General features: G+C 37.2%; 1 protein-coding gene across 1 annotated transcript; it reads left to right on the forward strand.

Annotated features, from left to right (window-relative positions):
* The first annotated feature begins 6,975 nt into the window (after positions 1-6,975).
* Positions 6,976-58,042, forward strand: LOC145768896 (tyrosine-protein kinase ABL1-like). Its single transcript, XM_082580502.1, has 10 exons — positions 6,976-7,294; positions 27,877-28,079; positions 28,984-29,085; positions 30,344-30,469; positions 38,090-38,205; positions 43,784-43,905; positions 47,725-47,902; positions 49,646-49,830; positions 50,026-50,181; positions 55,846-58,042. The coding sequence occupies exons 1-10, from the start codon at positions 6,979-6,981 to the stop codon at positions 56,010-56,012; spliced, it is 1,671 nt and encodes a 556-aa protein (XP_082436628.1). The 5' UTR covers positions 6,976-6,978; the 3' UTR covers positions 56,013-58,042.
* The last annotated feature ends 14,047 nt before the right edge of the window (positions 58,043-72,089 follow it).

Raw genomic sequence — 72,089 nt, forward strand, 5'->3', positions numbered from 1 at the left:
GCAAGGAAACTTCCAAGGATCCAGTCTTGTCTAAAATCATTCGCTTTACACAAGAAGGATGGCCTGCGAAATCAAACTCTAACGATTCAATCGAACAGTTTAGAAGAGTTGCTGATTCTCTAACAACATGTTATGGTTGTTTATTATATGGTTCTAGAGTAGTTATTCGTTTTAAACTCCGCAATGATATTCTTTCTCTTTTACACGAAGGTCATTTCGGCATGCAGCGAATGAAACAACTGGCCAGGACAGCAGTCTACTGGCCCAATATCGATGCGGACATTGTCGACCTCTGCCGAACATGTACTACATGTGGTGAGCATCAAGCTGCACCAAGCAAGGCTCCTATCCACCCATGGATAGCTCCAGAGAAGCCTTGGAGTCGAATTCATGTCGATCACGCTATTAATTTTTTAGGTTCCAATTGGCTTATTGTTACCGATGCTTATAGTAAGTATCCTTCTATTCACCCAACTTCTTCCGTATCGACGTCTGCTACTATTGATCTTTTAGAGCAGGATTTTGCCCATTTTGGATACCCCCACTCCATTGTCTCAGACAATGCGACTACGTTTTCTTCAGAAGACTTCAAGAATTATTGTAAAGCTAGGGGTATAGTCCACATCACTGGAGCACCATACCATCCAGCTACGAATGGTGCTGCCGAGCGTTTGGTGCGCACTTTCAAACAGGCGTTGAGAAAATCGTCGTTACCGCCTAAAAGTGCGACCACTCAATTCTTAATGCAGTTTCGGCGTACGCCTAATGCCAGTGGTTACTCTCCCAGTGAGTTATTAAACCACCGACAATTACGTACTAAATTAGATATTTTACTTCCTTCCTCTGCTCAGATTACGAAATCATCGACGAGTCCTTCGCCTCGGAAACAAAACCGGAAAACAATTAACTTCGATGTTGGTGATCCTTGTTATGCTTTATACTTTGGTTCCAGGCAAAGCCGAAGCCCTCGGTGGGTTCCTGCCGTCGTGGTGAAGCGACACGGGAGTCGTAGTTTGCAGGTTCGAGTGGACCCTCGAGGTCCAATATGGAGACGCCACATCGACCAGCTACGTCCGCGTTACCTCTCACCGGAAGACGAGGACCCAGGAGAGACTACTTTCACGTCGTCATCGACAGCTGACGAGTTTCCAGTTCCATCGACGCCGATTGCGACCGAGGATTCATCGACACCGATTGCGACCGAGGATTCATCGACGCCGACAGCGACCGAGGATTCATCGACGCCGACAGCGACCGAGGATTCATCGACGCCGATAACGACCGACGATCCATCATCGTCATCGCATCAAGAACAAACATTAAGGCGATCAAAGAGAAGACGCCAACCACCTCTTCGTTATGGGTGGTCATAAATTTTATTGGGGAGGTGTTATGTATTTTAGTTTATTTGCATTGAAACGATGTACTTTGTTTTCGTTTCCCTCAGGTCTTCTCTTTTGCTTAATATTCATCCGCCTGCTTTTGTTAATTGGGACTTCTCGTTTTGGGCTTACTTTGCAGGTTTCACACTATATCTTGGTTGTGCAATTTTATAATAAAACAGAATTCCAGTATGACTCTGATTGAATGAGCTAAGAACACAACAGTATTCATAGAACTAGTTTTAACTGTAGAAAAAAGAATGGTCTATCTATAGTAGATAAATTCAAATGCTTGGTTTTTGTCTTGGAGCAGTCATACTCCGCTCAGTTTGGTTATAAGCCATATTCCAGAAATTGTTTTTAGATAGTTAAAAGACGAGGATCATGATTTAGGATTCAAGTTCAGAAAACGTGAGTAATCAAGGTATAGCCTACTAGGGAACCAAAAATAAAAAAAGCTACCAAAACAAGATAAATCTGTCAAAATTTTGAAGGCAAGCCCAAATACCTTGCTAAGATCTTTGCTTTCTTAAAGCTAAACTTTTACTTTATTGTACCCATTCCCTTAACGTATTTGCTTTGTTGGAAATAATGAGGGCCTCCAACAATTTGTTTCTGCTGCAGATACGCTGCAAACTGTTTAAAATAAAAATATTTTTGTTTTAGGCCTACATCGATGTAGATTTTCGTAACTTCTTTTTCGTTATACTACGTGTTGAAGTATTTTTTAAAATAGTAAAATTTTGTAAAAAGACCCACTCAACTTTGTTGTGCGTTTGGAACAAAATAGACGAGAGTTTCTGAAAGCAGAGAGAGCCCTTTATTTAAGATGCGAGGCAGTGTTTACATTTACACAAACGCAAATGTAAAAGTCCAAAAATCTATGTTTAAAATTCCCTAAATTGTTTCAAAATTTCCTAAATCTGCAAAAAACAAAAATAAATTGGTGTAATGTTGCACCGATATCGACTTAAAGGTCAGAAATGCTTAATCACATCACACATAAAACTTGCTAAGGACTACTAGGAAAGCTTCAGTTCTAGTCTCAACAATTACTTCATTATAGTCTAGAGCAGGGGTCACCAAACTACGGCCCGCGGGCCGGAACCGGCCCTCGAACTGATTTCACCCGGCCCGCCACGTGCTGCGGAAATAACAGCTGCACTACAACTGTTAAGGAAAAAAGTTACCAAACTTTTTGTAAAGGACTGACGTTGCTTTTTAGCTACACGCAACCTGCTAATGATTTTTCCAGAAATTTGGAAAAGGCCAAATTTGGAAAGATGCAATGTTGTTTCAAGAGCACGATGCCCTGCGGCTGCAGGGGATAACTTTTCCAGCAACCTTTCAATTTTCATCACAACTTTGCTATTCCACCGCTGACTTTGTTATTTATTGTGCTCAATTCAAGTCAATGGAGCTTCTAAATAGTTGTACAGGGTGTTCATAAAGTCTCTTTACAATTTAAAAAAAATATTAAAAAGTGAAATGATGAGATATCGCAATGAGGTTTGTTTTATGTTAATCAGTATTTCATAAAGTTTTTATTTACACATTAAATTCACTTCTAAACATTCTAAACATTACTTTAATTAATACACTTCTATATGGCCCAATTATTGGCCCAAAAATGGCCCAATTATTCGATTGCACATGATTTCACACCAAACATTCACTTTTGGACTATCTCGCTGAAGTTCTCTAGTCGCATGGGGGTTTTCTGATCCCCAAATTCTCACATTGTGTTTGTTTAACTTTCCTGAGACATGAAAAGTTGCCTCATCACTGAAACAAACTCGCTTGAGGAATGCTTCATCCTCAGAAATTCGTTGGAGCATGTTCACTACAAATTCTTTTTGTCCTGGCATGTCGTTTGGCTGAAGTGCCTGCAACATTTGCACTTTGTAAGCAAACAATCTTAAATTTTTGTGTAGGACTTTGTGCACTGTTGCACGTGGTAGATCCAATTGCCTGGAAGCAGTACGGATGGACTTCATAGGAGAACGTTGAAAGGCTTGCCTTACACGCTCGATGTTTTCTTCAGATGTTCTTGGTCGCCCACTCCTCCTTGCATCGAACACTGTCCCTGTCTCCATAAATTTCTTGTGCCATAAACGAACTGAAGGTCGTGATGGTGGGTCTCTTCCATACTTACTTCTGTAGTTTCGCTGGGTCTAAACATTTGATTTTGTCTCAATGAACCAGGATACACATTGTGCTTTTTCTTGAGCAGTAGTTATTTTATGGGGGTTCGATTCATATAACTCAATCATTAAACATAAGAAATTTTAATTAAGAAATTTTGTCTGAAACAATAAATTTTAGTGTCAATAAAAACTTTATGAAATACTGATTAACATAAAACAAACCTCATTGCGATATCTCATCATTTCATTTTTTAATAATGTTTTTAAATTGTAAAGAGACTTTATGGACACCCTATATCTTTTAGCAATTTGCATCCGGCCTGCAGCTGTTTATCTCGCAGCAATCCGGCCCTCAGAGAAAAAGTTTGGTGACCCCTGGTCTAGAGTTTACCCTATAACAGTCCCTACTGTTGGGTAAAAATTGATATGGGAGATTGAGGTGGATAGATCAGTTTAAAAAGATTTGCAAGATTAAGTGCATTTTAGCAGATTTCAGCACAAACTACAGTATATTTAATCAGTGCAGCAAGTGGTATAGGCTAAAAAGCAAGAAATTTCCCTAAATTTGCTCATTTCCCTAATTTTGTCCCTAAAAAGCGTAAAATTCCCAATCTAAGGACAACTATACGTAAAAATGAGAACACTGGTGCGAGGCTTTGAGTTTATCTTTCTTAAAATTTGCCAGTTAGGCTATCTGGCTTATATGAGTGATGTCAATGCGAAAATATTTTGAACCGATTCAACGTGAGCTAACAAAGAAAATCTCTGTGTAGGCCTATTTCTTTTTTTACTATTAACTCCGTTAGTCTATTTTGCAGTGTTGCTGTCTGTTGCTTCTCGAAGAAATGTTTAATCAACATGATTGATGGCAGTGGCGTGACTCATTTGATTTAGGAGGCACTCTAGAAGCATAAATATTTAACTTGACATGAAAATTTAGCTTGGCTTTAGGAAATGTTTGGTCTATGCCTATTATATGCCATTCGAAATTTACCCATTATCCAATAAACGCAATTGCAATAAAATCTTGCTATTTTTACCTTTCTAACTTGGCCTATTTGCAAACGTATACGACAGTGTTTCCTTTTTTCACGCCAGGGAACACCTGCAGACCTTTGAAATCGAGGCGGCGCACCTGGCGAGCAAGCAAGCACAAACTTTTTTGAGTATTCCGGTATTTCTCTTGCATTGCTTGCAATTTTTATTACGTTTTTACTAAGAGGAATTGGTCAGTTTTTTTTCTCACTTAGTGGTACATTTACTAACTTATGCTTCGTCTTGTTGGTAGGCTATGGATTATTTTTTATGTGTTATAATTGTCAATCGATATCTTGAACTTTTTTTGCGTCTGTTTTCTTTTTTGTGTATTTTTTGTGTGTTCTGTGTGCTGATGAACCATATTTAATGTGTATGTTATTTTCATCATTTATCATGAGGTGGCAGCTGACTCGATGACCAACTGGTCGATCTTTTTGCTGTCTCCTCGTCATATGGCACATAACAGTTTGTTTGTGTTATATGACAAATAAACTGATTCTAATTCTATGACTACCAAAAAGTGGCATTCTCTTGGACGTGTTGGTCTACTATAGTACATACAGCTGACATGCATAAAACATCACTGAAAGTAGTTTGCTTTGTTCTTGTAGACTTCTTGCCGCATCAGATATGTACAGGAGCCAAAGTTTTGGGGTATTTAGGAGTCGGAGTCTCGGTTTTCGGTTGGAGTCGGAGCGTAGCTGGAGTCTGAAATTCTTGGCAACAACAGGAGCCGGATTGAAGCCGGAGTTTGATTTTTTACTCAGTTGTTGTTTTTGTATAGACTACTTCTACAGTAGGCTATAACTGTATTTTCCAAGCAGTAACTTTTTTTATTTAAAGATATGCTTTTCTTTTCATAGCAGAAGGTATAAGTGTTACTGTATATACGTAGTGGGCTATAAAACTTCTAGACAATCCAGATTGTGGTTTATATTTTGCGTTTCGAGTCGGATTGGAGTTTGGAGTCAATTTTTCCAAAATATTTAGAGCAGAAGTGGATTTAGAGTTGCAGGTCGGAGTGGAGCATGAGTCCAGAAAACCTGACTTCGTACACATCCGCTTGGCATGCAGTTTACTTATTAACTTTTTCTGTCAATACCTAACGAGATATTCTATTCAGTAAAATTCAACTACCGTACGCATAGTATTTATTTAACAGCTCTACTTATGCAAATACAGGTCGATAAAATTTTCAAAAGCTGACAGACATTTTATTGTAAACTATACAGAAAAGTAAAGCCTATAGAGGTGTGTCGGCTTTCAAAGCAAACCATGAAATAGTTGAATACGGTAATGTTTAGTGAAGCTTTTTTGTTCCATCACGAGGGGTGTTGTCTATGACTTCAAGTGTGTTTACTTTGACTGTTGACCTTCACAACCTTCATGTTAAGAATTTGATTTTCTTACCTGCAGTGGTCTTACATACAATTTTGCCAAACACACTAAATAAGTTTCGCGTCTTTTTTATAGCTTGAATGCTTGAATACAATAGGCCCAATTCAACGTTGCCATTTAAAACAGGATTTTTTCCCAAATTACATATCATTTCGTTTTATTTTGGGAATTTTGTTTCTTTTGATAGAAAACTCTTTTTATTTTATGATCTGAAACGAAACTTTTATGCCACATAATGAGCATATAATTCAAGGCTCGTGTCTACGAGCTATGTGTTTCGAAATAGGTATTTGAGATTTGGAAACATTCAGTTTACAAGTTCAGTTCTGTTCAGTTTGTTTTTATTTCTGACCATCACAGTGAAAAAAACAATATAGGCCTATGAGGCTATGACAAACATAGCAGAGGTCTAGAAAAAGGTAGAAGCTACAAAACGCGGACGTTATAACGTGCAAGTTACGTAGATGTTATAACCTATTAATACAGCAGTGTATTAGTTGTTGAGAGCAAAATGCATGATGTGCACACATTTGTATTATTAAATTAAAAAAAAAAAAGCTAAATAAAAGTGGTTTTATTTTTTCTGATTTAATTAAATACACTACTCGTAAAAAATTATAACCTAGTTGAAAAATTTTTTTACAATAACTTGTCTTGAAATGTAGCTTTTGGCTTTTTTGAATCAGATCGTTAGGCTATTGATAAAATAGGTACAGAAGGCAATAAGTACTTATTAGCCGATACTTTATAATGGAGCCTACCGGTACACCTACAGTAAATTTCCGAACTTTTGTTTAATTTTGTGTTTGCGTTTACCTTTCTCGCAAGTTAAAGTTTGAATTTTTTCTTATTTTTGGCTTCAGATACATCGTAGCTCACCGGTAGTTTTTCTACAAAAGTTAAATATCAACAAGCTGCAAGGATTGGCTGTTATGGATGTAGCCCTGTTGGTGTAATAGAATAGGAAACTGTTTGCTGAACAGCTTAATATTCACAGTCGCCTTATTTTCGTCATGGGAAACAATAATTTTGATGAAGAAGAAAAATTTACTTTAGTGTGCTTCGAACGATTGTTGAATTCTGATGAAGAAGAAGAATTTATTTCAACATACGTTGGAAACACAATAGCTGACTATGAAAGAAAAATACAGTTGGATCAACAATATTTCCAACCTCTTAAACCCAAACCGAAAAGTTCAAACCAATCCAAGCCCTCAGCAAGATCTTCAGAATACTTAGTTCAAAATGACTACACACCAGAACCTGTAACTTACGTTGCTGAATATGAATTCAAAGGCACTGGGACCAATCAAATTGATCTTCGAAAAGGTATTATATTAGTTGTTAAAAAACATATTTATGGGACTTTATAGGAGAAGGCGGGGCAAGTTGAGCAGTTTTTTTTTTTAAATCTAATTTTTTTTATTTCTCTAACTTTTTCGAAGACTCAATTATTGCATTTCAAAAACATGCTAATAAGCCAAGTTTTTAGACAAAAACTGGTTGGTTTTATTTATTATTTTGCATTGTATTCAAGTTTAATTAACGATTGCACAACTTTCTCCGGATTATTTTTCCGGGGCAAGTTGTGCAGCACCATGGGGCAAGCTGTGTAGCACTATGGGGTAAGTTGAGCAACAACAATCGTTCGTTTTGACTAGGGGCAAGTTGAGCAACATATTACGGCCAGCAAAAGTACAAACAACTTAACAAATCAGCTATTGTTACATTCATTCACTAGTCATTTTTTACAGTCATTCACGTGGAAGACTTTGAAACTATATGTAAAAATGGCTAATAGGCTAGAACATTTGTAAAATTACAAAGGCGGTTTACAGGAACAGTTGCACAACTTGCCCCGTCATCAATTGCACAACTTGCCCCATTCACACTTTTTTTTAAAGAACAAAAAATTTCAAGAAAACTAACAAATGTACGAAAAAAATTTACCTGCGAAAATACAACTACATCATATGTCTACTGACCCCTACTGCTAAAGTTTGACTAGTTCTACTGTGCATCCAAAAAATCTAAATTTTGTTTGCATCCGAATTTAGATATTCTAAGACCTAAACACCTTATATCGTTGATCAAGCCTAACCTGCCCAAAAAACTGATAACTGCGATTCATGTGCTTCAAAGGCATTATAGGTAAAATATAATAATGACGTTAAAGATTCATTGCGCTATTTATTTCCTTTCAAACGGGGACTTGCACAACTTGCCCCGCCTTCCCCTACTTACCGGCATGTATTTATTGTTCGTCACGAGGTCAAGTGGAATATCATTTTTTGTCTAATTGTAAAGGATTTTTGCGCTTGACACCTAAAGACCGGAGAGATGTTATTGTGAAAGCTGGCAAATGCTTGAATTGTCTGCGCCAGCATATGGTTAGGGATTGTGATCATGTAAACAACTGTCGTAAGTATGGGCCTGACAACGATAGGAAACACTTTTTTCTCTTACATGATTTTTATGTAATGCCACGTGATTCTCTGGATTCTGTCGGCAAAGATGATGCTTGTACCAGAGTTCCTGTGCGTAATGTTAAGATTGGAAATGTTAAAGCAGCCTTTAACCGCATTACTGCTGCTCGTGTTTTGAATCCAATGACGGGTAAATCGAAATTGGTGTATTGTCAGCATGATCCTGGTTCGCAGTTGACGTTTGTCTGGAGTGATTTTGTGTGCGAACTTGGCCTTAAACCGTATGATAAAGCGTCGTTTAAAATGGATACTCTGGCTGGTCAGAAACCTACTTGTGCTGACCTTGTCAAACTCAACATCAAGTCGTTAGAGACGGATGAACTGTTTTGTGATGTATCCTCGGTGGTTAACCCAGCTTGGGCTGACGATGTTAAAACTTTACCGCATAAGCAGGATTTAAGTGGTTTCCGTCATTTTCATGACGTTAATATGTTTCATTTAACTGATTGTAGTACTGTAGATGTACTGATTGGCAATGACAACGCTTATTTGATGTGGGCTAAAGAAGAGCGTCTTGGTGAGAATCGTAGCGAACCACATGCTTTACTCACTCCATTTGGTTGGTTGGCTTGTGGTGGTAAGTCACCCTTAGATGAAAGCGTTGCTAACGTGTGCAGAGTGCAGACGTCTTCAGAGTCGGATATCATCTCTGGCTTTCAGCGTAAAATTGAGTCTCGTGATATGGAAATAGCAGACCTGAATAAAGTCATTCAGGATTTGACCTTGCAAAATGAAACCTGTGAATTGTCTCGCAATGACATTTTGGATAGGGAACTTGTTGAACCGAATATTGAGTTGAAAGATGGTCGATTTGAGATACCTGTACCGTTGAAGGAAGATATTGATCTACCTAACAATTATGTATTGGCGTTGGATAGAGCTGCTGCTCTAAGAAAGAAGGCTTTAAAACAACCTGAACTTCGTGATTTTCTTACTGACCCCATGAGAGATCTTAACCGTATCTGTTACTGCTTCCTTTTGGCGGCAAGAGTTACTGGCCGAGACCATCAGGTCTACGTCTCTCTTATTGCTAATTAATCCGTCGGCTTATATCAAATAACAACAGGAAAAAGTATGCCGTTGGTCAAAAGCCTTATCTATCACTTCAATCAATTTATTTCGCAAAATATATTCGTGATTGTGTATTTAGGTAGAAAAGGTGATAAAGGATTTTGCTGCCTGGGTACAGAATGGAATTTTAGCGCCGCCGACAAACACAAAATGAAACCGCACGCTAATACCAGGGTGTCTCACAAAACTTTTAACCCATTCAAATAGCTTTATTTCATGAACCAATCAACATAGTTACAAAAACTAAACTGAAATGGAAAGCTGAGATGTTAACAGTTCTGAAAAACAACATTCCTACAATGTAATACTACATCCACAGTAGTAATACAGCAGTTCATAAAACATGCTCCAGATGGCCACCGTTGCGCTGGAGGCATATTTGAGCACGGCGAGCGAAGTTGTCAATGACCCGACCATATTCTTTCTTTGGGATGGCCCTGATCTTCTGGGTGATGGCTTGTTTTAGTTCTGGGATGATCTGAGGATTATCCTGGTACACATTGTCCAGATAGCCCCACAGATAGAAGTCAGGGGGGTTGAGGTCCGGGGAATGGGGGGACCACTCAGGGTCTCTGCGGCGGCTGATTAGGCGGTCTGGGAACTTCTCATCCAACCACACCAGGGTGACATTAGCAGTGTGGGGGGTAGCACCATCTTTCTGGAACCATTGCTCTGCTCTTAGGAACGGGCTTCTTCCTCTGGCTCTGTTTCTACGCCCCAGAGCGGTCCAGAACTGCTGGAGGACCACAAGTTAACGCTCCTTGTTGATGGTGACTGCGTTCTCATTTTCATCTTCGAACCAGATTGGGCCAATGATGCCATGTTTTGAAATTGCAACCCAGGCAGTGCATCTGACTGAGTGCAGGGGCCTCTGTAGCACTTCATCAGGAGGAGAGGTGCCCCAGAACACATTGTTTTTACTGTTGACATACCCATACAGGGTGAAATGAGCTTCGTCAGAGAACCAGAGGTTGTCAAGGAAGTCAGGGTCCTCTTCGACGATGTTCATGAACCACTGGCACATGGTAACTCGCTTAGCCTTGTCTGCATCAGTAAGTTTATGCTTTATTTGGATTCTGGATCCTGTATGGATAGAGTTTCAAATCTTCCTCCAGAATCCTCTGTACAGAGGACCGGGTCAGACCAAGCATTTGGGCCCGTTTACGGATCGATTTCATTGGACTTCTCCCAACGGAGTCCCTAACTGCAGCAATGTTCTCTGGAGTCCTAGCTGTCTTTTTTCTCCCATTTTTTGGTGTTGTAGGCATTGTCTGGTTGTTGTGAAGTGATCCAGTAGCTTGAAACTTTTTGACCCAATAAAAAACGAGTGGTTTTGATGGAAATTTCTTGAAGTCATACTTTTGCCTGAATTTTGACTGCACTTTTTTGTACGATTTTGACTCCAAATACAAAGTCACACAGAAAATTTTCTCTTCCTTGGTGTACTTCATCCTTGCAGATCTAAATTTGTTATGTGCTAATTTAGTTAAATCTGAAAAAGAATAAAAAAAGCATTAAAATTGACAAAGTTATGCAAGGTTATACGGGTTAAAAGTTTTGTGAGACACCCTGTAGTAAACTGTCAATCAAGCTATTGAATATTAGCAAATTTCTTGCATTTCATAACTGGCTGTGACAAAAGGTTTATTGTGAACTTCACAATTATCCGATACCAACATAATCGGGATTAAAAGTTGGGGCAAGAAAAAAAAGTAAAAGTCAAGAAATCTCAGGTTTCTAGCGTCACTGCTTCTATGTGAAATTGCTGAATTAGCAGAGAGCGAGACCATAGGGTCTACGCCAGTAACAGTTACGGTTAAATCTAAGTTAATGGTTATATTGAGCGTGCTGGTGAAGCAGGAAATGTAAAGGGATTTGAGTGGTACTTACCATACTTTGTGACGTCACAATTAAAAAAGCGCATTGTTTACGATGACAAGTCTGAATTCCGAGGAACTTGTGTCAATGATGTAATGTTTTCGGGTCCTGACTTGTTAAACCCCCTGGTAGATGTCTTGGCTAGATTTCGGCTTGGTAGATTTGGTCTCATGTCCGATGTGACTAAATGCTTTTTTCAAATAAAGTTACCTGAGTCGCAAAGGGATTTATTTCGTATATTGTAGTTTGAAGATGATGACCTTGAAAATTGTAGGATGGTACCCTTTCGTTTTTGTGTATTCTCTTGGGGACTCTTGTTCACATGTATGGCATCTCGCGCTATTCATGTTGAGCTGGTTACGTCATTGTCGCTGAGTGATTTTTTACTTGCCTTTACTAGATTTACAGATTTACGTGGGCAGGTTAATGCCATCTATTCCGATAATGGAAGCACCTTACAAGCGGCATCTAAAAAGTTACCCGAGTTGATAAAATCAACTGAATTTCGCGACGCCCTGAGACAGAAGGAGATAAACTGGGAATTTATACCTCCATATGCTCCAGCGCAGGGTGGCGCCTGGGAGGCTATGGTGAAACAATTTAAAATTGCATTTTTTCACATTTTGGACACTTCAATACGCAAGCCCAATTTTATTGAACGTACACGAGCAGTGCCGTTCGGATCGTGAACGAAGGCCCTTTGGTACCTTTGAGTGACGACCCTAGGGATTTTACTGTCATCACCCTTGCCTCACTTTTGACCCCATATTTAGATCCATATTGTGCTGTTGGACAACTACATGATCGTGACCAACTAAGGAGGGACTATCGGTTCAATTTGTCACCTTCACAGCAGTTTTGAAGTGAATGGATAGATTTTTACTTGCCAGGGCTTCAGAGCCGAAAAAAATGGTTAAAAATGACCGAGAATTTGAAGCCTGGCCAACTTGTGGTGGTGGGTTCTCTCCAAGACATTGGTAAACGTGGAAAGTATAAACTTGGGAGGGTGCATGAGGTGGTCCCACAAATTAGGAAAGAGAAGCCTGTGGTTTGGAGAGCTAAAGTTGCCGTTTGCAGCTATGATGAGCATAGCCGTACGAGCCAGGGGGGCAGGGGGGCAGCTGCCCTCCCTGTTGTTTCAAAACGTCGCGAATTCGGGCAAAATGTTGCAATTATTAGGGCAAAAATTGCTATATGAAAAGCTTCAAAATTGCATGAATTAAGAAAAATTACAAATTAATATCTTTTACCTATCAAACTAAGTACGGTACAGCCTCTTATTTGCACAAGCATTATGCCGCAAATTTTCATTTGGCACACCCGTATTGATGTATTGTATTGTATGGTGATCAAACTGTAGTACGAAATGCATTTAACCAACTGCATCATGCCAATTTGGGTAGCCACCAAAATATGCCTCTAATACTTTTATGAATCTGCCCAAATCAAAACACAAAATTTGCTATATAGCTTATTTTATTAATTTTCACAAATGCATCGTGTTGATTTGGGCAGCTGAAAACATGACATCATCTGATGAAACTGATTAGTCTGTTTATGCAACTGCCCAAATTAGTGTGAGGCAGTTTCCGCAAAATGAACAAATTCATTAATTTTTTCCATTTACATAACTGTATCGTTTAGATTTGGGCAACAAAAAAATATGAAATTATCTGATCTTAGTCTATTTATAAAACTGCCCAAATTGGCATGATGCAGTTGCCTCGGCATCAAAATTTACAAAGTCTTTAATTTTTTTCTTTAATTTTTTTCATAGGCCTAATAATATCCATAAATGCATCATCTTGATTTGGGCAACTACAAAATATGAATTTATATAAATCTAGTGAATACTTTTATAAAACAATTCGGGTGGAGAGGTTACAGTACTTTTTCAACCATAAACGGACATAGTTAGGCTAAGCAACACTACAACATTTAACGAAAAAATGTTATACCGTAGCCTACCTGTTAAATGTAATGTTAATGTTGTGGTGTTGCTTAGCTTTGTTTGGTTACTTTTATAAAACTACCCAAATTAAAATGATGCAGTTGCGCCCCAAAATAAAAAATAGATATTTAGTTTGTATATGCAACTGTGTCATGTTAATTTCACCAACATTTAAAATGCTACTGCTGAATAGGGTGGCTCGTTTTTGAACTTTTTTTTTAAATTCTCTCGGGGTAGTAGGGAAATGGTGCCAATGAGTGAGAAAACAATCATGACAAAATTTGAGATTTGTAAAAAATTGTCTTCAGCCTCCTCATGGGGCCCAAAAATCGAAAAATGGGGTCAAAAACGCAATTTTTTTTAAAAATATTTTTAGTTTGGGTAGATACAATATTGTTTAGATATATCTAAATAACCTATAAAAAAAAAGTGAAGTCATTTGAATGATTCCTTCAGCTTCCTCACAGCTTCTAAAAATTTTCATTTTGCTGAAAACTTCGCATTTCTGTTTGTGGTTACATAACTACAAACTTCGTCAGTGACGTAAATTCAAATAAAAGACGTCACTTTTTCCTACCAAATTAACCCAATTTCATTAAAAAATGACGCAACAGCTCAGGGCAGGCCTATAAAGAGAAATACAATGACGTTTTATAGCTGGCAAAATGTCTAACGCAATTATGTATCATGTACCCACCCACAAAAATGCGAAATTTTCATCAAAAAGGAAATTTTCAGAAGCTGTGAGGAAGCTGAAGGAATAGTTTAAATGAGTCCAATTTTTTTTCTTAGGTTAATTAGATATATCTAAACAATATTGTATCTACCCAAACTAAAAATATTTAAAAAAAAAATTGCGTTTTTGACCCCATTTTTCGATTTTTGGGCCCCATGAGGAGGCTGAAGACAATTTTTTACAAATCTCAAATTTTGTCATGATTGTTTTCTCACTCATTGGCACCATTTCCCCACTACCCCGAGAGAATTTAAAAAAAAAGTTCAAAAACGAGCCACCCTACTGCTGAAGTATATGGGCTAATACTCCTAAATGTTACTCCTACCTACCATGTCAAAGTGCAGAAGCATCGAGCAATGCACAAGCAATGTATATTCAAAGATGAATTTAGTTGTTCTATCTTGATTACTTGGGTAAGAATTTCTAGCTAGCTGGTGATCTTGTTATGTTAGTTTTTCACTGTTATCATGCACGGCATAGCCTACATTATATTTGGGCAATGCAGATTTGGACAAATTTACGTTCTGCCCCCCCCAAAATGGTTTGGTCTCGTACGGCTATGATGATGAGAGTGCGGGAGGCAACTTTACAAAAGGAACCATTAAAAAATCCCCTTTGAGCAACAAAAGAAAAAGGCATATAATAGCGAAATTAACTGATCAGTTTGCCACTGCCTGACTTGGCGCAGAGGGTCATGGCGGTGGTAGTCATTGCATTGACGTGGGTTTGATTCCCATCGCTGCTTTGCTCTTTTTTCTTCCGTAATTACCAAACAAAGTTCGAGGGGGATTTTTTAACCCTTTGATTTTCAACGTTTTTTTGGAAGTTAACTGCTCAAGGGGGGGCCGTTTTTGAATCAAATTCAATCAGCAGTTACGTGTGATCCGCTGGTGCTATTTCAACAGAAGTTGCATTGGTGTGAAAAAAAATCATTTGTCTATAAGTTTGAAAAGTCCTTATTCTAAAATTTTATATGTTAAACTTGATGTTTCAACTTTTGCAAAGGTACCCAAAAACGACAATTTTGATTTAACTTGCCGCCTGTAATTAACCGTGCTAATCCGATTTCATGCAAAATTCTAAAGGACAAAGAGCTCGATCTACCGCACGAAGTGTGTGTGCGGTGTGCCGACTCATTGCGTCGATAAAGATTGACGACATGCGAGCAAATCTTATTGTAGGCTACTCATTAATTATAAAATAGTTACAGAGTAACATTGTTACATGAATTTGAAAAAGAAAAAATGCGTTGTTTTATATTTTTGTCCTGAACTAATGCTTTGCGAAACCCATGGCCAGATTCTTGTTTTATGGAACCAAACTTCTCATAAGTAACACCTTAGCCTACTTGAATAGCTGTTTACATGTTCGTTTGTGTATTTTAGGTCTACAATTGAGTTTGTAGTATGAATATTTTTAGTAGAGAGAAGACAATTGAACAAGCTGTTGAAATTATCTGAAATTTCTAAGTTCAAATTAGACGCTTTTGGAATTGTGGATTTGTGTCAAGTCCCATCACAAATATCATGCAGGCTCCATCATAAGTCATTTAGCTTACGGGTGTTTACAAACATAACTCATGAATTACATCCACTAAAAATACAGAATTTACATCAACAAAGCTAAGTTCGAAGTTCACTTGTTATTGAAGATTGTGTCGATCAATTTGAAAATGCATTTTAGTCCGCCAGCGTAGAAAAAATTCAACAGCGCAGTGAGGAACATGCGTAAACAAAGGAAATGTGAAATAAACCCACAGTCAGCAGATCTACATTAATTTAACGTTTACAAATGTTGAATCAATGTAAAAGGACTGAATTGCTGACTTGGTCGTTATTGTTTGGAACACAAAAAATACGCGTAAACGCGACGAAGCGATACAAGAGCAAAGCGGCGATTATGTTTCTGGCCAAAAAAATGGACTTATGACTTGAAAGATAAAAATGATTATAACGAAGCTTCAAAATTTGTCATAAAAAATATTGCAGAGATACAATGAACACAATCATTTTGTGCTAGATTGTGAGAAGACTTCCTAGATTCTTTTCAAACATTTGCAGGATTGCAAATTATTTTGTATAACTTCATATGGCCAAAAAATGGCTTCTTGGTTGATAAAACGTGGCTACAATTCTATAAAAAATTCTTAGGCCTACTACATTGAAGTAATGAAATGTTTTTTTTGTGATTTTTTCTGATGACGTTTTACAACATCCGAAAAGTAAAAATAATAATGATGAATAATTTCACATAACCATGGTTTGTAAACGCTTCACAAAATTTTTGCGGAGACTTTACTGTTAGACGTAAAACGCTTGTAAAAGAAAACTGTCGGGTTACGTATTTATAATGTTTATTACGCTGTTATCTAGTTATAAACTGCCTTTGTTGTCTACCTTTGTGGTTACCAGCCAGCTTAGAGCAGCATGCAAACTACGCGTTTATGGTATTTGCATCGTGTTATGATTCCCACAAATTTCCCACAAGGTCTTTGTTTTTATCGTGATATTTTTGTGCCTTTTTTGTCCTAAACTTGAAGTCACTGTGCAGCACAATCCACACCGGTTTTTAGAAATCCACAATCAACATTGAAAATCTTTTGTGTGGTGCACCATTTCAAGTAGTGTCTTCCCCTGAACTGTTACACAAACCGCCCAGAACCAGGTTGATTATGAATATTATAGCCGTTGAGTGGCCGTTATTGTATGTGTGGATTTATTAGGTGTCTGACTAAATTCATGCCAAAGTCGATCAAATTCTGCTTTCGCGATCCCTGCCGTTTTTTTCGGTATTTTTGTTGATAAGTTTAGGCAGCATTTTGCAAAATAAATGAAGACATCGGTATTGTTCGTCACTAAGATTTAGTTTTCTCAGCATTGTGTTTTCAAGCCGGCCTCTTATACATTGGCGCAACGTATTCAGATGTTGAATCAATGATCAAGAAAGCCGATTTGTTGTTTGTCTGATGTGACGCCGAGCATTATGCCTAGTCTACAATACAAAATATTTTGTAGTGAAGACGAGGCATTATCATCTTTATTTTGCTCTCTTTGGAACAATACACAGTGCACCGTCGAACAAAAATGCAACACATAACAAGTAAGCGTAGGCGACATAAAGCAGCGAAGGGACCTGTAGTCATCGAGGAAGCTGCTACGTGATCTCATAATTTTGAGCATACTGTATCTCACAATTACTGTTTGCAAAAACGCCAATTTTTCAGCTTCTTCCAAAAGCATTTGAAGTGATACATTTCCTCAATGGAAAGTTTTGTCAATGAGAGTATTTCCATGGCATAGAACGTTTATTTCGAAACCAGGTTTTTCATGTCACTACTCACTACCTAAGGGAAGATTTCTTATTGTAACGCTTTTTATTCGTCAATGGATATTTGCTGGTTGAAACAACTGTTTTGAATAGTTTGTTGCCTATATTGATCATAGATTGCTTTTCTTCGTAAAGCTGATAACACAAAAAACGTTTGCTATTATTGTTTCTAATTAACAACTTTGTGACCACTGGCTTCTTTTTGTAGCATTAGAAATAACGCGCTTTGTGTTATTGAGGTCAAACCAAACAAAGGAAAACAAGAGGACGTTCCTCTCTGCTCGCGCATATGGATTCACGAAGCAATTATGAGCTTATGGCTTGTTATCGCAATGTAATCCATTTCACGCTTTGCTGGAAGTTAGCTAGAAATAGCAAAAATTCACCAAAATCTTGAATTTACAAGAAAACTACACAACTTTTAGCATCAAATTTAGTATCATCAGATCCGCCTGGCAATTTTAGGAAAAGTCAAGAAAAACCAAGTGCATGGCGTTACTGTGCTTCAAGTAATGAACGGAAATATGAGGGGGGGGCCAAATCTGGCCTCCCTTTGAGGAGCAAAGTGTTAATGGTACCTTTTGAAAACTTGCGTACGGGAGAGGTGAAAGTAGACTATATTGTTACGGACAATCGTTCCACAAATCAAACGTCACATAAAACCGTTAGTCATAATTAACCTGGCGTCTTACGTCATGAAATATTGCTAGAAAATGAGCAGAGATTTCATCATCCTTTTTAACACCTGTGAATTATTTAATGAGCAGAGATTTCATCATCCTATTAACACCTGTGAACTATTTCATCATCTTAACACTTTGCTCCTCAAAGGGAGGTCAGATTTGCCCCCCCCCCCTCATATTTCCTTTGATTACTTGAAGCACAGTAACGCCATGCACTTGGTTTTCTTTGACTTTTCCTAAAATTGCCAGGCTGATCTGTTGATATTAAATTTGATGCTAAAAGTTGTTGTAGTTTTCTTGTAAATTCAAGATTTTGGTGAATTTTTGCTATTTCTAGCTAAATTCCAGCAAAGCATGAAATGGATTACATTGCGATAACAAGCCATAAGCTCATAATTGCTTCGTGCATCGATATGCGCGAGCAGAAAGAAACATCCTCTTGTTTTCCTTTGTTTGGTTTGACCTCAATAATACAAAGCGCGTTATTTCTTATACTACAAATGAAAAGCCAGTGATCACAAAGCTGTTAATTAGAAACAATAACAGCAAACGTTTTTTTGCGGTATCAGCTCTACGAAGAATAGCAATTCACAATCAAAATGGTATGTAGGCCACAAACTATTCAAAACAGTTGTTTCAAGCAGATAATAATATTCATTGACGAATAAAAAACGTTACAATAAGAAATCTTCCCTTGGGTAAAGACATGAAAAACTTGGTTTCGAAATAAACGTTGTATGGAAATGCTCTCATTGACAAAACTTGCAATTTAGGAAATGTATCACTGCAAATGCTTTTGGGAGAAGCCGGAGAAATAGCGTTTTTGCAAACAGTAATTGTGAGATACACTCAAAATTATGAGATAGGCTCCATTTACACGTAGCAGCTAACTCGATGGCTACATGTCCCTTCCAGGGATGGAGGAACCATTTTAAAAGTAGGTGGGCCCAGAAGCACAGCAGTCAAAATCAATCCAACATCTTAGCATTGCTGCATTCTGAATATTATTTATACATTTATACATCATTTATACATTGAGTTTTCATGATTGCTATTCGTACCAACAAGCGAAAAGTTTCTATTTTTAAAACATTTACAAAAGGACACACGTACGTGGCGAAAACGTTTGAGTTTATTTTAATTATGTTATATATTTTGTACAAATTTGTATATGTCTATATTTTTGTGTGTACTAAAGTATGTTAAACCCGCTAAGGTTACTATGTTTTATTTCTCTATGCTTTATAGTGCTGTACAAAATATAGCGATGAACACACCAATAAAAAAGAAACAATACAAACACAGTTATATGACCACCTGGGATAATAATCTGCAGCATTATACAGTAGGCTGTGCGCATATGTAACAGCCGCAGCACCAATATGCAAATATAATACTGGCATCAACAATGCACAGCTAATTACCACAAAGTTTCAATACCAGGAGTACTGGTACTGGTAGATGCACATATTTAACAGTTACCAAAGTTATCCCCGACCGGACAACGAAGAAGCTTCAAGATCAAGTGGCGCTGGTTCGACTCTCGGGGTGTGCGCTTGAGCAACGCACGTTAAGGACTGCTCTCCATTCAGCGGCATCTAATGAATGGAATAGTTCCCCGGCAACAAGACTTCAACAATCGGAAACTTCTCTATGTCAATCTCGGTGACCGGCCCTGCGTCAGTAATTCAAAGTCTCTACAAGTATGCGAAACTGCCAGGATTAAGCTCCGCAAGAAGCTTTTCCAGTCCGAGGATAAAGATTCAATCAATCAATCAAGTAACAGCCTGCAGTATTATGTGCATACACAACAGCTGCACTACCAATATACAAATATAATAGGCCTACTGGTATCAAACAACAACAAGGTTCCTTCAACTGTCACTATATAGGTGACTGCTACTGTATTACACTTCCTAAAAAAGTTAATAATACGATCAGTGAAAGCAATAAATTCTTGGCAAATTGAGATGAGATCAACCTGATCGATCAAGTTTTTGTGAATGTGTTCAACTGTTCATCCTATGGTTCAAGTGCTCTTGGGTTAATCTGCTTGTTAAGTAATTTTTCACCAGTCTGTGGTACGAAAAAGACCTTTTTGCTGTACGTAACATTAAACATAGGGATTTTCAGGTAAAACTGTATCAGTTTTGATAGATTTATCTAAATGTTTTATCTATTTTAACAGCTTGAGTTCGTTTTCGAAAGAATTAACATCAATATCCCCATCTAGCCTGGTTTAAGTGCCTTCTTTTAGAGACAAAGTTGCTGAATCCTCTACCCTTGCTGCAACTGAAATTACTTTGTCTATATTCCAAAAAACTTCAGGTTATCTTGGTCAAATCTTTCGCAACCTTTTCAAAAATATTTGGCTTTCAAAAGTGGGTGGGCCAGGCCCACCCAGAAAATAAAGTAGGTGGGCCCAGGCCCACGAGGCCCACGTGGTTCCTTCATCCCTGGTCCCTTCCCTGCTTTATGTCGCCTACTTGTTGTTATGTCCTGCATTTTTGTTTCAGAGTGCACTGTGTGTTGTTCCAAAGAGAGCAAAATAAAGATGATAATGCCTCGTCTACGCTACAAAATATTTTGTAATGTAGATGAGGCATAAAGCTAGGCGTCACAAGACAAACAACGAATCAGCTTTCTTGATCATTGATTCAACATCTGAATACGTTGCGCCAATGTATAAGAGGCCGGCTATTGTGAAGACCCGCCATTTATAAACGATCCGATTATACCAAAAGTGGGACCAACTAGTGGAGCAAAGAATGAATAAACAATGCTGAGAAAAACTAAATCTAAGTGACAAACAATACCGATGTCTTCATTTATCTTGGAAAAATGCTGCCTAAACATATCAACAAAAAATACCGTAAATAACGGCAAGGATCCCGAAAGCAGAATTTGCTCGACTTTAGCATAAATTTAGTCAGACATCTAATAATTTCACACATACAATAACGGGCTCTCAACGGCTGTAAGATACATAATCAACCTGGTTCTGGGCGGTTTGTGTAACAGTTTAGGGGAAGACACTACTTGAAATGATGCACCACACAAAAGATTTTCAATGAAGACTGAGTTTAAAAACCAATGCGGATTGTGCTGCACAGTGACTTCAAGTTTAGGACAGAAAAGGCACAAAAATATCACGATAAAAATAAAGACCTTGTGGGAAATTTTTGAGAGTCATAACACGATGCAAATACCATAAATGAGTAGTTTGCATGCTGCTCTAAGCTGGCCGGCAACCACAAATGTAGACAATAAAGGCAGTTTATAATTCGATAACAACGCAATAAACATTATAAATACGTAAACTGACAATTTTCTTTTACAAACGTTTTACGTCTAATAGTAAATTTTCTCCAACAATTTTTTGTGAAGCGCTTACAAACCACGGTTTTGTAAAATAATTCATCATTATTATTTTTTACTTCTCGGATGTTGGAAAACGTCATCAGCAAAATCACAAAAAAAACATTTCATTACTTCAATGTAGTAGGCCTAAGAATTTTTTATAGAATTGTAGCCACATTGTTTCAACAAAGAAGCCATTTTTGGGCAATATAAAGTTGTAGAAAATAATTTGCAATCATGCAAATGTTTGGAAAGAATCTAGGAAGTCTTCTCACAATCTGGCACAAAATGATTATGTTTATTGTATCTCTGCAATATTTTTACGACAAACTTTGAAGCTTCGTTATAATAATTTTTATCTTTGAAGTCAAAAGTTAATATTTTTTTGGCCAGAAACATAATCGCTGCCTTGCTGATGTTGTCGCCTTCACGCGTATTTTTTGTGCTTCATACAATAAGGACCCAGTCAGCAATTCAGTCCTTTTACATTAATTCAACATTTGTAAGCGTTAAATTTATGTACATTTGCTAAATGTCGGTTATTTCACATTTCCTTTGTTTACGCATGTTCCTCAATTCGCTGTTGCATTGTTTCGACGCTGGCGGACTAAAAAAATGTATTTTCAAATTGATTGACACAATCTTCAATAAAAAGTGAGCTTCGAACTTAGCTTTGTTGATGTAAATGCTGTATTTTTTGAGGATGTAATTTATGAGTACCGGTAATGTTTACAAACACCCGTTAGCGAAATGACTTATGATGCGACTTGACACAAATCCACAATTTCAAAAGCACCTAATTTGAACTTAGAAATTTCAAATAGTTTCACCAGCTTGTTCAATTGTCTTCTCTCTACTAAAAATATTCATACTACGTCAAACTCAATTGTAGACCTAAAATACACAAACGAAAATGTAAACAGCTATTCAAGCAGGCTATGAAAAGTTTGGTTCCATAAAACTAGAAGCTAGCCATGAGTTTCGGAAAGCATTAGTTTAGGACAAAAATGTAAAACAACAAACGCAGTTTTTTTTTTTTTTCAAATTCGTGTAACAATATTACTCTGTAACTATTTTATAATTAATGAGTAGCCTACAATAAGATTTGCTCGCAAATCGTAAATCTTTATCAATGCAATGATTCGGCACACCGCACACACACTTCGTGCGGTTGATCGAACTCTTTGTTCTTCAAAACTTTGCATGAAATCGGATTAGCACGGTAATTAAACGGCGGCAAGATAAATCAAAATTGTCGTTTTTGGGTACCTTTGCAAAAATTGAAATATCAAGCTTGACATATAAAATTTTAGAATAATGACTTTTTAAACTTATAGAAAAATGATTTTTTTTCACACCAGTGCAACTTCTGTTGAAATACCACCAGCGGATAACACGTAACAGCTGATTGAATTTGATCCAAAAACGGCCCTCCCCTTGAGCAGTTAACTTCCAAAACAAGGTTGAAAAGCAAAGGGTTAAATCTTGAATTACGAAATGTTGCATAAGCCAAATTTACTTCGTGCTGGAATGACATAACAATACTATTCCACTATTTCGTCACAGTGCATGTTATGTGGTTTAAAATATCCCAAGTCAATTTCGTCATTTAAAATTGTCGCTGGAAAGGTTGGTCGAGTATTAAAACTGTTTTGCTTGTGCTTACCAACTAGACAAAATTTCCTTCTTTTATCCTCAGTAATCTGTATTGTGGTGACAAGTTTTAATGCGTACGGTTTTGCACCTCCTTTTTCGACAGTCTGTGGCTATTTTTTCTTGAAATACAATTCGTGAAAAGACGTGTTCAGAAGAGTATCTTTTTGGTGTCATCGCATACAGACGAAAGGATTCGGGAATTTTATGTTACAACTTTCTCACGGAGATATTATGGTTTTCCGCTGTGGCTATATATGTGTTGAGGGATATTTCGTGCCTCGACCCCGTAAAGAATACCTAAAGAAATTAGGGTTTGAGCCTGGTTCTGTCTGCGGTGGTCGACATTTGTCTGAGCCGAGAACAGTCGATTATTATCGCAACCATACCTGTACCTATATTGTACCAACTTCATGTATCGTCGTGTATTCGTATTGTTGTTCATTCTTTTTATGTGTTTTGGTATTAGCCTTACTAGGGTGTGCCACTTTGTAACTTTTTTTTCATAACCAAGGTCTCAACCCATTTTAGGGTTCCTTTTAGGACCAAAAACCATCTCAAAAATTTTTGGGGAAAAATATTCGAATTTAGTGGCGCCACAGAGCACTTCGGAGCAAGTTTGGCCAAAATCGCTATATCTGACTGACCGGTAAGGATAGAGAGTTGATTTTAGGCTCTATTGAAAGGTAATCATCATGTTTCTATACGCTTTAAAAGAACATTTTTCTCTAAAACAAACAGAAATTAAGTTATTGTGAAAAAACTGATTTTTGCTGTGTTTTTGGGCATTTTTACTGTATTACATAGTATTGCCTTACACTTTGCATAGGTTTTAGCAGATTGTTTTATTGGTAGTTTGGCGTTATACAATACATGTTAATAAGTGAGTTTATTCTTATCAAGGTATAGTAATTTCGTTCTCTTCTCAAGATCATATTGCCCTTGCTAAGCTAAGGCTTGTCAACGAATGGTACTATGTAAATAAAAAAAACTGTGCATGTTTTTTTGCTAATTAAAACAAAACAAGAAAGGATAATACAGCACAGACGATAAAGAAATTTACAGCAGAGTCACAATATCTTAAATTACAGTCCAGATGAAGTGGAAGCAAGATCAGCATTTAGCAAAGTTTCTTTCTTTTGGTTCGGTACCAATCTTCTTACTTCTGGGACTTTTTGAAAAAGTGCAGATTTCTGCGCCTTGTTCTGGGTTAATTTGTTATATGTCTTTGCTAATAAAATTGCCCTTTCTGCAGCGTCATTGATTACATGCATATGCTCAAATGAATGTTTAGCAGCTATATGCTATATAGGAATCATTTTTACTCCATGTTCTAGCATGTTTTTCAATGAAAGCACAATCTAACTTGCTCCTGTGTGGAATGAGCCAAGAATCTGGTTCAAACAAGTTATTCATGTTGGTTGACATTGTTATTTCTGCAGGTGTGATTAATTTTTCCAAGTTTTTTAACGATGATTTGAAGCCGGTTCATATTTTAGCAATGTTTTTACGACATTTTTCCTTTTCTTGCACAGACGATAGTGCAGAAAACAATACCAAAAATACAAATGGCTCACTAAGATACCACAGATGTTGCATAAGATAGTTTATCATTGCTGCAATGAACTTTGAAAAAGATTCTGGAAGATCATTCTTTTTCTTAAGTTGAAGAAGAGTTTTAAGCAGATGGAGATCGTTATATGGAGCATCAAATGGAACAGGTGCGGTTATCAATGCAGGAACATGAAATAATATCAAAAACAAGGAAAGAGATCTATGTTCGTTGCTTCTTCCTCGGTAATTTTATTGAGTTGAACAAACTGAAGAGAATACAGAGCAAGCTTTAACTCACACAGTAATTTGGCCATCCATCGTGCATGGCTCACTGCACCAATGTTTTTGATCACAGGGGTTATCATGTCATGGGGATATGATGCAAGAAATAGCAAAGAATACTCAAGAACCTCTTGATAGTTATCCTTTAGTGGGAGGTTTTTTAATGCATTTGTTGCAAATTCAACAAAATGTTTAACATATGAGTCAAGGCTTCTGTTAAATGTTAGAAATGGATACTGGTCATTTAGTCTGATGTTTAGCCAGACATCTTTCATAATTTTTTAAAGGCCAGTCTCAGGAGAGTTTGATTTACCAAGAACGGTTTCAGCAATATCACCCACCACTCTCTCATAAATATGATGACGACAATATACATGCAACAATTTCTGACCAATATGATTTCCAAGTCTAACCATTACTAGTCTAAGCAGTCTAATTACTAGTCTAACAGTCTAACTTGTTTGGACCAGACTCTTAGCTCATTCCACACAGGAGCAAGTTAGATTGTGCTTTCATTGAAAAACATGCTGGAACAAGGAGCAAATATGATTCCTATATAGCTGCTAAACATTCACTTGAGCATATGCATGTATTCAATGACGCTGCAGAAAGGGCAATTTTATTAGCAAAGACATATAACAAATTAACCCAGAACAAGGCGCAGAAATCTGCACTTTTTTAAACAGTCCCAGAAGTAAGAAGATTGGTTCCGAACCAAAAGAAAGAAACTTTGCTAAATGCTGATCTTGCTTCCACTTCATCTGGACTGTAATTTAAGATATTGTGACTCTGCTGTAAATTTCTTTATCGTCTGTGCTGTATTATCCTTTCTTGTTTTGTTTTAATTAGTAAAAAAAGCTTTGGTAGTAAGTTTGCTTTGTTGAACCATAAAGAAATAAAACAAAGTTACTTTGTTTTATTTTTATATTATTATAAAACAAAGTTACTTTGTTTTATTTTTCTTTAGTAAAAAACATGCACATTTTTTTTTATTTACATAGTACCATTCGTTGACAAGCCTTAGCTTGGCAAGGGCAATATGATCTTGAGAAGAGAACGAAATTACTATACCTTGATAAGAATAAACTCACTTATTAACATGTATTGTATAACACCAAACTACCAATAAAACAATCTGCTAAAACCTATACAAAGTGTAAGGCAATACTATGTAATATAGTAAAAATGCCCAAAAACACAGCAAAAATCAGTTTTTTCACAATAACTTAATTTCTGTTTGTTTTAGAGAAAAATGCTCTTTTAAAGCGTATAGAAACATGATGATTACCTTTCAATAGAGCCTAAAATCAACTCTCTATCCTTACCGGTCAGTCAGATATAGCGATTTTGGCCAAATTTGCTCCGAAGTGCTCTGTGGCGCCACTAAATTCGAATATTTTTCCCCAAAAATTTTTGGGATAGTTTTTGGTCCTAAAAGGAACCCCAAAATGGGTTGAGACCTTGGTTATGAAAAAAAAGTTACAAAGTGGCACACCCTAAGCCTTACCGTGAATCAGTCAAACAATTTGTGTATCATGTGTTTTTATTCATTGGCTCACGATTGTCGTTAATTTTTTTTTTTAGTTATGCCATGTCGGACTGTCATAACTAGAGGTCGCTATGTTACGGACAATCGTTTCCCAACTCAAACGTCACATGAAACTGTTGAAGTCATAGTTGACCTGGCGTCTTGCGTCACAGAGTGTTTCTATAATTTGTGAACTCTTGCATCATCTTGAATTACGAGCTGTTACATCAGCCAGATTTTACTCGTGTGAGATAAGAAATATTGCATAAGCCAGATTTAACTCTTGTAAAATTACGCAACAGACCTACTGACTGTCACAACATAGAGGCGGGTTACGTGCATTTGAAATATCGCAATCAATTCTCTCATTCTGTAGATTGTCTATGAGAAAGCTGGTCAGATATTAAATAGTTCTGCTTTGCATACTAGCCAGACGAAATTTCCGTTAATTTACCCAGAAATCTGTCTTGTTGATGACAAGTTGTTTTGTGCGTTAGTGCGTAGCGTGTTGTGTGCTATTTTTAACAGCCCGTGTTGCTGTGCTCTCTTGAAATACACTTCGTGAAAAGACTTTTTTAGAAGAGTGTTTTCTTTTGGTCATCGCATACAGACGAAAGATTTGGGAATTTTATCCTACAACTTTCCCACGGAGAGATATGGTTTACCGCTGTGACCAAATCTGTACTTTGTTCTTCTACTTCTTCTTGCTTATGGGGCAGCAATTCAGGCAACATCTTTCAACTATTGCAGCCAGTGAACTGCCTTAGTGTTAAGGTCTATGAGAGTCACATGTCTTGTATGTCAAAAACAGCAAAATGTTGTATGATGTGCTGCGTTATTTGAGGTTCCCCACAGGCACAGGCTGGTGAATCACTCAAACTCCCGTGAAATATGTTGTGTTTAAAACGACCAACACTAGTACCGTCAGTAGCCTATGAAGGCAATTTAAAGTTACCCATTCTTTATTTGGCAGGTCTAAGACAGGTGGTACTTTAGTGTCAGCTGTGATTAGAAGCTGGTCTGGTCATGAAGTGTTTTCTTAGCAGCCTTTCCATGACTGCATAAGATCGAAGGAATCTTCATGAAGCGCCACAATGAGTCGAGAAAAAAGGCACTTGCCAGGCAAGCGTTGACGTGTGAGCTGCTTTTCGTCAGGACTACTGTGCAGAGAAGATTGCGATCATTGACTTCTGCCTTTAATGCAAGTCGTTAGGTGGAGTTTTCTTTGCGCAGCTTTGGTGAAAAATTCCTAAATTTGTAGTTTTTTTTGGTTCTTACAAAAGTAAACGTTTTAATGTGACAAAGTGCTGTCAGTGCAATTTTGTTAAGTGATTTGCGGTTTTGTGGTCAATTAGTAGCAAAAACATACTCAATGACCGACCCCATAGTAATGTAATTCCAGGTTCCAATGTTCAACTAATCAAATCGAATACCACAAAGGAATGGTGCGAAGTGAAGAATATGAGATCAGGAACTAAAGGTTGGATTCCAAGATGTTATATTGTACCGAGTTCGAGTTTAGAAGCAAATGAATGGTACCATGGAGATGTTGATAGAGCCACTACTAAATTCTTGCTTTCGGGCAACAAAAGTGGGACATTTTTGGTAAGAATAATATGGTAGGTCTATAAGTAGGGCGATTTTTTTGTAACCTAAAAAACTCAAAAAAGTGACTTTAAATTTGCGAAAAAGTAACCAAAAAGTAACTTTATTCAACGAAAACAAGAAAGCGAAAGAAATAGCAGCAATTCAACATAAATAAAGCATCTAAATTAATTTCAATTTGTGCTCAAATTATAATTACACATTCAAATGTTTTACATTCTCTGGCAGGAAGTTTCTGTCAATCAAACACTGTAGCTGTTGCAGGGAAAACAAGTGGTTAAATATAGTTAACACCATTTGTTTCATCGAAAAAATTACTTTACGAGTTTTCGAGAATACACGCGATACGAACAAGCATGGGCTCGTGGAAACGTAAAATCCGTACCATAGTAGAAGATATAATAAAAATCTTGGCATTACATAGAATGTAAATTCATCTCTCCAGTAGCAAAGAAAGATAAATAAAAAGAGGAATTACGCAAAAAAAATTATGCAAAATAAAGTGACATAACAAATGAAAAGTAGCCTAACCTAAAAACACAAAAAGTGACTTTTGATAACTTTATAGCTTCTTAAATATTGACCCCACTACCATGAAATCTTGGTTCTACATTTCTTTTGTTAATTGGTACAACTAAAAAAAAGTAACTTTAGTGACAAAAAATCGCCCTACCTATAAGGTATAAATGTTTAGCAATAAGTGTGTCAAAAAAAATTAATTTAAGCAAAATAATTTTGATTATAGTCTATTAAAATAAATTTAATTCGAAAAACATCAGGACAAAGAAATTTCGATAAAAATTTTGTTTTCTTTTGAATATTCTTATTTACTACCTTATCAGTTCCAGATATTATTGTTTATGAAAACATGATATGTGATTCAATTTGTAAATTTTGCTTTTAGATTCGGAAAGGAATCAGTCGTCCTGGATCTTGGTCTCTATCACTTATATCAGATGACGACACGGTGGATCATTATCGCATCGTGAACGACCTGAACGGATCTGTACGCACAATACCTTTGTTTGCATTTTAAAAGCGCTTTAGACATTTCATCCTGATCAGTGGTTCTTAAACTGGGGGCGTGAAGATTCTCCAAAGAGGCCGCGAAGGTGGTAGGCTGTTGCACGAGTATGCTACTGTATTGTACATGTCGTGAACAGAAATGCTGGTAACACCTTATACCTTGTGTCACGATTACTGACTGGAAATGTGACCTACTTTTGACTATTTTCCAGCGCTTACTCTTGCGATTGCCGTGTAGTCCATTGTTCGAAAATAATTGTTGTTTGTTACATTTTTTGTGTGAAAGTTGCTTTTATGCACTTGCAAGTGTGAAAACATAAGCTCGAAACAAACTTTTAACTGTGAATCGGAAATGCGATGTCCGTTGTCTTCAACTAAGCCACGAGTAAAATTGCTGTCTTCGAGAAAGCAGCTACATCTCCTCATTAATGCGAGAAAAAGTAAAAAGTGATCTACTTAATCTTTTGGTCTATGTATGAGGGAAAATAGAAAATAAACTTTGTTTTAAAACTCAAAACATGTAAACCTTATGCAGTTTGACTTGATTTATAATTTAAACTAGAAAAAGGGGAGCACAAAGTTTTACAAGTGACGTCAAAGGGGGCGCAGCACAAAAAGTTTAAGAACCTCTGATCTTGATGTTGGGTAGATTGGAGTAAAACACCAACAAGGCGAGAAAGTGTTTACGGCTTTCATTTATAAGCAAGCATAATAGTGACGTAGGGTCACGTAGCTACTATAATAGTAATATCGTAGAACTACTATAAGCAATGAACGTAGCTTAATGGTTGTTTTTGGCAGTATTAGTCTGACGGATTTTTGGCTTATTTTGAATGGTCTCTTCTCAAAACTGTTAAAGTTTCTAAATTCATATGTAGGCTAAGTATAATTATAATTTGTTACTAATAGTTCATAATGTTGTGTCAGCCTATGAGTGATGAATTGTTCATAATTTAGCTAATCATTTGTTGATAGTTTTGCCTTCGTGAAGATGACTTCCATACATAAAGAAAGGCAACGGCTTTCTTCTCAGTTTTTTTTTCTCAATTTTGTGTGTTGTAAGATCACGTCCGGGCTTTTACGATAAATCTATTGACACTAATGTTCATGTAAAAACCTAGTTTTAAACTTTTAATTACTGTTCGATGGACTTCTGTTTTAAATGCAAGCAAAGTTAATAAAAGATTATTCGACTGAGAGACTCTCCAAAGCATTTTTTCAATTCCTGTATGTTGCAGTTTTACATCAAAAGCAACGAAAAGTTTTCCAGCTTGCAAACTCTTGTGAAACACTATTCGACGACCAAGATTCAAAGCAGTTCTGTATGTTTGCGGTACCCAGCACAAAAAACGCGCAAACCAACGGTAAGGTTGCAACTTGCAATTCACACACATAAACTTTTTTTTTAAATTATGTTACATTAATATGGTTATAACTTTCTAAAACCTCTACAGCCTGTTTTACCGAAAAAGGAGGATCATCAGAAGGTCCTAAAACTATGTAAAAACAATAAATCGGTAATACCTGAAAAGATATTAAGCATAAGTGTAACCTTAATTCCTCCGCCCCGTTAGCTCAGTTGTTACGCGCCCGGCTCAAGATGGCCTGGCGCTGGTTCTGCTCTCGGGGTGTGCGCTTGGGCAAATTGGCAACGCATTCTAAGGACTACTCTCTATGCAGCGGCACCGAGTGAATGGAATAATTCCCCGGCAACAGCACTTCAACAATCGGAAAACTTCACTCTGCCAATCTCGGTAGCCGGCCCTGCGTCAAAAGCCTCTGCAAGTATGCAAAACTACCAGGAATAACCTATCAAGGCTTTATCAGTCCCAGGATAAAGATTCAAAAACCCCTAAGGTAGGCCTAAGTTACACACTGTATATAGGCTACATCAAATGCAGTTACTTCTCACTAAAAACTTACTCACTAAAGGTTTTTAGTAGTGAGTAGTAACTAAATTTGATGTAGGCTAATTTGCTCTGATTGGCACTGAATACTTATTTAGTATTACGGTACGGTAATAGCATTTATTGTTTCCTGTATAGGCTGCGTAACTTCTGACAAATCATTCTCCCATCTGACACTTTGTTACGATATAAACCAAACTAGAAACATAACTTGGCTTTAATCAACTTAAATTCGTGCTAAACAAACAAAACAAATATTAGGTTAACTAAATATATCTACGGTAGACATAGTTCTGCACAATTCTATTCTCCTCGTTCTGCCAGTACAACTGCAAGATGAATCAGTGGCAAGGCTAGAGTACAGAACTAGAAAGCGTACAATTACCTAGGGCACACATGATTATGTAAGCGAGTAAACAAGGTGAACTACAGGCAAGCAATCATTACATTCCTCCCCGCTGATTTATGAACATGTTTAGAATTTCGATACTTGTTGTCTCAAGAATATAGATACATCAATGTTTCACATAAGCACCATATCGGTCAGGTTCTTTTCGGTTTGACACCTTTTACTGGACCCTTGAAATCGATACTTATTCTTTCCCAGGGACTGGTGGCACGTATTAAATGTTGGTTTTTATCCAAGCTGTGATAGCGAGGCTTCACTTCACAACACGAACGACAGCTTTTGCAAACATTTTTCACATCATCTAGAGAAAACGGCAAGTTTTTTGAACTTTAAACTTTTTGAACTTTGCTCCAACCCTTTTGAAATCTCCTGCGCTGACAGCTCGCCACTGGCAATCTCGGGCAAGTGCCTTGAGTGCTCTTGCGTACGATGTGATAGTTTCATCTTGCTTCTGTTCCCTGGTGAGTAAAAGGTGACGGGCAAAAGTTTCGTTTTTCTCCTTTAAGTAGGCTTTATCGAGTACTTCCTTTGCTGCGTCGAAAGTAGAACAGTCCTCAACAAGGTCGTACACTTCAGGTGACAAATAACAGTGCAGTAATGCTATTTTATCTACTGCTGAGAAATTCTGAGAGCTTTGGTCGCCTTCAGAGGGTTCACGGCTTGGCACAGAACGCTGAACTGCTTCAAGAAAGGCGTTAAACGTTTTCAGCCAATGTCTGTAGTGCTTAGCAGCAAGTGCGTCACTCGGGTCAAGGTCTAGCACTTTCGGTTTCAACAAACGTTCCATCACCAGATAAATAAGTTGATTAAATTGTTACGATATAAACCAAACTAGAAACATAACTTGGCTTTAATCAACTTAAATTCGTGCTAAACAAACAAAACAAATATAAGGTTAACTAAATATATCTACGGTAGACATAGTTCTGCACAATTCTATTCTCCTCGTTCTGCCAGTACAACTGCAAGATTGATTGATTGATTGATTGTTATGGTTTGTTTTATGTCGCTTTACAACATCTATGGTCTTTTAGCGACAGTCATTATTATAATAGCTATTTAGCACAGTTAGAACACAACAGGGCATAGTGAAGGGTGCAATACGACACAACACAACATAATACGATACAGTAGTTTAAACACATCATTAGTGGAAAAGAAATTCTTGTAGGAGGTTAGGCCCACGAAAGTCAGGTACTTCTTTGGAATTGCACGCTTGGTGTTACAAACTGAAACAAAATAAGGAAAGCCCAGCCAGCAAATCAATCGCCTTCCACACCGACTCAATGTCCAAAGACGCTGAATCAATGTAAAAAGCGATCGATCTCTGGCTGGGAGCAGACACGACACGGGTGCACTACTGTACAGTATAACATGGATGATTACAGTGATTAAAACAATAATTTAAATGAGCTTATTGCAGGAGTTTATAAAAGCCAGCAGATGTGTAGTAGTTGGACGATTTTCAGCAAAATTTTTCACCGATATGTTTATTCCATGCTTGCTCAGATTTTGTTCAAGACACTTCCTTTGAGTTGCATATTTACTGCAATGAAATAGAAAATGATTCACAGTCTCAGGGGTCATACATGCGTCGCATAGTCCAGAAGTGTGGCATCCGATCTTGAAGAGGTGTTGGTTTAAACGGCAGTGACCGGTGATGAGTCTAAAAACGGTTGGATGGTCAGGCACTTTGTTTGTTCCTGCACTTTTGGTGTCAGGATATATAGATTTGTAGAGTTGGCCTGTGGTACTGTTTATATAATGATTATTCCATTTTTGCAGAGCTAGATCTTTGGTGAGGTTTTTGACTTCGCTTAGGCTGAGTTTTGTGTTTGCGGAGATGGGGGTAATGGCTGATGTTGGTATTGCTGGTATGGCTCCTGAAGCAAGTTTTGCTAAGAAATCAGCAGTTTCGTTTCCAGGAATGCCTACATGACTAGGAACCCATAAAAACTTTACTTTTGTTGTATTTGATATAATGCTGGAGTGAAGCAGAAGTATGTCATTGATTAAGCTGTGTTTTGTCCAAGTTGGATTTGAAATCGTCCGTAGTGCACTTAAGCAGTCGCTAATGATGACCGACTTACTTTGTTTGGTCTCTTTTATCCATATAAGTGCAGCCTTTATTGCAAACAGTTCGGCACTGAACACAGATGCGGATCTATTAATTGTGAAACAGCGTTTTATTCCATGGCGGTTTACAAAAAAGGAAGATCCGGTTTTCGTGTTGGTCTTGGATCCGTCTGTATATATGTTGAGAAATTCTGAGTAATTTTTTGTGAGGTGCTCAGCGACTATTCCAGAGATGGCATTTGGATGGTCAAGCTGGGAGGTTTCAGTTACAAGGGTGTAGTCAGTTGTGGGTATATAGACTTCCCAGGGTGGGATAGATGGTTCTTGGATGAGGTTTAGGGTAATATTCGTGTCTATTGTCTCGGTGAGGGAATGGAATGGTTGGTAGTTACTTGTGTTGATCAAATTTCTTGGCAAACTTTCCTCGAGGATGTCATGTGCTGGGTGGCGTAAAAATGTCAGAATGTGGGCTTTGTAGTTTAGACAAAGTTGCTCGTATCTAAGTGACAAGGGTAATTCATTGCAGTAGTGTTGTAGGTTTGAAATTGGGGTACTTTTCATTGCTCTGGAGCATATTCTTAGAGCTTCATTTTGTAATGTCAGAATTGGTTGGAGTGTGGTTTTGTTTGTGGCAAAATATGCTTCCATACCATATTCAATAACCGATCGTATTATGGCTTTGTAGATGCAAAGCAGTGCTGATTTTCCTGCTCCCCAGTTTGTGCCTTTCAGTACACGAAGAACATTTAGTCTTGATTTGGATTTTTCTGCAACATGTTTAGCATGGATGCTATACTTTCCATTTGACTGAAATGTGATTCCAAGGTATTTGTAGTCTTTTTTGATGGGGATTAACGATTTTTTTATTTTAAGTGTACACGGATCATATTTACGTTTGTTTGTAAAGAGCACAACCGCTGATTTGTTTGCGGAGATCTTGAAGCCCCATTTATCACACCAGTCTTTGGTTTTTGAAAAGTCAGATTTGATTATATTAGACAGAGTTGAGATGTCTTCACCTGTTTTCCAAAAACAGAAGTCATCTGCAAAAAGTGCTGTAGAAGAGGTAATTAAGTTTGGTAAATCGTTGATCGCTACGTTGAATAGTAATGGACTAATAACGCTGCCTTGAGGAATTACGTTTTCTAGTTTTCTTGTGGTAGATAAAGCTTTGACAACCTTGACTTGAAAAGTACGATTTGACAGGAAAAATTTGATCCAAGATAGCATGGCTCCTTTAATCCCTAAGTCATATAGTTTTAGGAGGACTGCGTCGTGATAGACCATATTATAAGCTTTCTCAAGGTCAAGAAATACTGTTTGTACTGATTCACCGCAAGCTAAGGATTTTTGGATGGTGTCGTGGAGTCTGATAATATGATCTGTCGTTCGACGTCTTTTTCTGAATCCAGACTGTTGAAGATGGAGTAGATTGTTTTGTTCTAGATACCATCTGAGGCGATTAGTTACTATTTTCTCCATAGTTTTGCAAAGGGTGCTGGTTAAAGAAATTGGTCTGTAGGAGGAGGGTATACCCGTTGGTTTGTTTGGCTTATGAATTGGGATGATGATTGAATGTTTCCATTTGAGTGGCAGTGTACCTGTTGACCAGACGTAGTTAAAGAAGTCGAGGAGGATATTCAAACTGCAAGGGGGTAGATGACATAACATTTGATAATAAATGCCGTCCGCTCCTGCGGCAGTGTTTTTATTACCTTTTAGGACTGTCTTCAACTCGTTCATTTGCAGGGGTGAATTGTAAGATTTATTGTAGAAATGGGTTTCCAGTTTTGATTGTAGATTGTTCGAAATTGAAAGACTGGAATTTTCACGGAATGTTTTTGAATAGTTGGTTGAGCTGCTAACTGAGAGAAATTGATCTGCAAGGATGTTGGCTTTGTTGGTATCACTTTCTGCTTTAGTGGCAAGAGTGGGAATTCTTTTGGTTTCCTTTATGCCTGAAAATTTTTTAATAATTTTCCACACTTTGTCAAGCTTTGTTTTACTATCGAGGGAACAGCAGAAATTGTTCCAGCTTTCTTTTTTTGCTTGGATGATGGTTTTTCTGGCAATTGCTCGGAGGCGTTTAAAGGCTTGGATGTCTGTTGGGTGTCTGGTACGATGAAAACGTTGTAGTGCTATTTTTTTGTTCCTTACTGCTCGTTTACAATCGTCATTCCACCATGGAACGCCATTTAATTTGAATGGTTTGGTTTTAGGAATTGCTATAGACGCGCAGAGTTGGATAGTTTCGGAGAGGTTTTGGTTAAATATATTTATATCATTTGAGACAACAGAAGAATTTAGATTTTCTGGGCATAATTTGGAATACTTTGCCCAATCAGCTCTTTGGAATGCCCATGATGGTACAAACTCTGCATTATCTGGGGAAGAAACATTGACTGTAGTAGCGACTATGCAGTGGTCACTACCCAAAAATTCATTGGTGACATCGGTGATGCATTTGTGCCCAAGGGAAGTAGAAGCAATAGTGAGGTCTAGAGTGTTCCATCGGGTTTCCGGCTTATTTAAAGACATGTGGGTGGGAACAGTGGTGTTGAGGATTACTGCATCATGATTTTCAATTTGTTCAAGTAGAGCATACCCTCTATTATTATTGTTGTTGCACCCCCACATGACATGGTGGGCATTGAAATCACCGCAAATTAATAATTTATTATGGTTATTGAAAATACAGTTTATTTGGTCACCTGCAAATGCGTTGGTGGGTGGGTTATATATACTGCATACAGTTAGGTGTTCGATTTTAATTGCAATAATTTCCAGCCGTGGGTCTGCATCTGGGATGGGTAGCTCTGTAAAGGAGATATTTCTTTTAATGCAGATTCCGACACCACCTCCTTTTCCCAAGTAAGCAGGTCTGTCTTTTCTGTAGAGATGATATCCAATAATATTAGGGGAGTATTTAGGAGTTAGGTGTGTTTCTTGTAAGCAAATGATATCCGGTGGGGTTTGTGAGCTTGCTATTAGTTGATTCAATTCCGGGATTTTCCTATAAATTGACCGACAGTCCACTGCCACACTGTGAGGAACATTAAATTATTAGTGATTTTAACATGTCCGAGTTTGTTAGAAATCCCATTCTAGAACCTGCTGCATCGGCGATAATTTGAAAAATGTCAATTTCTTTATTTTGGCTTTGAGCGTACGTTGTCTTGGTAATCACTTCTGCTAAAAAGGCAAGAAATAAGATTGGGTTATTTATAAAGTGGCCGCCCTCGTCTCCTACATTGGTTGGTTTAGAGGGTCCGGGTTTTTCCATTGTGACTGGAGTTATATTTATACCGTCATTAGTTTGGTTAGAGGATAGATTTTTATTCAATTGGTTTGTTTGAGTTGTGCTTGCTACAAGAGGAGGGAAGTCCAGATCATAACTTGGCATTTCTGTATTTACAGCTCTTTGCTGCTTGCAGGCTTCAGCGTATGTTAGGTTCTTAGTGGTTTTCATTTTCTGAATGGCTTTTTCTTTCAAGTACTTGGGGCAGTTTTTAGAAATAGCGACGTGATTTCCACCACAATTTGAGCATTTTACTGCTATACTTGGGCATTCATCATGCCTGTGTTGTTCACCGCATCGGAGACATTTGGTTTTAGATCTGCACAATTTTGCTATGTGTCCAAATCGATTGCAGTTGTAACATCTTAAGGGTTTTGGAATGTATTGCGAGACTCTAAAACGTTGGTAACCTATTTTTATTGAGTCTGGTAGTGATTTGCTATTGAAGATTAATAATACAGTGGTAGATGCAATTAGTTCAGACGAGTCAGAATTTCTTTTATTAAACCTTTTAACCGACCTTATGTTCGCATCCTTCAGCGCCGCAAGAATATCTCCATCCTCCATGCCGAGAGGAACATTATATATTACTCCATTTGCTCCAGGTGGTCTTTTGGCGTAGGCGGTGATCGGAATGTTGATGGTGTTTCCATCCGTCAGTGTCTTGGTTTTGAGGATAACCTCTATCTGGCTTGGGTTTGCATTTATCTGAAGTCCTCCATCTTGTCTTGCTGAGCAGGATTTGTATTCGCCTATTAGATAATGCAGACATCGGTCGATCAGTATCGGCGAGTACATTTTTAATGTTTTTTTTTGCTCTCCCGGCTGGTTCAATTTCAATATGACTGTAGTAGTATTGTTGCCATTTTTGTCTGGGTTGTATTCCGTTTGGTACTCCTCTTCGGAATGCATTCGTTTTCTTTTTAGAGACGGCGTCTCCTTCTTGTTTTCTGGGTCGTCTGTCTCCAGTTTGGTTGAGTTGATTTAAAATTGAAAGCTCAAATTTGTATTTCAGACTGCACCTTCCTTCTTGTTTTGCACCGCGCAAAACACTTGCTTCTCTGGGCAACTCGCAACCAAAAAATCGGCTATGCTTACTAGAGGAAATCTCACAACCTTCCTCTATCTTGAAAACTCTAGAATCGACAACTGCAAGATGAATCAGTGGCAAGGCTAGAGTACAGAACTAGAAAGCGTACAATTACCTAGGGCACACATGATTATGTAAGCGAGTAAACAAGGTGAACTACAGGCAAGCAATCATTACACACTCTGATCAGTCTACTTTGAATAGGTCTACAGCTTGTCGCCAGACAGCGATGACTGGGAAATTAATCCTGGAGATATCAAAGATATGAAAGTAATTGGTCAAGGAGGATTTGGAGTTGTTTTGAAAGGAACATGGACAAAGTAGGGATTGCATCAGTAAAATACATTGTGAATGACGCTTTTTTAGAACGAAATCATTTCTCTTTTTTTGAGTGCATAGTTTTATAACTGCATTAATGAGACCCATGGGTTGAAAAAGAGCCTTTGTTTGCAGTTAGGCTATTGCTCTTTATGAAATTTTAATGACTTTGTTAAAGGTTAGAAGATAGTTTCACAGAGTGATAAAGTTTATAAACTTTTCCTTAATGCATGGTAGCAACATTTATCTGATAAATACGAAAGTAAAAGTAAAAACATTTAAGCTGTTTTATTGTTTTAACTGACGCTTTGCGCACCATTATACAACGTGTATATCCTCAAAGTAAAGGTAAAGGTGAGTCCCATACTCGATCCAAGCATCGGGGAACGAGAAGATAAGGTTCTCATTAGACTAAGCCTTCGGTACTAACGAGAGTATAGGGTGGCCAGTTCCTTTCTCTCGGCCGCCTTTACTTCAGCAACTACGCCCACCCAATTTATTACACCCTGGGTAGAGGTGAGCGGTGTTTTTCAACAACCAGCTCCTCAAAGTAAATAACCTAAAAGATAAAACTTAGAATTTAACCTATATACCGCAGTGCGTTCGAAAGCAAGAGAAAAAAGGTAAAAGTGAAGCAATAAAACAACTCGTATTTTTCTACTTTTGCTTTTGTGTTCATCAGACCAACGTTATAACAATTGCTAGTGAATGCAGCCTAATTATCCGATTGAATATTCAAACATTTTAGTTATACGTTTATAAATTAATTTACAGTAGCAGACTATTATTAATCGCTTTCACTTGTAGGCCTACATCGACAAGTTTTACACTAAATCGCGAAAGATTGACTTCAACATCTAGGCCTACAATAGTTCATTAGTTATTGAAACAATAAGAATTCTTGATGTCTTTTTGAACACCATTGTTTCTCAAAAAAATCTCAATGAGGGTGTTTATGACAAAAAAATTTCTTACCTATCCTGCTTAACAGTGTTTCTCAATCTAAATTTGGGCAATTAAGGGATTAAATATAGGCTACGAATTGTAATTTTACATGTAACATTTATTATGTTTTTTCTTCATTTTTTTCAAAATTTTCTCCCTGCTTTGCTCACTCAACCACATTTTATTCACCTAATCAGCAACCTTGGGTAGGCTCAGTATAAAACTGGATTAAGGAAGTAAAAAGTTTTTGTGTCCCACGACAAAATAATGTAATATTTCGAAGTACACACTATTCACTTACCCTAGTTGATTGACAATTAAATTGGTAAATTTCAGTATTAATGCTGATAGGCCTTCAAGTGAAAATTGTCGTCAAAATACAGTAGGTGAAGCAAAGGTGGTGACATCTCAAATGGATTTTCGAAGTTTTAGCCTTCTGAAAGGCTACACCAGGCTATGCAAATTTTCAAGAAACAAATCATTGAAATCCTTCTGTGGTCGTGAATAATTTTTTTTTTAATGGTACCGTAGTCCAACTTAAATTTTAAACTGAACAACCCTAACTTAAACTTCTACCCAAATCTAATTTTAAGTTAATGAATTTGGTTATATCGTCAGACACTCAGACTAATAAAATAATGGCGTAACTCATTTTTTCTTGTTTTGAGATAATCGAAAAAAACTGTCTACACAGTTGTTTTTATCATATTTATTGTACAGTTAAACGAAAATAGCATGTAGACACAAGTACAATGAGCATGTATACTTTGATTTGCTTCATTTTGCATCCCATAATGTGTTGGGATGACTTAGGCCATTTTCCGAATGCACAGTCATGACTTAGGCCATTTGATATTTCGAGTTTATCAATATGAGTTTTTTAACGGTGACATAATAACAGTAATAATACGACTAGAATTAACAGGAAAATCCCTAATAGCAACTCCTATCGTTAGAGCTACCTATATTTCGTGCTAGACTGCATATTTCGCTCAAAAACAGTTCAGAGTTGGCAAGACAAGCTGAATAAATTACACTGGTTTACACAATTTTTGCTCTATGAACTTTCAAAGCTGATTTAGAGTAATTTTGGGGTGCTGAATCCGAATCTGACCTTAGATTTATCCTATCACGTCGGGTTTGTAAGATATGATAAGAGCAATTTGTTAATTTTGGTAAAAGTGGAAGATTTGACGTTGCGTTTATTGCACATACACATTGTGATATATCCAGACATCCAGGCCATGTGGTGCATAAGTAGTTGAAATATACTCACCAACTATAATTTTGATATCAATTTGTTTTCTAAGCAATATTATTAATAAGGCAGTGATAACAAGCTAAAAGGGGGGCTAAAAGTATAACTGACCCCCTCCCTCGTCAATGTTTTGCATAAAACCACAAAGATTTAAGCAGGCCTTTGGCAATACTTGTCCAGTAACCTTATTTAGGCTGTTTTGGCCTGTCTAACAGTAACCTTTCGTTATAGCACAGCATATGTTGGTGGTAAACGCAACGCCAAATCTTCCATATTTGACAAAAGTAACAACTTGTTGTTATCATATCTCACAAACTTGACGAGATAGGATAAATCTGAGGTCAGATTCGGATTCAGCACCCCAAAATTACTCTAAATCAGTCTTCAAAGTTAATGGAGCAAAAAAAAATTGTTTTTTTGTAGACCAGTGTTATCAGTGATGAGGCAAATTATCAAAAAAGGAGTCGCACCCTGTTGGCATAACATGTTTCATAGATTGGAGATCATTGTATTTCTTCAATTTTATTGGAAGATGGCTTGAAAAAATAGAAATCCATGTAGTGTCGCCTAAGTTTGTTTGTGACCGCTGTGGCATACCCTACCACTGCGCAGCCTCACATAATGGAACCTTGTACCTACAATACCTTTCCACTGCTTTCATGATTCAGGCCTTTAAGATCATGAACCGTGGGATCTCCAGCTTTCTTTCCAGGTCTGATACACAAAAAGCATCATCCATCGATTTTCATAAAATCACTGTGTTGCATCCTCTGTACATTGTTGGGATGCGGTCTGATCCTGGCATTCTGGAGGATAATTTCGTAATCTCTCGTCGTAAAAATGTCGTTTACCAATTTTCGCTCGATATTACTGTGCACAGTGTGCGTGCTATCGCACTCCATTCGAGTGTAACCAGCCACGAGGTACTTTTGAGTAATAGTGACGCCATGCTTCCATTCAAGGGCACAGTAGGCACTAGAGACATTAGAGTTTCTATTTTGATATCCACACCCATCATTCCAAATAACTATCTCCTCCAGACCGGGGCTTCCAGAAATTATCCGTTCGAAATGATTAAACTGCAAGAAAGCAAATACTTCATTGCGTAAATCACCTTCTGTTTCATTCCAAATAGAGCAATAAGCATCTTTTGATTAAAGATTGAATAGTGTAAAATGGTGTACCTGCAGCTTGGTTTTACAGTACGTACTGCTTGCCTTAGTTTTGGGACACAGAAGTGCAGCCTGTAAATCCATTGTCCATACGGATTTTAATGTGCTAGCGGACTATTTGTCTTTCATCTTCTCATCTCAAGCTTCATTCTTCAACTTGATGTGGCCATCGTATTGTTCCTTGGTAATATTACTGTGTTTGAATGAAACACACACGTCGCACTGATCCTTACGTGGTATGAACAGAGCACCCGGCAGCCGGTTGCAACTAGTTCCCCTGAAGCTGCACGTTTCTATCTTATTGGACCGCAGTGGACATGGAGCTGGCCAAGAGTGTGTGCGTAGCCCTTGCGTAGTCACGACCACCTTAAACAACCATACAAGCAAATGGCCTTTGTCTCAATTTGGACCTGAACCAAACAAAGCCCAATGGCGATGATCTCACGGGTAACGGGGGCAAGCTTGGTAGAGTTGGAAGCCTCCAGCCCGATTTCACACATTGGCGGCGGATCTATGATGATCGTCTCCCAGTGCCTTTTGCCCACGTCTTTTCCATCATAGACTGGGCCTCCAAAGCCACAAAGGACATCACCATCCAAAGCCAAATTCAATTTGAAGACAAACCAATGCTCGGACACGAGCTGGAGCCGACGATGAAGACGGAGAAGTTCTCATTATGAAATACTTCACTAAAATATGCTGTGCTTAATGATCATGTTCCTAATGATTCCGCAAGTTCTTTGTATTGCCGATGAAGTTGAATTATGGTAGTTCCAGGGTACAAGACTTTCTTCTTTCTGTACATTGTAATCTTTCTACAGTAATGGGCATGTACAGTAATGGACACTACAATAAACAAGTCATTGAGAAATTTCGCCAAAAAGTGGTTTTCCTCTTTTTCCATTTTAGCACATTTACCTACACATAAAAGTCAATTCAAACGTTTTGAAATCTATGTTTTCCTATGTTCTCCTCCCATCAGTGAAACTCAAGAATGATGGCGATGGACCAGCAATGAGCTTATAAAGTTGCTAAGTGTGATATTAAGCTGAGAATTAATTGTATCCAACAATGGCCTTCTACAAAAACCTGCCATGGGTGCAAGAAGACTCCGAGAACCGGTGCATTGAAAAGATCTGACCTGTATCACAGTGTGAGGTGATAAGTCGCACTACTAGAGTGCTAGGAAAATGAAGCTTCTCAAAGGAACAGAAAGAAAACAGATTTGTTTAAGTAGGGTATAGTTACTTGGAAATGGCCAAGATTACGATACATAGAATACAAAAAAACATAATTATTTTGTGCTAAATTAATCGTCTAGACTTGTGATGAAATAGAAGGTCTATTTCTGTACAATTTAGATCGTCGTCTTCCGACCATCTACTCTGTTGGAGGGAAGCTTTACTTCCAGCAAACGATTAAAAAGATTTGTAAAATGGCCTAAGTCATGCGTTTGAGTTAGGCCATTTGACATTTTTACGAAAATACCCCTTTCTCGTTAACGTAGGTTTTAGAAAATTATGTGGCAGATGCGCTATATTTTAGGGACCTACAAAACACTAATGTCTCAATTTCGTCAAAAAGTGAGTTACGCCATTATTTTATTAGTCTGACGATATGCAAAGCGACTTATGATACAAAACGTGCATCTTGATATAAAAAAATACATTATTGCTCCAACAACGCCCAAAATGTGACCAAAACAAGATTATGTTTGTCACATTTTTCCTGGGGGCAAGCCCCACATAGGCTACCTCTTATCTAAGTTTCCCTTTTCAGACATTAAGTTTTGCATTGTCCACTTATAGGCCTATTATGAATTTTGCTTTGTTAAAATTCTGGTCCTTTCCCAACTTTTTCCACATCCGCTACTGCATTGTTGACATATTTACTATTTTTTCTAAAAAAATCTTAGAGTTGTTTACTCTTTTGATAAATGATGAATGCAAATTGTTTCCTTCGTTGAAAGAAGAGTTTGCGACTATAAATAACGAATAAAATTATTTCTTGTCCTATTTTAAAATGCCGTAACTAAACGTGAGGGCTCACTAATGGATTTCAGGGAGGCCCAATATGGTGCCCACACGGCCCTGTACATCCGTTGTAGAATACTCTGTAAACCCAAAATTGATCCAATTTTTTGAGAGTAGCCTACCGTACCCTATTTATTTGAAAGTGAAAAGTAGCCTATATTTATTATTTTAGATTTGGTAAAGTCGTAGCTGTCAAAACTCTTCGTAAAAATTTTGTCAGCAACGATGTGGAATTTAAAAAAGAAGCTGAAGTCATGAAGTCCATTCAACATCCTCACCTTGTTCAGTTGCTCGGTAAGAATACACTCGTCGTTAACCGACGTTCAGTTTCCAATACTTGAGAACATAAAGCTCATTAACAAGGTTTACTGAAAGAGAGCCTTAATGCCCGGATTGTAGTGTAGGAATCGGAGTTGAAGTAGGAGGATTTTGGCATGTCTGGATTCCGAGTTATTAAAAAAGGCCGACTCCGTCTCCAGCTTGATACAAAAAAAATGAGCAATAAATATTTTGTTTTCAATCTTTTTTCAACATTGTTTTTTGTTCTTTGTACTGCACTTTAAAAATTCATCAGAAAATAAATGTGATATTATCCTATATCACTAGGTTCGACCGCAAAGGCAATTCGACTGTTGTCGAATATAGATAGAAATAGTTTATTGAATAGGAGGGAAATTAAAATGATACTTGACGTTTTTGTCAACAGTCTCTCAAACCACAATTCCGAGTGACCAGAACAGGAACAGTGGCAAGAAAAGTCGTTTTCTAAAATAACATAAAAGCACAAATCACGCATTTGTCTAAAACTACAAGGCAATATCGATTAATGTGAGTTTTTACATTGTTACATCCATCGTGAATATGCGTCGATCTTAGCGCTTCATGAAGCAGATAGTGTGCACTGTGAACAACATTAAATCAGCAACAAAATCCACATAATTAAAATGTCCATACCAATTTTTGCCAAGTAAGCCGGTGAAATTTCGACAACAGCTACAGTTTGAAATTCTTTACACAAGATTCCAATGCGGTTACAATTCAGCCATAACAAATGAAAATAACGCATTACGATACGTCGAAAATACGTAGATCCTGGGCAATGAAGCTGTATCATTAAGTAAGTATCATTTTAATCATTTTAAGTGAACACAGCGCGTTCAAAGCTGTTAGATATTGTATGTCAGACGATTAACACAAAGCAATGTCAAATTTACAAATTAGCAATCAATTTGTACTCACATAAAGCAATCTCTTTAAAGCTGCTTATCCGAATCCTACAAATCTCGACTTACTAAATAAGTCCGAACTGGTTGACAAAGCGCTGTCACAACCCAAGTTCACAGATGAACAGAACTTTTACCCAACGTTGGCTACAAACTGTCTGATCATATTTCAGGCACAAGTGCGCTTATTTAAGATAAATTTTTACATGTTTTGAAATTCTCAAGTTACAATAAAAAGCAACAAATCGAAAACAACATTTTCGATGAAATCATGGAATATTGTTTCTGTAAGCAATAAACTAAATCCCAAGGGGCGATGATTTCAGTAAATTGTTACGTCACAATAAACTTGGAGCCACCATGTTTTGCAAAGGCGTATGAAATCACCAAATTGATTTTCAAAACAAATTGTTTTTTCTATATTGTTTTAAAATAAGAAACTTTCCAGTTAACCAATTGCAGTTGATGAATCGTCAGGAAAAACCTGCTATGCCGTCAAAGAGGGCATTTATCAATATATTGCCACTCGTAAACACGTGAACTTCAAGGAACTTAGGCGGAGTGGAGAGAATATCTTACAATAAAAGTGTTTGTTTTTGTCAGCTTTTGTGAAAGTCGCTCGACATCGAGGATTGCTTTGAGGCAAAAAAGAAGGCCGGCGCTGTCTTTCTAGATCTCACAGCTGCCTATGACACCGTATGGCATCGCGGCCTTACTTGCAAGCTGCTTCGCCTGCTTCCTGACCGACATATGGTTCATATGATTATGGAACTTGTTAGGAACGGAAGCTTCACCCTCACCACCGGTAGCTCACGGCGAAGCAGACTGAGACGGCTGAAAAACGGCGTCCCACAGGGATCGGTCCTGGCTTCACTTCTTTTCAACATCTACACCCACGACCTGCCAACTACGGTCTCCGCAAAATACGCTTAAGCGGACGACCTGGCAATTCTCCACTCCACAAAGTCGTGGAAAAATCTAGAAGACACCTTGAGCCAGGACATGAAAACTCTCTCAGCCTATCTTCAGAACTGGCGACTGAAACTCAGCGAAACCAAAACTGTGGCAGCAGCTTTCCACCTCCACAATCGGAAAGCTGATCGTGAGCTACACGTCCAGAACAATGGAAAATCTCTGTCCTTTTGCCCCGAACCAAGATATCTTGGGGTAACACTGGACAGATCGCTCACATACCGCCACCATTTGGTGTCACTGCGCAAGAAACTCACATCCCGCGCTGCGCTACTCAAGCTCCTGGCAGGTTCTAGTTGGGGGGCGAGGGCTGACACTTTGCGTAAAGCAGCCTTAGCCCTTGTCTACTCTTCAGCAAAGTATTGTACACTTGTTTGGTTCCGCAGTGCTCACTGCCACATCATCGACACTGCCATAAACAGCGCCCTGCGCACAGTGACCGGATGCCTGCGTCCCACACCATTGGACAATCTCCCCATTCTCGCTGGCATCCAACCCGCTGAGCTTCGTCGCGAAGAAGCCACTCTGTCCCTCGGTTGACGGGCACTGGAAGCCTAATCACCTCCAACAAAAGATCTCTGCTCTTCCAAACGAGCACCCCCGTCGACTGAAATCAAGACACCCATTCGTGCCAGCCGCTCAACTTCTTGTCAACGAAGCTGATGTACAACACATCTCTGCAGCTACTTGGGCGGATCATAAATGGAGTTCTGAATGGAAGTCAAGCGCCACCAGACTCTATTCGTTCATCCCCGACGCCGACACACGCCCCATCGGCCTAACACTACAAAAACAGGCATCCGTGCGCCTCAACCGTCTCCGTACGGTCGTCGGGCTTTTCCTCTCAACCATGCACCAACGGGGAATGGCCTCTTCCTCCTCCTGTGAATGTGGTGCCGAGGAACAGACCGCAGACCATATCATCAATGACTGTTCCATCTTCAAGCCACCTAACGGAGTGGAAGGTCTGCGTGTCATGGATGATGAAACCAAAGACTGGCTGCTCTCTAGTAGCCTTCCAGTGTAGTCCGGGAACATCGTGAATCTGGGGTGGTAAAAGGATAGACCCTCGGCCCCAGAGGCTCACACGACGACGACGACGAAAGTCGCTGTTTCAATATCTATCGCAACTTAAGTAAACTTAAATTTATAAAAAGAACTAAAATTTAAACATAAATCTGGCAACACTGAAGCCGACTTTGGAGTCGGTTTACTCGGTTAGTTACAAATCGCAGACTCGAAGTCGTATATTTTTCCACAGACTCCACCACTCTGCTTACTGCTTAGTAGCCTACACTTGATTTACTTAGACATAGAATCTAACTTTTTTCTGTTCTTTATAAAACTATTCGCCATCTCAAGAGTTTTTCTGCAACACTGATGTCAACAAGTATGCTTGTTACAGTTCATCCCCCACTGCTAATCACTGCCAGGTTAAATTTTAATGATGTGTTTTAAACAAAATAGGCCTAGTTCAGGTGGAACGCTCACCGATCTAATAATGACAACAAACTACAAACATTCATAGATGATCTGCATGCCAACAATCTTGCAGGAGCTTTCAATCCAGTTCGATTAATTTAATTTACTGTTAACAGAATTTAATTGAGTCAATTCCACCATGTACGACGATTTGCGATTTTAATGGTCAGCAAGTGCTTGGTCTCACGGAATGCTCCCTGAACGGAGCATTGAAAACCTTTTTTTTCGGTTTAGTGGCCTACTTACAACACGCTGATCACTGTCCGAACAATTTAAACTGTTATATCTTGGGATTGTGCACAAAATGCAAAGTTTTGCGATAGTAACCAAGCAACTATCGTCTTGCTTTATGCAGTATATTATAGTGGCATAGCTTTAACCACCAAAGCTAGTGAAATCGTTTCAATTATTTGTTACTGTATTATTTTTTATAAAGGAATATGCACTTCTGAACGACCTCATCAACTCATATCAGAGTTCATGTGTAATGGGGACTTGGCAGAATATCTGAAGAAAAAAGAAGAAAAGGATGTTACTTGGGTTTCTCTTCTTCACATGGCCCTGCAAGTAGTCATGGGGATGGAATACTTGGAAGAAAGAAATTATGTCCACAGGTGAACATTAGTGACTTAGCGACACCATCTGCCGCCTTTGGTCCCAGACAACCACTTCATCTGGTCCAGATCTTGTCTGGGATATTAGGCTAGCTCAAATTGTGCCCTCTCCTTTAGGCTACAGTTTATAAAACCACTTCCTCAAAAGTACAGTAGCTTGATGGGAGATTAATACAACGCAAAAAAGTACCAATTCACAAGGTAGAATAATACAAACAGAAAACGCTGCTTATGTAGGCCCAAAAGGCAATGTACCGTAGGTCTACTGGGTATAGGCCAAAGGCTCAAACTCAAATTCCTCTGAGAGCTAAATAAACACTTGTAAATTAACCCGAAGGCCTCAATACATAATAAACAAAATAAAGCAGTAAAACGCAATAAAAAAAATGAATAAGAACGCTCCAAGAGCATTAGATGACAAGAAAAAGGAGTAAGAACAAAGAGATGAAAGAACATTGTACAAACGCAAAAAAACGCAAATGAAAAAGAAAAACAAAAAGAACATACACGAAAACGAACCTGGAAAGTAAAAATCTTGTAATCAACTTTCAAACAGGACGCAAAAAACTAAACTCAAGAAAAACTGATTTCAGCAAAGAATGCCAAGGTTACTATTGCGATAACAACACAATAAGTGAATAGGCAATGTGATGGTGATGTAACAATACGAGTTTCTCGAACACAATAACATGGCGCAACCTCGCGACAGTTGTGCTAAAAGGTGGTGTGAAGTTTGGTGGGCATTTTCAGGTTTTTTGAACAATTTTAGAGTGCATTTTACTTTTCTAAATCTATAGAAAAAATAATTAGGTTATTGTAATTGTTAAATTATTTCAAAGTCTAAAAATGTATCTCGAACGCACCAAAAGTCCTCTCGGGCCGCGTGTTTGAGACCTTTGGTATAATAGACTATTGGCTACTGCAATTCATAGTCTACTCCTAAAAACAGCTTTAAAATTAAAATATTACTCTTGTTTATAAGCAAGTCAAAGATAAATTCGTCAAAGTTTTGTTGAAACAAATCAGAAATCGTAGGGTACTGCATCTTAAAAAGTTAGTGTCTAAAAAGACGAAATCACTTTGTACTATAATGCTTTTCCCCACTTCAATCAACTAAGTTTTGAAAAACTTCTTGTGGCTCGTTTATAGAAACACCACTTATACAGTACAGATTCAACATTGAAACAGAGGTAGAGTCACACTCACATAAAAAACATATTTTAACTCGAGCACATCCATGACTGTAAAGTCTTTTTGGAATGTGATGACGAATGATCTGCTAGTCAGTTTAACTCGGGGATTTTTACCAAACACTGAAAAACATTTATATCTTTGTATGTTTGCTCTTAAATCCGCTCGTATTTGCTCCGTTGCTTCCACTTTGCATCAAGGCACACTTGCACAGGCATTTGTAAAGCTAAATGTTTTATTCATAATAGGCGACAATTCATTAATTCTGTTTTCTCCTTCAATTCAAAGTTAAGAAGAATATGAAATAAAGTAGATAACAGAAAAATAACATAAAAAAAAGCGCTTTGCCTGAACTGCCACACATTGAATAGTCGGAAAAAGATGAATATAGCAATGTGATAACATTAAATACACTCGTGATAACTTGAAGTAAAATAAGAAATTCAAAAGAATGAATTGAACAAGGCAAAAAAGATTTGCCGAAAGTACCTCGTGATCTGCTCAACGTCTTTGATTAAATCGTCATGTGATGTGTTCTTTGTTTACTTACAGAGATTTGGCTGCCCGAAATTGCTTCGTTGGTGAAAATAACCTCGTAAAAGTTGGAGATTTTGGACTTTCGCGTCTGCTACCAGATGGAATATACCAAGGAGGGGAGAATTGCAAATTTCCTTTTCATTGGACTGCTCCTGAAGGAATATTGGAGAAAACATTTACGTCGAAATCAGATGTTTGGTGTAAGGAGAGTCTTCAATTCTTTGTTTGTATAGGCTATTCTCATAGTGATTGTAGAAATCCTAGATTTTTATTAATAAGTAGGTAGGCTAATAGTAACGATTGCAAATGAGGAAGAGTTTTGTTTCTTACACCCAAAGCCAACTTTTCATAAAAAGCATTAAAATTTTAGTTTTTACAAAATACATTTATTTTAGCATTTGGAGTCCTTTTGTGGGAAATTTCAACATTGGCAAAAAAGATGCCATACGAAGGGATCCCACCTCCCTCAATCGGTTTAGCATTGCGACGAGGGGAACGACTCGCCTGCCCAAAAAACTGTCCCAAGCAAGTGCATCAGATAATGAAAGATTGTAAGTAGGCCAGTTTATTTGAGTGAAGGGCGTAGGTCTTAATGCATTTGCATTATATCGTTTCAACGCTAACTTTAGAGCAGTGGTTCCCAACCTGGGGTTCGCGGACCCCTTGGGGGCCCGTGAGAAAGCATTTGGGGGTCCGTGATTACCTTGATGAATTTTGGAGAAAAAAAATATACTTTGTTCTAAGTTATATGCACGGATAGAGCACCAGCTATGCTTGGGAACAAACCCGGATTTGTTGCTTTAGTAAAAAACGAAGCTCCTCTCATGGTTGTTACCCATTGCTTCTTGCACAGGTAGCCTACGCCTTAGCAGCAAAAACTTTACGAGCAAGTATCAAGAAAATTCTGACGAATTGCGTGAAAGTCGTTAATTTCATCAAAAGCAGAGCTGTAAACCACCGCACTTTTAAAGCGCTCTGTCAAGAAATAGGGTCAGATGACGGAGTACTTTTGTAGGCTGTCATTCTGAGGTACGTTGGTTATCTAGAGAAGTTTTAAAACGACTGCAGCAGCTAAAAAATGAAGTATCAACTCTTTTGAAAGCAAAAGGAAGTCCCCTCTCAAAATTGTTCGAGAGTAAAAGTTTTCTATACGGCATGGCCTACTTTGCCGATATTTTCGGTCATATTAAGAATGTTAATCGTGGCATTCAAAGACCAGGTGTGACGATAACTGATGCAGCTGAAAAACTGAAAGCGTTTTTAGCCAAGTTGCCGGTTTAGAAACGCAGATTGGAAGCAGGTAATTAAGCTAACTTTCCAATGTTAGAAGATCTTATCTTGATGGATAAAACTCAAAGAGAATGTACTTTTTTGATCTCTATGAGAGAAAAATTTTGCGCACACTTGAAACCCAGCAAATCTCATTTCAACATTATTTTAATTTAGAACACCTGCCGAACGAAGTTGAAACATGGATTCGAAATCCTTTTCTTTTTAACTTGAACAACATTAGCGATGACGATCTCAGTAAAGATGACCTAATTGATTTGAGATCAAAAGAGTTATTACGCATTGAGTTTCATTCAAAAACTGTGGAAGAATTTTGGTGCTCACAACTGCAAACCTACCCATTCTTGGCAAAGCAAGCGATTAATGTTTTGTTACCATTCATAACCACTTAACCTTTGCGAGGCAGGATTCTCAGCTCTTGTTACAATGAAAACAACATCGAAATCGCCTGGACAGTGGACGTTGAAGATGACATGCGTGTTGCATTCTCAAAAACTCAACCGCAGTTCAGTCGTTTAGTTCAGGAAAGGCAACAACAACCATCTCATTAAATTTGCTTACGTTGAAAAAGTTTCGGCATGGCACTTTGGGTCACCTTAATATTCAAATACTGCTGACATTTCTTGAACAATTCATTTATTTTCTTATTTGAGCAATTGTTTAACCTGACATTTTCCGCAGGAGTCACAGCGGCAATGCAACATGACACCGTTCAGTAGCTGAGTAGCATAATTATTACAATAGTCAATAGTAGCCTACTGTGATTGAACTGACTCGTGTGAAAATAAATTTCTTTGCAATAGTCAAGATAGTATGTTAATTGAGTTTCAGGCAAAATTTAGGTAGGGGTTCGCAGAATTAATAATTTGTCTAAAGGGGTCCGTGACAACAAAAAGGTTGGGAACCACTGCTTTAGAGGTTTCAACGCCAGTTTTAGTGCATGAACTTCTATCTTGGTCAAAAATTTAAATAATCAATTGACCATACCAAATGGGTCTTTGATGTATGTGCTATCTGTGACCGACGGTTTATTGCATGCATACACATTCATCGTGTTTCTTTTTCTTTTTTTTTCGATTTCAAAACCATTTAGGGCACAGTGATAGCAAGACTTCACTTGCAAATTTAGGGATTGGCACTTGAACTCTCTTCTGTTTAATGTCTACACCTAAAACCTTGCGCATACGGTGTTTGCAAAGTACTTTGTTGGCCTCCTCTTGAATTGTCGAAACACTTTCAGTTTTTCTTTCCACGCGTGATAGCCTAAGCTACCGAGGAACAGATTGCAACTATAACATCAATGATTTATCATACTCCACTTACTAAATGGAGTGGAATGTCTGCGTGTCTTAGATGCTGCGAACATAGCCGTACGAGCCAGGGAGGCAGGGGGGCAGCTGCCCCCCTTGTTGTTTCAAAACGTCGCACATTCGGGCAAAATCTTGAAATTATTAGGGCAAAAATTGCTATATGAAAAGCTACAAAATTGCATAAATTAAGAAAAACTATAAATTAATATCTTTTACCTATCAAACTAAGTACAGCCTCTTATTTGCACAAGAAATGTGCCGCAAAATTTTCATTTGGCACATATGTATTGATGTATTGCATTGCATGATGATCAATCTGTAGTACGAAATGCATTTAACCAACTGCATCATGCCAATTTGGGCAGCCACCAAAATATGTCTCTAATACTTTTGTGAAACTGCCCAAATCAAAACGCAAAATTTGCCATACAGCTAATGTTATTAATTTTCACAAATGCATCGTGTTGATTTGGGCAGCTGAAAACATGAAATTATCTGATGAAACTGATTAGTCTGTTTATGCAACTGCCCAAATTAGCGTGAGGCAGTTTCCCCAAAATGAACAAATTCATTAATTTTTTTCATTTACATGATTGTATCGTTTAGATTTGGGCAACAAAAAAATATGAAATTATCTGATCATAGTCTATTAATAAAACTTCCCAAATTGGCATGATACAGTAATGTTGCCTCGGCATCAAAATTTACAAAGTCTTTAATTTTTTTCATAATATCCTTAAATGCATCATCTTAATTTGGGCAACTACAAAATATGAAGTTATATAAATATAGTGAATACTTTTATCAAACAATTCGGGTGGAGAGGGTACAGTACTTTTTCAACCATAAACGGACATAGCTAAGCTACATCACAACATTTAACAAAAAAATGTTATATATACCTGTTAAATGTAATGTTGATGTTGTGGTGTTGCTTAGCTTTGTTTGGCTACTTTTATAAAACTACCCAAATTAAAATGATGCAGTTGCGCTCCAAAATAAAATAAAAATATTTAGTTTGTTTATGCAACTGTGTCATGTTAATTTCACCAACATTTAAAATGTTACTGCTGAAATATATAATATCAAATCAATCATGATATGTATATTCATTTATTTCAAAGCTTTCCAAACTCAAAACCTGCCATGCAAGTTGGCAAAATATTTGCTTTGCAAGATCTTGTGTGAAACATGGCAGCTCCACTTTTTTTCATTAATATAGTGTTGGTAAGCTGCATGCATAGAAAGTGTTTCTTGTGATGATGTAGAAAGCATATTTTTATAGTTTTTAGCTCAAGCATTTAACAGTTACTGCTGCACGATGGCATGCATTGGTTATGCGTACAGTTCTATAGTTTACTGCAGATGTATAGCCCTTGGTTCTGATGTCAGCAGTTAGCAAGCGCCTGCAATAGTGCAATACATATACCTGCAGACATTTGACTATGAGAGCAACATACCTAAAACCTTATATCTGGATGTGTTGTGTATGCCTATCTTAATTTTGATATTACCTCATTGGCATAGATATTATACAATGGAGAATTAATTAAAGCACTTGATTGCATACTCAATGAGGTGTTTTAACACAGATAAGTTATTTTTATGATAAGCAATGGATACTAGAAAAAGATCGTACAGATATAAGGTAGAATGTACAATATGCAAAAAAAGGTTTTACTCTGATTACAAAAAAGAACACATGAAGAGGATAGGCTACACAGTGAGGATAGTAACATTAAATTTATAAAAGTCAATGAAGATCCAAAGCAACTGCAGTTAACGTTCAGTATCGGTACAACAAGAGCTCGAAATGTTTCCAGCAGTGACACAAGCTTTAGAGCAGATGAAGAGTCAACAATTGCCGAGGTTGCTAATGAAGCAAACACTGATAAGGATATGGAAAATACTGAGGCCATTCATTGTAAATTTCACATCTGCCAGAAATGTAGAAATAGTAGATCATTATTTGCATGAGGAAGAATTATCTGCCGAGATTATAAACAAAGAACCAATAGTTATGGATTTAAGGCAGGAAGCAAAAAGTAATAATTCTATTGAAAATTGTGTGTCAAATGATCAGGAAAAATTACAACTATAACAAATGCTACAATATCAGAAGGTCCTCACCAGCCGATGAACTGGTGATCTTGTTATGTTAGTTTTTAACTGTTATCATGCACCGCATACATTATATTTGGGCAATTTCTATAAAAGCGTGCAGATTTGGGCAAATTTACGTTCTGCCCCCCCAAAATGGTTTGGTCTCGTACGGCTATGGCTGCGACTAAATACTGGTAGTTCTCTAGTAGCCTTTTTAGTGTAATTTGAGAAACATCGCTAATCTGGCCTGGTAAAAGGATAGAATCTCGACCCTCTGAGCTCAAATAAGAAAGAAGATGCACAAATGGGAGATGGCTTCATTCCCTATCTGTGAGTGTGGCAAGGAGAATCAAATGGCAAACCACATCATCAACTTCGCCATATAGGCCCCATTAATCTGAAAACAGTGTTCATAGTCTGCCAGACTTGCAAACAATACAATGGGTGTTCAAAACTTTCCCCAGCTTCTAACCCGAGTTAACCTATCTTCTAATCTGAGCCATCTCTACTGTTTCAAGGGTAGTAAGAAGCATAGCCCATGAACCTTGGATTGGCGAAGTAAAGTTTACTCTAGGTAGAGCATATTTATTGATATTATTCTAGCAATTTGTTTTAATATTGATATTGCTTACCATTGTGGTTTGATGGGATTAGTAGTTGCAATGACGACCTAAGCTACTTTTGAAAATTCACTGACTTTTTCTTTTGTGTATGAGAAGTTGTTTTTAGACTACATTTCATCGGAGTCGAATATGACACAGAAGCACAAAAGTACTTTAGGTACCTTAAATTTGACGACTTTTTGAAAACTGTTATAGGCTAATATTGTTATTGAAATCGGCTGTCAGTGCCGGTATGCTAACAAATTACTTTTTATTTCTCGTCGTAAAGTTTTTAACGTATGGATTAACAGTTAACAGTGTTAAAAACAATAGTAGGACTAGTTGCCAAAACAAAACAAAAAATTTCCTCTAAAAACTTTAAAAGAAGCGAAACTAAAACCACAATTCAATTTCGAAACAGATTACTTAGCATTTTTGCTTTAAAAATCTTTAAAGATTAAAAATAAAAACTCATGAGTAGGCTACATATGTCGCATAGCCTGTTGCACGAAGCCACTCGATTAGAATTTTACAGCGCTTTTACGTTCTGCAGTTCTCTTGCGTTTTCTTTTCTTCGCTTGGATTTCGAAACGAAACTAGAAGAGTTATCTGTCGAAACTTCTTTTCGTTTGGAAATATAATTTTTATCTTTATCGTTTTTTTGAGCCTTAAAATTTTCATTTTATTGCAGATGTCTTTGCACTTTGCAATATGCTTTCAACAGTTCTAGTCTGACTGCATGTCAACTTGGCTTCGCCAAATAAAAGCAAATTTACACTGTCGTGTTTGTCCTTTTAGTGTTTACTTTCTCATTCTTTTATTTTGGCTATTGTTTTGCCCCATTGTAGTAGATTACATGTTAAGAGTGTTTTAAAAACACTGTTTTAAACCACATACCCCATATCACCAGGTTGGGAATTAGACCCAGAAGAACGTCCAACATTTGCCAAACTCAGACTAGTTCTCAACGCTACAAGCGACATATTTCGCCCGAAACATGACTTGGCGACGGAAGTTGGAGAAATGCTAACGACACTTTTGTTGCTGAATCTTCTTAAGGCAGTGATTGAAGAGTAATATGTGACATTGGTCTTCTTTTTACTTATTGTAAAGCTTGAAAACAATTTATCGTGGCCGCTGGGTCATGTGAATACTGAATAGGCTTATAAATGAATATATTTAATGCTTCGAAGAACTCCTAATTGTCAAAATCACTTTTTCTTAGACGGTTATAGTTGCATAATGCATGTTCAACTGTACAACACTTTACAACAGACAGATATAAAAAGCATCAATTTTTAGAGTTTGTGCTAATTTCTTGTATAGTTCTGTTGAAAACTTGCTGTTTGAGGATTCCTCTACTTAAATTCAATGACACGTATCACAGCAACGCAACAACCATCACCATCAACAGCACGATCAAGCAGCACTGGTTTGGCTCTTAGACTTATAGTGTGCGCTTGAACAACGCATTCAAAGACTGCTTTCCATTCAGGGGCACCTAACGGATGAAGTAATACACAGTACTTTCAATCACTTAACCAGGCCTGCGTCAGTGGTTCAAAAATTCTACAAGTATGAGGAATTGCCAAGATTAACCTCACAAAGAAGCTTTCCCAGTCCAGGAACAAAGATTCCCACAATCAAGCAATATAGCCTATTAACCCACGACTAAAGACAATGTAATTCTTTTTACTTAATAGCTGTTAAACCATCAGTAAAACGATTAAATACTTTTACGTGTGAATCTTAGGAACACCACTCCCTCTGACTTTAAAGTGAAATCTTTAAAATTAATTCAAAATCCACATGCTCCAACAACTCAACAAAAACAGTAGTAGACCTTAAAATATAAATTGTTGTCATCAACACCTATCACAGATATGCTGAAAGCCTTATCACCTTCCATTCCAGTTAAATAGCATCTTAATTCTACTGGTTTGTTCTGTATGTTCTTCACCTCCATTAACTTCACTAGGCCTACTTACTTTTTTTTTTTATCACTGTATTTTTTCTTGTTATTTTCTCTTGTGCTTTGATTATCAATTGGATGTTCGGATGTTATCAATCGATGTGGATATGTTTTTAAAACTAGGTTACCAACCGAGGCTTTTCATCTTGTGATCATTCGTCGTCAACCTAGTAGCCTACCGACACCATACTCAGTATCTCATGATAATTTGTGTTTGCTTCTGCAGGCTACTGAAACAAAAGCTCTGTAGCCTACAAACTGAATAAGACAACTTTTTTTTATTGAACATGGTCCAGACCTCCTTCAAAACCAACAAAGCGTAGCTTCACAAGTTATTACCATCAAAATTGTAATGCAGACAAATGGCACGCCATCTTTAAGAATCTAGATATAGCCTACTTTGTAATCTCAAACTTTGCCACTGTATATTAACGTTTCAGTTTTTCAGCGTGCGTAAGGTTCTTGTAATGTTGATCTGGAAAGCGGAAAATACTGTGCTACAGTTACTGAAGATGGTATAGGCACTTGATTATACTTACAAATTTTAAAAGCCACTTGTCCTATACCGTAACTAAAACTACAATGACATCAAATTGCAGTTAAAATACGCTATTACAAAACATTTGAATGAAACCAATAGGCCTATTTGTATTTAAATTAAATAAAGACAGAGCAAAATTCGAATAAACATTGGTTTCATAGCAAAAAGTAAAAGTGTTGTCCAAACATTTTTTTCTGATTTCATTCGATTTGCAAATCACTTATGGATGTTCAATTTGACAAAAAAACCACACTTTTGCTTCAATGCTTGTGATTTTATTGGATGAAGAAAATAATTCAGTTTGTTTGTATTTCTAACCATCAAAATAACACACATGCCAAATACAGCAGAAGCCAAACAAGGCAGAAGCGACAACTGTAGGCCTACAGCAACTTTTACTACACCTGTGTGGCTGACGTTGCGACAGTATACTTGGTCTTGATTTCCCCCATACCAGATTTCATAGTGCTTGTACATTGCTTCTTATCATATTGTTATTTGTGGCTTTATATTATCATGTTTTTCTGACTAATCTTGAACTTTATGTCAATTCGAATATGAACATTCTTGTCTGATGCTAATAAATAATAATTTAACTGATCTGTTCTTTTTTTTAATTGTCTCCGATATCGAAACAATACAATGATACGAATGTGCCAGCTTACCAGACAGCAGCTTTTTGGTCCAGATCTGGTAAAACTCTGGACCAGATAAACTGGTTGTCTGGGATGATATTATACTGTACTACAGTTGACTAAAGGATACTTGATATGTATAGCCTACTACTTCTGTCGACTTAAAGTAGGCCAAACTTTGTAAGAAGTCACGCATACCGACCGCTATGTTAATAATATTTATGCTTTTCACTTCTTTGAATGCCTGTCTAATAGGGTGGGCCAAAAAAACCTACTTTGGAATTTCGTTCCAATAAATCGGAAAAGTTGCCATTTTCTATATGATTAGAGATGGTAAAAAAAAATTTTGATTAAAATCTTTTAAGGGTCCCGCAAACGCCTCAACGTGCCCCAATTTTGTAAAATTTTGCAAAAAAAAAAAAAAAAAAAAAACGACATAAAACGCCAATAAAACCTTCTAAATTACCACCAATCTTCCTCATATTTGATACGCGTATGCAGCAACTGGATGCGCAGCATATTAAAAAAAATTGATGAACATGGCTCAAATAACATGTGAGATATTCATGTGGAGAAGATGTTTAAATATTCAAAATTTCAACCACATGGTGACGCTGTAGTTTTATATTTACTTTAGTAACTGGCGACACACTGAAGCTAGCGACACATTCAAGGTATCAATGGAAAGGTAATTAGCAAGGCTAAGCGATCATGTATTAAACTTGGCCAAACTAATATTTGATGACGTCACTATGACGTCGTACTATTTAAAATTGCCTTTCTGCAATTAATCAAATAAAATGTATTCATCATAGTTGTTCCCTCATGTCGCCAGCCAGAACTTAATTAATTGTGATTTCTATGTGCATGGTTCATTGGTTACTGCATAACATTCTAGAAGAATCACACCACCTTTCTTCGTTATGACGTCTGATAACGTCACAATACTAGTTATTATTGTTGACCGTTTTTAACACGAGTTTGTTTTTTCGGTGCTCGATAAGCTTGCTGATCGGACGTATTTGAAGCCTGGGTTAGCAATGGTTTTTGATTCCTATTGACTAAAGATTTCACGGCTCGCCTCGATTAGATAGTCTGGTAAAAGACTAGTCTATTTCTCTGTGCTGTTGCTGCTACGACGTTGGGTGACCTTTCTATTTTCTCTGTGCTGTCAATCTGCGTCGAGCTGACGTTTTGAATAAAGTGCTGCGACGGTATCCAAGTCAGTTTTAATTTGAGAGTGCGTGAAAGAAACTGTCAGGGGATTGCAGGAGGCCAAGTTTACTGTATGCAATGCTGAAAGGGAAGCGCAGGATTGGCTGGTTTAATGTGTGGTGTTCCCGGTTATCATTCTGTATATTTCCTTCTGATATACACCTCATGGACGTAGTTATCTTCATATTACCTTAAGTTATTGAAAGGATGAGATAGGATAAGGCTCAGCCAACCAAGCTAAAATCCTACAAATGATTAAGAATAAAAAGTATTTTGCAGATAGGCTACATATGGATATATTAGGCCAATTTTTAAGATTATCAACCTTATGATTTGAAAAGCTATTTTATGAAAAACATAGTATGCCTTGTCTCGATCAACTACAAAACTATGGCTAATTGACGAATCACTTTTGCTAAATCTCAACGCTGGTGCCCATAGACTTGGATTTATTGGAAAGTATCCTCCATGTGGGAAAGAAGTCTTGCTTCAGTTCCATGGTTATCACACAATTAAGCAAGAAGAATCTAAAGGTAGGCTACTTCCCCGAAACGAAAAGCAATAATTCTAGTTGTCGAAGATATTAAACAATGGTGGAAGAAAACAAGAATTGCAATGACGACCTAAGCTACTTTTGAAAATTCACTGACTTTTTCTTTTGTGTATGAGAAGTTGTTTTTAGACTACATTTCATCGGAGTCGAATATGACACAGAAGCACAAAAGTACTTTAGGTACCTTAAATTTGACGACTTTTTGAAAACTGTTATAGGCTAATATTGTTATTGAAATCGGCTGTCAGTGCCGGTATGCTAACAAATTACTTTTTATTTCTCGTCGTAAAGTTTTTAACGTATGGATTAACAGTTAACAGTGTTAAAAACAATAGTAGGACTAGTTGCCAAAACAAAACAAAAAATTTCCTCTAAAAACTTTAAAAGAAGCGAAACTAAAACCACAATTCAATTTCGAAACAGATTACTTAGCATTTTTGCTTTAAAAATCTTTAAAGATTAAAAATAAAAACTCATGAGTAGGCTACATATGTCGCATAGCCTGTTGCACGAAGCCACTCGATTAGAATTTTACAGCGCTTTTACGTTCTGCAGTTCTCTTGCGTTTTCTTTTCTTCGCTTGGATTTCGAAACGAAACTAGAAGAGTTATCTGTCGAAACTTCTTTTCGTTTGGAAATATAATTTTTATCTTTATCGTTTTTTTGAGCCTTAAAATTTTCATTTTATTGCAGATGTCTTTGCACTTTGCAATATGCTTTCAACAGTTCTAGTCTGACTGCATGTCAACTTGGCTTCGCCAAATAAAAGCAAATTTACACTGTCGTGTTTGTCCTTTTAGTGTTTACTTTCTCATTCTTTTATTTTGGCTATTGTTTTGCCCCATTGTAGTAGATTACATGTTAAGAGTGTTTTAAAAACACTGTTTTAAACCACATACCCCATATCACCAGGTTGGGAATTAGACCCAGAAGAACGTCCAACATTTGCCAAACTCAGACTAGTTCTCAACGCTACAAGCGACATATTTCGCCCGAAACATGACTTGGCGACGGAAGTTGGAGAAATGCTAACGACACTTTTGTTGCTGAATCTTCTTAAGGCAGTGATTGAAGAGTAATATGTGACATTGGTCTTCTTTTTACTTATTGTAAAGCTTGAAAACAATTTATCGTGGCCGCTGGGTCATGTGAATACTGAATAGGCTTATAAATGAATATATTTAATGCTTCGAAGAACTCCTAATTGTCAAAATCACTTTTTCTTAGACGGTTATAGTTGCATAATGCATGTTCAACTGTACAACACTTTACAACAGACAGATATAAAAAGCATCAATTTTTAGAGTTTGTGCTAATTTCTTGTATAGTTCTGTTGAAAACTTGCTGTTTGAGGATTCCTCTACTTAAATTCAATGACACGTATCACAGCAACGCAACAACCATCACCATCAACAGCACGATCAAGCAGCACTGGTTTGGCTCTTAGACTTATAGTGTGCGCTTGAACAACGCATTCAAAGACTGCTTTCCATTCAGGGGCACCTAACGGATGAAGTAATACACAGTACTTTCAATCACTTAACCAGGCCTGCGTCAGTGGTTCAAAAATTCTACAAGTATGAGGAATTGCCAAGATTAACCTCACAAAGAAGCTTTCCCAGTCCAGGAACAAAGATTCCCACAATCAAGCAATATAGCCTATTAACCCACGACTAAAGACAATGTAATTCTTTTTACTTAATAGCTGTTAAACCATCAGTAAAACGATTAAATACTTTTACGTGTGAATCTTAGGAACACCACTCCCTCTGACTTTAAAGTGAAATCTTTAAAATTAATTCAAAATCCACATGCTCCAACAACTCAACAAAAACAGTAGTAGACCTTAAAATATAAATTGTTGTCATCAACACCTATCACAGATATGCTGAAAGCCTTATCACCTTCCATTCCAGTTAAATAGCATCTTAATTCTACTGGTTTGTTCTGTATGTTCTTCACCTCCATTAACTTCACTAGGCCTACTTACTTTTTTTTTTTATCACTGTATTTTTTCTTGTTATTTTCTCTTGTGCTTTGATTATCAATTGGATGTTCGGATGTTATCAATCGATGTGGATATGTTTTTAAAACTAGGTTACCAACCGAGGCTTTTCATCTTGTGATCATTCGTCGTCAACCTAGTAGCCTACCGACACCATACTCAGTATCTCATGATAATTTGTGTTTGCTTCTGCAGGCTACTGAAACAAAAGCTCTGTAGCCTACAAACTGAATAAGACAACTTTTTTTTATTGAACATGGTCCAGACCTCCTTCAAAACCAACAAAGCGTAGCTTCACAAGTTATTACCATCAAAATTGTAATGCAGACAAATGGCACGCCATCTTTAAGAATCTAGATATAGCCTACTTTGTAATCTCAAACTTTGCCACTGTATATTAACGTTTCAGTTTTTCAGCGTGCGTAAGGTTCTTGTAATGTTGATCTGGAAAGCGGAAAATACTGTGCTACAGTTACTGAAGATGGTATAGGCACTTGATTATACTTACAAATTTTAAAAGCCACTTGTCCTATACCGTAACTAAAACTACAATGACATCAAATTGCAGTTAAAATACGCTATTACAAAACATTTGAATGAAACCAATAGGCCTATTTGTATTTAAATTAAATAAAGACAGAGCAAAATTCGAATAAACATTGGTTTCATAGCAAAAAGTAAAAGTGTTGTCCAAACATTTTTTTCTGATTTCATTCGATTTGCAAATCACTTATGGATGTTCAATTTGACAAAAAAACCACACTTTTGTTTCAATGCTTGTGATTTTATTGGATGAAGAAAATAATTCAGTTTGTTTGTATTTCTAACCATCAAAATAACACACATGCCAAATACAGCAGAAGCCAAACAAGGCAGAAGCGACAACTGTAGGCCTACAGCAACTTTTACTACACCTGTGTGGCTGACGTTGCGACAGTATACTTGGTCTTGATTTCCCCCATACCAGATTTCATAGTGCTTGTACATTGCTTCTTATCATATTGTTATTTGTGGCTTTATATTATCATGTTTTTCTGACTAATCTTGAACTTTATGTCAATTCGAATATGAACATTCTTGTCTGATGCTAATAAATAATAATTTAACTGATCTGTTCTTTTTTTTAATTGTCTCCGATATCGAAACAATACAATGATACGAATGTGCCAGCTTACCAGACAGCAGCTTTTTGGTCCAGATCTGGTAAAACTCTGGACCAGATAAACTGGTTGTCTGGGATGATATTATACTGTACTACAGTTGACTAAAGGATACTTGATATGTATAGCCTACTACTTCTGTCGACTTAAAGTAGGCCAAACTTTGTAAGAAGTCACGCATACCGACCGCTATGTTAATAATATTTATGCTTTTCACTTCTTTGAATGCCTGTCTAATAGGGTGGGCCAAAAAAACCTACTTTGGAATTTCGTTCCAATAAATCGGAAAAGTTGCCATTTTCTATATGATTAGAGATGGTAAAAAAAAATTTTGATTAAAATCTTTTAAGGGTCCCGCAAACGCCTCAACGTGCCCCAATTTTGTAAAATTTTGCAAAAAAAAAAAAAAAAAAAAAACGACATAAAACGCCAATAAAACCTTCTAAATTACCACCAATCTTCCTCATATTTGATACGCGTATGCAGCAACTGGATGCGCAGCATATTAAAAAAAATTGATGAACATGGCTCAAATAACATGTGAGATATTCATGTGGAGAAGATGTTTAAATATTCAAAATTTCAACCACATGGTGACGCTGTAGTTTTATATTTACTTTAGTAACTGGCGACACACTGAAGCTAGCGACACATTCAAGGTATCAATGGAAAGGTAATTAGCAAGGCTAAGCGATCATGTATTAAACTTGGCCAAACTAATATTTGATGACGTCACTATGACGTCGTACTATTTAAAATTGCCTTTCTGCAATTAATCAAATAAAATGTATTCATCATAGTTGTTCCCTCATGTCGCCAGCCAGAACTTAATTAATTGTGATTTCTATGTGCATGGTTCATTGGTTACTGCATAACATTCTAGAAGAATCACACCACCTTTCTTCGTTATGACGTCTGATAACGTCACAATACTAGTTATTATTGTTGACCGTTTTTAACACGAGTTTGTTTTTTCGGTGCTCGATAAGCTTGCTGATCGGACGTATTTGAAGCCTGGGTTAGCAATGGTTTTTGATTCCTATTGACTAAAGATTTCACGGCTCGCCTCGATTAGATAGTCTGGTAAAAGACTAGTCTATTTCTCTGTGCTGTTGCTGCTACGACGTTGGGTGACCTTTCTATTTTCTCTGTGCTGTCAATCTGCGTCGAGCTGACGTTTTGAATAAAGTGCTGCGACGGTATCCAAGTCAGTTTTAATTTGAGAGTGCGTGAAAGAAACTGTCAGGGGATTGCAGGAGGCCAAGTTTACTGTATGCAATGCTGAAAGGGAAGCGCAGGATTGGCTGGTTTAATGTGTGGTGTTCCCGGTTATCATTCTGTATATTTCCTTCTGATATACACCTCATGGACGTAGTTATCTTCATATTACCTTAAGTTATTGAAAGGATGAGATAGGATAAGGCTCAGCCAACCAAGCTAAAATCCTACAAATGATTAAGAATAAAAAGTATTTTGCAGATAGGCTACATATGGATATATTAGGCCAATTTTTAAGATTATCAACCTTATGATTTGAAAAGCTATTTTATGAAAAACATAGTATGCCTTGTCTCGATCAACTACAAAACTATGGCTAATTGACGAATCACTTTTGCTAAATCTCAACGCTGGTGCCCATAGACTTGGATTTATTGGAAAGTATCCTCCATGTGGGAAAGAAGTCTTGCTTCAGTTCCATGGTTATCACACAATTAAGCAAGAAGAATCTAAAGGTAGGCTACTTCCCCGAAACGAAAAGCAATAATTCTAGTTGTCGAAGATATTAAACAATGGTGGAAGAAAACAAGAATTGCAATGACGACCTAAGCTACTTTTGAAAATTCACTGACTTTTTCTTTTGTGTATGAGAAGTTGTTTTTAGACTACATTTCATCGGAGTCGAATATGACACAGAAGCACAAAAGTACTTTAGGTACCTTAAATTTGACGACTTTTTGAAAACTGTTATAGGCTAATATTGTTATTGAAATCGGCTGTCAGTGCCGGTATGCTAACAAATTACTTTTTATTTCTCGTCGTAAAGTTTTTAACGTATGGATTAACAGTTAACAGTGTTAAAAACAATAGTAGGACTAGTTGCCAAAACAAAACAAAAAATTTCCTCTAAAAACTTTAAAAGAAGCGAAACTAAAACCACAATTCAATTTCGAAACAGATTACTTAGCATTTTTGCTTTAAAAATCTTTAAAGATTAAAAATAAAAACTCATGAGTAGGCTACATATGTCGCATAGCCTGTTGCACGAAGCCACTCGATTAGAATTTTACAGCGCTTTTACGTTCTGCAGTTCTCTTGCGTTTTCTTTTCTTCGCTTGGATTTCGAAACGAAACTAGAAGAGTTATCTGTCGAAACTTCTTTTCGTTTGGAAATATAATTTTTATCTTTATCGTTTTTTTGAGCCTTAAAATTTTCATTTTATTGCAGATGTCTTTGCACTTTGCAATATGCTTTCAACAGTTCTAGTCTGACTGCATGTCAACTTGGCTTCGCCAAATAAAAGCAAATTTACACTGTCGTGTTTGTCCTTTTAGTGTTTACTTTCTCATTCTTTTATTTTGGCTATTGTTTTGCCCCATTGTAGTAGATTACATGTTAAGAGTGTTTTAAAAACACTGTTTTAAACCACATACCCCATATCACCAGGTTGGGAATTAGACCCAGAAGAACGTCCAACATTTGCCAAACTCAGACTAGTTCTCAACGCTACAAGCGACATATTTCGCCCGAAACATGACTTGGCGACGGAAGTTGGAGAAATGCTAACGACACTTTTGTTGCTGAATCTTCTTAAGGCAGTGATTGAAGAGTAATATGTGACATTGGTCTTCTTTTTACTTATTGTAAAGCTTGAAAACAATTTATCGTGGCCGCTGGGTCATGTGAATACTGAATAGGCTTATAAATGAATATATTTAATGCTTCGAAGAACTCCTAATTGTCAAAATCACTTTTTCTTAGACGGTTATAGTTGCATAATGCATGTTCAACTGTACAACACTTTACAACAGACAGATATAAAAAGCATCAATTTTTAGAGTTTGTGCTAATTTCTTGTATAGTTCTGTTGAAAACTTGCTGTTTGAGGATTCCTCTACTTAAATTCAATGACACGTATCACAGCAACGCAACAACCATCACCATCAACAGCACGATCAAGCAGCACTGGTTTGGCTCTTAGACTTATAGTGTGCGCTTGAACAACGCATTCAAAGACTGCTTTCCATTCAGGGGCACCTAACGGATGAAGTAATACACAGTACTTTCAATCACTTAACCAGGCCTGCGTCAGTGGTTCAAAAATTCTACAAGTATGAGGAATTGCCAAGATTAACCTCACAAAGAAGCTTTCCCAGTCCAGGAACAAAGATTCCCACAATCAAGCAATATAGCCTATTAACCCACGACTAAAGACAATGTAATTCTTTTTACTTAATAGCTGTTAAACCATCAGTAAAACGATTAAATACTTTTACGTGTGAATCTTAGGAACACCACTCCCTCTGACTTTAAAGTGAAATCTTTAAAATTAATTCAAAATCCACATGCTCCAACAACTCAACAAAAACAGTAGTAGACCTTAAAATATAAATTGTTGTCATCAACACCTATCACAGATATGCTGAAAGCCTTATCACCTTCCATTCCAGTTAAATAGCATCTTAATTCTACTGGTTTGTTCTGTATGTTCTTCACCTCCATTAACTTCACTAGGCCTACTTACTTTTTTTTTTTATCACTGTATTTTTTCTTGTTATTTTCTCTTGTGCTTTGATTATCAATTGGATGTTCGGATGTTATCAATCGATGTGGATATGTTTTTAAAACTAGGTTACCAACCGAGGCTTTTCATCTTGTGATCATTCGTCGTCAACCTAGTAGCCTACCGACACCATACTCAGTATCTCATGATAATTTGTGTTTGCTTCTGCAGGCTACTGAAACAAAAGCTCTGTAGCCTACAAACTGAATAAGACAACTTTTTTTTATTGAACATGGTCCAGACCTCCTTCAAAACCAACAAAGCGTAGCTTCACAAGTTATTACCATCAAAATTGTAATGCAGACAAATGGCACGCCATCTTTAAGAATCTAGATCTAGATATAGCCTACTTTGTAATCTCAAACTTTGCCACTGTATATTAACGTTTCAGTTTTTCAGCGTGCGTAAGGTTCTTGTAATGTTGATCTGGAAAGCGGAAAATACTGTGCTACAGTTACTGAAGATGGTATAGGCACTTGATTATACTTACAAATTTTAAAAGCCACTTGTCCTATACCGTAACTAAAACTACAATGACATCAAATTGCAGTTAAAATACGCTATTACAAAACATTTGAATGAAACCAATAGGCCTATTTGTATTTAAATTAAATAAAGACAGAGCAAAATTCGAATAAACATTGGTTTCATAGCAAAAAGTAAAAGTGTTGTCCAAACATTTTTTTCTGATTTCATTCGATTTGCAAATCACTTATGGATGTTCAATTTGACAAAAAAACCACACTTTTGTTTCAATGCTTGTGATTTTATTGGATGAAGAAAATAATTCAGTTTGTTTGTATTTCTAACCATCAAAATAACACACATGCCAAATACAGCAGAAGCCAAACAAGGCAGAAGCGACAACTGTAGGCCTACAGCAACTTTTACTACACCTGTGTGGCTGACGTTGCGACAGTATACTTGGTCTTGATTTCCCCCATACCAGATTTCATAGTGCTTGTACATTGCTTCTTATCATATTGTTATTTGTGGCTTTATATTATCATGTTTTTCTGACTAATCTTGAACTTTATGTCAATTCGAATATGAACATTCTTGTCTGATGCTAATAAATAATAATTTAACTGATCTGTTCTTTTTTTTAATTGTCTCCGATATCGAAACAATACAATGATACGAATGTGCCAGCTTACCAGACAGCAGCTTTTTGGTCCAGATCTGGTAAAACTCTGGACCAGATAAACTGGTTGTCTGGGATGATATTATACTGTACTACAGTTGACTAAAGGATACTTGATATGTATAGCCTACTACTTCTGTCGACTTAAAGTAGGCCAAACTTTGTAAGAAGTCACGCATACCGACCGCTATGTTAACCCGTTAAGTGCGTAATTAATTTTTCGAAACTCTCCTTACTGTGCGTATTTAATTTGATCACTCGCAGTATTTTTCGTCGCATTATTGCTTGCTAGGATATCGGGGAACCCCCATGACGCAGCACAATACGCTTTTGTTCAATTTCCCTTTTGTGTCTATTGCTTTACCTTTTCATCGACTATTGCGGAGAAGTCTCCGGCTGGACTATTGTTTTCTGGTGTAATCGCATTGCTCTCAAGTGATTATATCTTTCACCATTGTGAAATTATTCAACTAATTGTTTATTATGAAGACAAAAATACATCAGTTCACAGAACAGAATAATTTCTAAGCATTTATAGGACGCTAAACAAAGTACACATAAATTTGGTTTGGAAATATTCAAACTGTATCATTTTCTGACGCTTGTTCTAACATTAGCAGCAACACAAAACCCTATTGTTTTGTTAACTATATGTTACATGTTACAAAATATGTTTTCGAACACAACAAAATATTTCTGAAACTGCTTGCAACATTACATCAAAATGACTTCACACTAACTGAACGCGCATGATGTGGTTCGAATTTTATACACCGGAAGGAAGCTATTTCAGAAAAAAACAAAACATTTAGGATGAAATCTTTTTATTCTTGCAATTGTGGTTATATTGTAGGTGAGTGCAGAAGCTAATTAATATTTTAATAGAGTGATATAGGGATTAATGATTTCCGTCAGGCTGCAATCGTTATTGAAGCGTAAACAATGCATCTATGTTTCTTCACACGTCATAATTGCGCATTCCAGACAAAGCGAACAGAGGAAAGCGAAATTAAAAGTGCCATGAATAGCTGCGATCACGAAAACGACAATTGTCGTCTTACGCACAGCAAGAGCGAATGTCTCAGACGACAATTGTCGTCATACGCACTTAACAGGTTAATAATATTTATGCTTTTCACTTCTTTGAATGCCTGTCTAATAGGGTGGGCCAAAAAAACCTACTTTGGAATTTCGTTCCAATAAATCGGAAAAGTTGCCATTTTCTATATGATTAGAGATGGTAAAAAAAAATTTTGATTAAAATCTTTTAAGGGTCCCGCAAACGCCTCAACGTGCCCCAATTTTGTAAAATTTTGCAAAAAAAAAAAAAAAAAAAAAACGACATAAAACGCCAATAAAACCTTCTAAATTACCACCAATCTTCCTCATATTTGATACGCGTATGCAGCAACTGGATGCGCAGCATATTAAAAAAAATTGATGAACATGGCTCAAATAACATGTGAGATATTCATGTGGAGAAGATGTTTAAATATTCAAAATTTCAACCACATGGTGACGCTGTAGTTTTATATTTACTTTAGTAACTGGCGACACACTGAAGCTAGCGACACATTCAAGGTATCAATGGAAAGGTAATTAGCAAGGCTAAGCGATCATGTATTAAACTTGGCCAAACTAATATTTGATGACGTCACTATGACGTCGTACTATTTAAAATTGCCTTTCTGCAATTAATCAAATAAAATGTATTCATCATAGTTGTTCCCTCATGTCGCCAGCCAGAACTTAATTAATTGTGATTTCTATGTGCATGGTTCATTGGTTACTGCATAACATTCTAGAAGAATCACACCACCTTTCTTCGTTATGACGTCTGATAACGTCACAATACTAGTTATTATTGTTGACCGTTTTTAACACGAGTTTGTTTTTTCGGTGCTCGATAAGCTTGCTGATCGGACGTATTTGAAGCCTGGGTTAGCAATGGTTTTTGATTCCTATTGACTAAAGATTTCACGGCTCGCCTCGATTAGATAGTCTGGTAAAAGACTAGTCTATTTCTCTGTGCTGTTGCTGCTACGACGTTGGGTGACCTTTCTATTTTCTCTGTGCTGTCAATCTGCGTCGAGCTGACGTTTTGAATAAAGTGCTGCGACGGTATCCAAGTCAGTTTTAATTTGAGAGTGCGTGAAAGAAACTGTCAGGGGATTGCAGGAGGCCAAGTTTACTGTATGCAATGCTGAAAGGGAAGCGCAGGATTGGCTGGTTTAATGTGTGGTGTTCCCGGTTATCATTCTGTATATTTCCTTCTGAAATACACCTCATGGACGTAGTTATCTTCATATTACCTTAAGTTATTGAAAGGATGAGATAGGATAAGGCTCAGCCAACCAAGCTAAAATCCTACAAATGATTAAGAATAAAAAGTATTTTGCAGATAGGCTACATATGGATATATTAGGCCAATTTTTAAGATTATCAACCTTATGATTTGAAAAGCTATTTTATGAAAAACATAGTATGCCTTGTCTCGATCAACTACAAAACTATGGCTAATTGACGAATCACTTTTGCTAAATCTCAACGCTGGTGCCCATAGACTTGGATTTATTGGAAAGTATCCTCCATGTGGGAAAGAAGTCTTGCTTCAGTTCCATGGTTATCACACAATTAAGCAAGAAGAATCTAAAGGTAGGCTACTTCCCCGAAACGAAAAGCAATAATTCTAGTTGTCGAAGATATTAAACAATGGTGGAAGAAAACAAGAATCGGTCTTAAAACCACAGATGCTATAACTTACATGGTCAAGAAGTTGATAGACCGGTATGAAAATTTGAAAAAATGCAAACACAGAGAAGGAAAAAAAAGAGAAAACAGAAAAAATTTTCAGATGATCTGCAAGATACGCTATGGGTTGTTAAGAAAAACGTAGAAGACGATTTGAGAACGTCTACCAACCCTAAGAAAATGGAGGACTGGAATTATCTTGAAGCAATGCGAGGTAAAAATCGAAAAGCCACTTTGGGTTCTTTAGATATTCAAGAGCAAATAAAAATGAAACGAAAGAAAACGAGACAAGATCAAGGTATAAAACGTAAACTTAAAGATGCTTTAGATACACCACTTCCGCAAGATTTGTTACAATCCAGTAGCCTACTTCTTCAGAAAAATGTGGAGAAGATCTGGATCAAACCTATGTGGGGGATTTGTCGGCAAAAACAAGCAAGACAACGGAAACCAAGAAAAAGCAAGTTCTTACACCCCAAATTTGCAGCCTGGCAGCCAAATTTTCTTTGTCGAACAGGCAAGTGGTTGAAATGGGAGGTGCCGCGACAGCAGAAAATAGTCTTAATAACAAAATTCTCTCTGTAAATACTGTGCGCCGAAAGCGGATGAAATTTTGTACTGAAGCAGAAAGAAAACTCTTAGCTAATGAACTTGCTACAGCTACTGATTTTTTCACACTTTACTGGGACGGGAAAATATTCAAAGCTCTCTCTCACTGTGCTGACAAGGAGGAGCGAGTGGCCGTGCCACTAACAACTTCTGAGGGAGACGAGATATTACTCGGAATAATACCTGTGAAAAATGGATCTGCAGCTGAAGAGCACTCCAAAATTCTTAATCTGCTAATAGAAAAGGCCATAGAACTAAACAAAATAATCGCATGCGTATTTGACACTACCGCAGTTAATACTGGTGTAAAATTTGGCATTGTGAAACGCTTGGAAACTTCCTTATCTCATGCACTATTGGAATTAGCCTGCCGGCATCATGTTCACGAATTGCTTTGTGGTGCAGCAAGTGAATCCATCCTCGGAAAATTGTCTACAACTGGAGATAAGAAGAAGACCACAGCACCTTATGAACCACTTTTTAAGAAGCTGTGTTGCTTGGAATGATATTAATACAGATACACAAAATCTCGAACTCTTGGATAAGAAGAAACTTTCACGCACTTTATTCCGCCACATTGAAGAAGCTAAAAAATTTTTGAAAAGTTGGTTGGAAAATGACACAGTGTTAAGGCATGATTATTTAGAAATGGCCAACTTTACTACGTGTATCTTGGTGGTATTCTTCCACGAAAATATGTGCCACTTAACCGTACCTGTTACTGGCGTAGACTCTAAGGTCTCGCTCTCTGCTAATTCAGCAATTTCACATAGAAGCAGTGACGCTA

The sequence above is a fragment of the Aplidium turbinatum genome, chromosome 4 (genome assembly GCF_918807975.1).
Source record: "Aplidium turbinatum chromosome 4, kaAplTurb1.1, whole genome shotgun sequence".
NCBI classification, from domain to species: Eukaryota; Metazoa; Chordata; class Ascidiacea; order Aplousobranchia; family Polyclinidae; genus Aplidium; species Aplidium turbinatum.

Excerpts from the sequence above, each read along its gene's own strand:
- LOC145768896 (XM_082580502.1), top strand. The coding sequence starts at position 6,979 with ATGGGAAACAATAATTTTGATGAAGAAGAAAAATTTACTTTAGTGTGC. Across the intron at positions 28,080-28,983 it reads ACAAAAGTGGGACATTTTTG|ATTCGGAAAGGAATCAGTCG; the intron begins GTAAGAATAATA and ends TTTTGCTTTTAG. Across the intron at positions 49,831-50,025 it reads GTCGAAATCAGATGTTTGGT|CATTTGGAGTCCTTTTGTGG; the intron begins GTAAGGAGAGTC and ends CATTTATTTTAG.